Source organism: Haliotis cracherodii, unplaced genomic scaffold (assembly GCF_022045235.1).
Source record: "Haliotis cracherodii isolate W230 unplaced genomic scaffold, xgHalCrac1.p SCAF_22, whole genome shotgun sequence".
NCBI lineage: Eukaryota > Metazoa > Mollusca > Gastropoda > Lepetellida > Haliotidae > Haliotis > Haliotis cracherodii.
This window is the reverse complement of record NW_027266278.1, coordinates 2,902,583-2,958,656: the sequence shown is the minus strand read 5'-3', so window position 1 is coordinate 2,958,656 and position 56,074 is coordinate 2,902,583. Positions and strand designations below refer to the sequence as shown.

General features: G+C 42.6%; 2 protein-coding genes across 2 annotated transcripts; one reads left to right on the top strand and one right to left on the bottom strand.

The window, feature by feature from the left end:
• Nucleotides 1–2,491: 2,491 nt before the first annotated feature.
• LOC139471308 (BLOC-2 complex member HPS3-like) lies at nt 2,492–43,095 on the bottom strand. Its single transcript, XM_071253615.1, has 23 exons — nt 42,811–43,095; nt 41,033–41,525; nt 38,236–38,624; nt 37,319–37,432; nt 36,282–36,457; nt 34,045–34,161; nt 32,199–32,320; nt 28,747–28,813; nt 26,416–26,585; nt 25,630–25,738; nt 24,629–24,715; nt 21,923–22,019; nt 20,968–21,031; nt 19,845–19,932; nt 19,100–19,177; nt 18,212–18,310; nt 17,352–17,418; nt 13,554–13,588; nt 11,967–12,056; nt 10,769–10,999; nt 7,639–7,851; nt 6,623–6,713; nt 2,492–5,533 (listed from the first exon to the last, which is right to left on the bottom strand). The coding sequence occupies exons 1-23, from the start codon at nt 43,022–43,024 to the stop codon at nt 5,355–5,357; spliced, it is 3,390 nt and encodes a 1,129-aa protein (XP_071109716.1). The 5' UTR covers nt 43,025–43,095; the 3' UTR covers nt 2,492–5,354.
• A 1,866-nt stretch (nt 43,096–44,961) lies between these two features.
• LOC139471334 (uncharacterized) lies at nt 44,962–55,781 on the top strand. The gene is made up of 2 exons (XM_071253654.1): nt 44,962–45,030; nt 48,859–55,781. The coding sequence occupies exon 2, from the start codon at nt 49,004–49,006 to the stop codon at nt 52,532–52,534; it is 3,531 nt and encodes a 1,176-aa protein (XP_071109755.1). The 5' UTR covers nt 44,962–45,030; nt 48,859–49,003; the 3' UTR covers nt 52,535–55,781.
• Nucleotides 55,782–56,074: the final 293 nt, after the last annotated feature.

The following is a 56,074-nucleotide window of genomic DNA, read 5'->3' as shown; positions in this document are numbered from 1 at the left end:
AGTTCTGGTATCTGACGAGCGATGTCAATCACTGGATTGTCTGGTCCAGACTGGATTATTTACAGACCGCCGTCATATAGCTCCATGGCTGGAATACTGCTGAGTGTGGCACAAAACAACCAAACAAACAAACGATGACGTACCAGTCGTTGCGCTGCGATCGACTTGTGGAACGGGGCCTTGCACCTCAAAGTTTACCAATCACGTCACAATACTCTATGATCTATTTTTTGGAATTCTGTTGCAAGATCCACCGGCAAAACAATGTCATGTGACGTCAGCCTAGCAACACGGTTTGCTGGGGTCATCGTGTGTGCATAAGCTGCTCTATCATCTCTTTACGCAATGTTTGAATAAGCCCAGGGATGTTGAGTGTTTTTAATATTTATTCGTGAAACTTGTTCCCGGAGTACATAAGCACGTGCTTTGGTATTACTCGATGTGTAATACAGCTGTATGTTTGTTAATACGGGTGATATCTTCACTTGTGCCTTTGTTGTTTAACGCCGCACTCAGCAATATTCCAGCTATATGACGGCGGTCTGTAAATGACCGAGTCTGGATCAGACAACCCAGTGATTGACATCATGAGCATCAATCCATGCAATTTGAATCAATGACAAGCATCTACCAAGTCAGCGAGATTGACCACCCGATCCCGTTAGTCGCCTCTTACGACAAGCATGGTCGCCTTTTACGGCAAGCATGGGTTGCTGAAGACCAATTCTATTCCGGATCTTCACGGTCTCACGCGCAAGTAAGAAAGTGGTGCTTATATATCTCCAACTGTGACAAAGTAGACACCATGTAAGGACAACAACTTCTTTAATACTGTAAAGACCTAGTTTCGGTATAGATCCTTATACCGTTGTCAACCAGGACAAGTCAGCCTTGCTTGACAACGGTATAAGGATTTATACCGAAACGTTGTCATCCGTCAACTTCTGCTGCCTATCAAACAATTCATCCAACTGTGACGTCACATTTACTGTGTCACACTGGACCTTGTGACGTCATACTAGTTGCGCTTACTGAAATAATTTAGCAAGTGAGTCTTGTCGTTCTGTTGTGATTTCAATCATTCGTGACCAACTCGTGTTATTCCGGGACAAGCCGAATAGCTACTCGTGCCCATCTCATGGCCATTTTTGCAACCGGGTTCCGTCTTAGCGCAAACGGGCATACCTAAAACAATTGTCAACTCGTTGCGTAATGGTTCACTTATATTTCCCCATATTTCAGATGCAATTTAAAGCACATCGGGACATGCGGAATTATACAGTATGATTGAACACATTTAACTGTGTCTTGGGTATATTATTAGATGCAAGACATATGTAAAATCAAAAATTATTTCTGAGGGATTCTTTGACGAAGAACTTGAAATCTTACGCGCATTCTGATTGGTTTGTCGTATTTTCGCACATAACATTCATCGATGGGGGACGAGTCTTCTTGCAGGTTACGGAAAGGGGCGAGGGGTGACGAATGTGATTTCAATTTCAAATACCCATGACCATGGTAACTCCCAGTGCAGTATTTAGCAACTGAACATAGACTTAACAAAAACCCAACAGACATATTGTGTAATGAATAATTAAATGTTTACACACCATTCACAAAAGCTGTTTATTTGTTTCAGCCAAGGTGTGAGTTTGAATAACTTTGCGAGTTGTATTTGCAGTCAGCTGGGTCTTTGGCGTGAAGAAAATATTTACCTTTGATCATATCTAACCTCAACTAAACCTCGTCTAGTATCACTTTAATTTTCTTGAGGGTGGCACTGACTATTTGCCCGTTAGGTAGCTATACTGCACTGAAGTGCATCAAAATCAAATCACATGAGCACGTTGACTAAAAATATGAAAAGATTTGCACGATATGTTGACGTCGAGTTGAACATGCTTCTCACATAGTGCAATCGACCGAAATCTGCAGAGCAGTTTACAAACCGGATGTCCATTTCGTCACATGATTTTGATTGGACTATGAATGGACTCGTTAGTCCCGCCAAAATATAACTCCATAATACCAGCCTAGTTCGGCAAGGGTGGAAACTGGACATTTGTAAAAAGTTAGTTACTCCCTTGTCCCGGGAAGATGGAGTGAGTGAGTGAGTATGGTTTTACGCCGCTTTTAGCAATATTCCAGCAATATCACGGCGGGGGACACCAGAAATGGGCTTCACACACTGTACCCATGTCGGGAATCAAACCCGGGTCTTCGGCGTGACGAGCTAACGCTTTAACCACTAGGCTACCCGACCGCCTCCCGGGAAGATGGAATTGGCGGACCTGTTGGAAGACAATTCGGCAGTGATTCCTTGATTCAACCCATGCCACCTCAGCTAGAGCCACAAGGAGGGGCCAGATAAAATTGTCTTGATATATTCTTTAGCGTATGCAAAACAAACACTATTTATAAGATGATTCATTTAATCATTTAATGACATATATCAACGGATGTTATAAATATAATATGTATTGCCTATTCTACAAAATAATGAATTATATATATAAATCATTGTTTCATTCACAATATGAACACACAAAAATCTCTTCCACACCTTCATAACATTATCCACAGAACACAGAAGTATTTCCAAAAAATATCAGTCTCATTAAAATCAGATTTTAGTTCTGGATATCGCTAAACAAAGATCTTTCTTTAATGGCAACGAGAACTTAGATTGATTTTAATGAGATTTTGCGGCAGCGTGAACTTAGATCTGACTTTTATGACATTGAAAAAATATTTGATTTTGCGGCAGCGTGAACTTAGATCTGATTTAAATGACACTGAAAAAATATTTCCTTGAAAGACTTTTGACACACACACACACTGCTAAAACTATTAACACACAGTATGATTAATGCTGTGAATGCACCTGATTGATTGAGTACCCAGAAGATTGTGATTTCTCATTATTTCAATATCAAAATTTAACAAAGCTGCAATTTTCACTAGATTCAGTCAATGAGGGTCGAAGTGGAACCGGGCCAAAATATCATAAATACTTTTGTTTGTTTGTTTGTTGTTTAACACCGCACTCAGTAATATTCCAGCTATATGACGTTGGTCTGTAAATAATTGAGTCTGGACCAGACATTCCAGTGATTGAAATCATGAGCATCAATCCATGCAATTGGGATCGATGACATGCATTAACCAAGTCAGCGAGCCTGACCACCCGATCCCGTAAGTCGCCTCTTACGACAAGCATAGTCGCCTTTTACAGCAAGCATGGGTTACTGAAGACCTATTCTACCCTGGATCTTCACGGGTCAAATACTTTTGGCCTAAATGACAATTTCAGTATGGTCACAATTTGTACATCATCTGAATTCTCCGTATTTTACATAACACAGTTGATGAGATCATTTGCACATTAAAGTAGGTACTATAATGCAGCCATTGTTTCAGAAGATTATCAAATCCCACCTGAGCTGGAAGGCTAAGGTAAACTAGGAGCAGAAAGCACCAATAATCAAAACTAGATTACACCTTAAATAATATCCATACCATTGAGTCAGATTTAACCTGAGAGACTATTTCCTAATCATGATTATATAGCGGCCATAAAATTTCCGAGTCCCGTGATGGGATTCGAACCACGGACCTTCTGATCAGAGGTCGGACGCCTTGTCCACATGACCAAAGAGGTTAACCCCGTCAGCAAGTTGACAAGGTAAGGATGTCATCTGTGTGATGACTCCACGCCCTGCTACAATAATGACACTATTAAACATTCTGTATTCTCCGAAATAAGCGCTCCAGTCACATAGAAAATTAACATAGGGATTTATTAAAGTCATAAACAAGATCAATGTCATGTCTATGAAACTATAATATTTCTTATAACAGTTACTAGGCAATCATATACACCTTTTCTGAAAAAGAAATCTGCATTATAAACAAGAAAGTTTGGACTGTCACATAAAGTTTCAGTCTTTGTTGGGGGCACTTATAAAGATTACTTGCAGAAGTTGTTTGGGGGGCATTTATTGGAGTAGGGCATTTGACATGGTAAATAATAGTCAGCCATAAAGACCCTGAAACAAATATATCCAATTAGCCCATGCAAGTCTATAATAGTTGGCAAGTCTAGATTACTGCAGTACCTGAAAATGAAGAAAGTCTCAGTATAGATATATTTTATAACGATTATTTAACAACTTTTTTTGGTAAAATATATTCATTTTAGAAAGTTTCAGTAGACTGCCATTCAGTTGCTGATTAAAGACATATTTTTTCTCTGAGCAAAAAACTATAACCAATTTTGCAACACATTTCTTTCAGCATTTTTTACTATTTACAGCAGGGGAACGTGCCAAAGATTTGCTCAAAAGTGAGCAGGCTGTTTTTCTTTGAACACAGCAGTAGGGCATTCCACCGCTCGTACATGTTGCCATTACATGTTTTATCTCCTGAGAAATAAACTTTCCTGTTTTAGATTTCATAAAAATTAGATCAACAGTTGAAGTTACGTTTTTGAAGATGGCAAATGATAGTTTCAGCCAATACTACATCATGGAATTCTAAATCTACAGTCTTGACGTTTTTGTTTGCCGATTAGCTCTTACAGTTCAAAGGTAGGACTAAGCACATAGTATTCAACTGTAACAATTGATCAAACCATCACAACATTTCAACATCATTCATGACCACCTGCCATGTATACAACGTCTTCTGAAACATTGATTGGAAAATATTTATGTACTTTTGGATTGCTGAAGCAAGCAAGAATATGTTCCATACATAATCAATAATCGTTGATTATCGATTGCATATCCATTCTCAGTCATACATTTTAACCAATTCCCAACAACACAACATATGTCTTATTCTTGTAACATTAATCATAACAGAATTTAGAACAAATGCATAGATTAGTTAGTGCTGTTTATTGCAATATCTTGGAATGTTGGAGTTTTACTTGTTTGTTTGTTGTTTGACGCCGCACTCAGCAATATCCCAGCTATATGACGGCATCTGTAAATAATTGAGTCTGGACCAGACAGTTCAGTGATTGGCAATAAGAGTATCGATCCATGCTTTTGGTATACGATGACATGCATCAACCAAGTCAGCGAGCCTGACCACCCGACCCCGTTAGTTGCCTCTTACGACAAGCATAGTTGCCTTTTACGGCAAGCATGGGTTGCTGGAGACCTATTCTGCCCCAGATCTTCACGGGGAGACAAGCATGGGTTCCTTAAGACCTATTCTACCCCGGATCTTCAGGAATGTTGGAAATGTTCCATGGAATATGTCAGTACAATCTACAGATTTCAGTATTCTCAGGTCCCAAAATCGAAGGTACAAGCTGGTCAAGTCTTGGTGTCAAGCGTTGGTCAGTGACGTGTGACCATTTGACGTCCCTTGTCAATGATGTTCTTCTTGAGTGTCTTGGCCCGTTGGTGCCGGAAGCACTGGGTGATGTACGGCAACATGAATGTAAAACTGCCATCTGCTGGCAACAGGCTGAGGAAGTCTTCAGGGGGAAGTATTTCTGATAAATCCTTCAGGATGCCTGAAATTGACGAATCCTACCATAAAGAAATATATATATCCTCGACTTAAAAAGATAATTTCCTTAAGAAAGGATAAGACCAAAAATATCCAAGGGCCCCTTTGTTGTTGCTATGGAAACCAGAAAAATAAATGTTTATAAAATCCTAAACTATCAAAAGGCATCAGTTCACCACTAGGCCTATCTATGTGCCAAGTTTGCTTAAGAAATATTTTACGGTTTCCAAGATCTGCCATGGAAAAAAGCACTTGAATTTAGTCAAAGTTGTTGCCCTGGAAACCACAAATTAATTTTTCAAACATCCAAAACTATCAAAAGGCAGCAGTTCAACACCAGACCTATCAATGTACAAAGTTTGGTTGAGAAATATTGTACAGTCTCAAAGAGATGCTCCTGGAATGACATCTTGCACGGACGAATGCGCAGAGTGTTCTGAACAAGAGTTCAGCACTAATCTAAATTCAAAATGTTCGTCTCATACAAACGAGTCCTTGATATACTGAAAGTAAAGGAGTGTGCAACAAATCAGCAGGTTGTCATAAATTAGTGAGTGAATTGAGTTTAACGCCGCTTTTAACAGTATTCCAGTTATATCGCGGCGTGTCAGCTTAATGTGGGAGGAAAGCCCAAAGTGATGCAGGTCTCAGACGTTGACCACTTTGGTGAAACCCACAAGCACGGGTATGGTGCTGACAAACCTAGAAACATAATCGGGGGGCACCGGGAGTCAAACCCACAATCAAAGGTTTCTGGCGTGCTGAAGGGACGCACCTCTGCACAGTGAATCATGGTGTCTTAGACGACTCGGCCACCCCTGCCCTTTGTCATAAATGAAGTTTTAGCTGAGCAAGATTTGAGAAGGGTGGAAAATCCTTAAACTACCAGGATGTATTTGCAACATGTTGAGTCAAATACCAGTGACATCAAAATTGCTATTACTAATCATGAAAGAACTGTATAATTTGATTGGATGGCTATTTTTAGTATGTGTCATTTTAATGGGTCTCAAACAAAGGTCCAGGGAAAGATGTCATAATAGAACAAATTTATAATACACTGGATAATCGAGGATAGTGTTTGACCCCTGACCTCTGTATGCTTGGATGTACACCTCCTCTCCCGATGTCGATGAAGGCAGCTCCTTCATCACCGCTTCCAGACACCGCATCCCATACTGCCACTGACACAACACAACACAACACTTAAGTATGTAAACACTGCATCCCATACTGACACAACACAACACAACACAACACTTTAGTATTTAATAACACCGCATCCCATACTGCCACTGACACAGCAAACACAACACTTTAGTATGTAATAACACCGCATCCCATACTGCCACTGACACAAGTAACACAACACTTTAGTATGTCATAACACCACATCCCATACTGCCACTGACACAACACAACACTTTAGTATGTAATAACAAGCATTAATTATATGTAGTTCTGTAAAATATATATTGGCTAGTTGTGTTTAGGTTTCCTCTTGTGGACAATCACATGGTTCTGAGCCGTTTGTGTCCACACTCAACTGATAAATGGTTGCCTGAAGCTACAGAATCTGCCCTGGTTATGATTGTATGGAGAAAGGTTGTTTGTCTGTTGTTTGACATCGCAGTCAGTGATATTCCACCCACATCTCTGAGGTGTGTAAATAATCAAGTCTGAACCAAAGTGGTGATTGATTTGTTTGTTTGTTTGTTGTTTAAGGCCGCACTCAGCAATATTTCAGCTATATTACGATGGTCTGTAAATAATAGAGTCCGGACCAGACAATCCAGTGATTGACATTATGATGTCCACGCAAATTGGATACGATGACATGCATCAACCAAGTCAGTGAGTCTGACCACCCTATCTCGTTAGCTGCCTCTTACAACAAGCATGCATATGGTTGCTGAAGATCTATTCTCTACCCTGATCTTCATGGGTCAGTGATTGATATGAGAATTTCGTTGGGGAACGATGATAATCAAGTCACTTAGCCTGGCCACTCGATCTATTTCAGTCGAGTCTGAGGACAAATCCTAACCTGGAACTAAACTACAATCATTACAAGCCTTCTTCTTGAGTCTCTCAGATCATAATGCTGACCTTCTCTTGGTCCAGGCCATACGTGCAGGCCATGAACTTGGGCACCACTCCAGGGTATCGGTCAATGAGGAACTCTGTCGCCTGCTTCCAGTCGAGCAGACGGACACACAGCAGCCATATTGAATCCCCGCCAGCAAGGTCAGCCTCGTTCTGGATCTGGTGTGTGACACTTCTACACAGATCCTCCGTCAGTTCCTCACTACACAGGAGCGACTGGCAACAGTGAGTGAGTGAGTGAGTGGTTGAGACAACATTGTGAGTCAATCGTACGTTAGTCAAAAATGAGTGAGCCAATCAGAGTGTGAATCAACAGACAGTAGAGAGTTATAATTGACCACTCCACATAATAGTGAGTGAGTGAGTGAGTGAGTGAGTGAGTGAGTGAGTGATGTGAGTGATGTGAGTCAATCGTACGCTAGTCACAAATGAGTGAGCCAATCAAGAGTGTGAATCAACAGACAGCAGAGAGTTATAATTGACCACTCCACATAACAAACATTTAAACTGGTCAGACCTGAATGACCATATCATAAACAAACAATTACCGTGACAGGACCAACATAAAAAAACAAGGACCCGAGGACCCAACCCCTTAGTTGGTGTGGCTGGACCGAGGACCCAAGCCCTGAGTTGGTGTGGCTGGACCCAAGGACCCAACCCGAGGTGGTGTGGCTTGACCGGAGGTGGTCTGGCTGGACGCGAGGACCCAATCCGAGGTGGTGTGGCTGGACCCGAGGACCCAACCCCCGAGTTGGTGTGGCTGGGCCCAAGGACCCAACCCGAGGTGGTGTGGCTGGACCCGAGGACCCAACCCGAGGTGGTGTGGCTGGACCCGAGGACCCAACCCCTGAGTTGGTCTGGCTGGACCCAATGACCCATCCCCTGAGTTGGTGTGGCTGGACCCGAGGACCCAACGCCTGAGTTGGTCTGGCTGGACCCGAGAACCCAACCCGAGGTGGTGTGGCTGGACCCGAGGACCCATCCCCTGAGTTGGTGTGGCTGGACCCGAGGACCCAACCCGAGGTGGTGTGGCTGGACCCGAGGACCCAATCCGAGGTGGTGTGGCTGGACCCAATGACCCAACCCGAGGTGGTGTTTCTGGACCCGAGGACCCAATCCGAGGTGGTGTGGCTGGACCCGAGGACCCAACCCGAGGTGGTGTGGCTGGACCCGAGGACCCAACCCCTGAGTTGGTGTGGCTGGACCCGAGGACCCAACCCCTGAGTTGGTGTGGCTGGACCCGAGGACCCAATCCGAGGTGGTGTGGCTGGACCCAATGACCCAACCCGAGGTGGTGTGGCTGGACCCGAGGACCCAATCGGAGGTGGTGTGGCATGACCCGAGGACCCAATCCGAGGTGGTGTGGCTGGACCCGAGGACCCAACCCCTGAGTTGGTCTGGCTGGACCCGAGGACCCAACCCCTGAGTTGGTGTGGCCGGACCTGAGGACCCAAGCCCTGAGTTGGTGTGGCTGGACCCGAGGACCCAACCCGAGGCGGTGTGGCTGGACCCGAGGACCTATCCCCTGAGTTGGTGTGGCTGGACCCGAGGACCCAACCCCTGATTTGGTGTGGCTGGACCCGAGGACCCAACCCCTGAGTTGGTGTGGCTGGACCCGAGGACCCAACTCGAGATGGTGTGGCTTGACCCGAGGACCCAACCCGTGAGTTGGTGTGGCTGGACCCGAGGACCCAACCCCTGAGTTGGTGTGGCTGGACCCGAGGACCCAACCCGAGTAGGTGTGGCTGGACCCAAGGACCCATCCCCTGAGTTGGTGTGGCTGGACCCGAGGACCCAACCCGAGGTGGTGTGGCTGGACCCGAGGACCCAACCCCTGAGTTGGTGTGGCTGGACCCGAGGACCCAACCCCTGAGTTGGTGTGGCTGGACCCGAGGACCCAATCCGAGGTGGTGTGGCTGGACCCAATGACCCAACCCGAGGTGGTGTGGCTGGACCCGAGGACCCAATCGGAGGTGGTGTGGCTGGACCCGAGGACCCAATCCGAGGTGGTGTGGCTGGAACCGAGGACCCAACCCCTGAGTTGGTCTGGCTGGACCCAATGACCCATCCCCTGAGTTGGTGTGGCTGGACCTGAGGACCCAAGCCCTGAGTTGGTGTGGCTGGACCCGAGGACCCAACCCGAGGTGGTGTGGCTGGACCCGAGGACCTATCCCCTGAGTTGGTGTGGCTGGACCCGAGGACCCAACCCCTGAGTTGGTGTGGCTGGACCCGAGGACCCAACCCCTGAGTTGGTGTGGCTGGACCCGAGGACCCAACTCGAGATGGTGTGGCTTGACCCGAGGACCCAACCCGTGAGTTGGTGTGGCTGGACCCGAGGACCCAACCCCTGAGTTGGTGTGGCTGGACCCGAGGACCCAACTCGAGATGGTGTGGCTTGACCCGAGGACCCAACCCGTGAGTTGGTGTGGCTGGACCCGAGGACCCAACCCCTGAGTTGGTGTGGCTGGACCCGAGGACCCAACTCAAGATGGTGTGGCTTGACCCGAGGACCCAACCCGTGAGTTGGTGTGGCTCGACCAAAGGATAGAATTACTCGTAAAGAGTAAATAATTGTTACACTGACAATCACTTTAAAGTTTATGTAGCCTTAAAACTGTCCTCTTTTAGATTACAGTTGCCTGTGAATGTGAAATGTGGCTACCAGACGCCATCTTGTTTTCTAGAAGATGAAATACAATACTTATCTTGTGATGAGTCAATATTTGAGGTCAATGTCAGTCATGTGATTTGGGGGTGTACATAGAAATGTACTGTGTCATCAAATGGTACAGATTAACCAATGGAATTGCAAGATTCTTATAAAGATACAACAAAAATTGTTATGGCCTTCACAGTCAAAATCTAAGTCATTTGAAACAATTCAGAGATAAACATACTGTGTTTTGAATTTACCACTAGCTGGGTTACCGCAGTTACCTGTATATGTAACCACTCCAAATCAAATTTGGAACTCACAGCTGCTTCCATCTAAGGTGGTTATTGTGATTTGAACCCTCTGATTGACAAATCAGAATTCAATATTTACCAAGTGAAAGGTAGAATTAGGAGATAAACATATTGTGTTTTCTGATTTCAAGGTAGAATGAATATGCCTCAGACTTCACCACACCTGTAATTTGAGTAAATCCTCGTTGCAGAAACAACAGGGGCATTTATCGTCCAAGGAGTCGGCCTTGTTCACCACCTTGACCGGGATGGACACTGACGTTGAGCGCTGCATGCTGCCACTGCCGCTGGGGATGGTGATGTGTTGACAAGGCCGACTGATAGACTTAGGTCCACTGAACGGAGGAAGGTAGTCAAGCCACGAGAACCTCCCAGTGAAGTGACCTCCGTTAGGCTGCAACAGGAAATAGAGATAATAGCTGAGCATATTTGAAAATCTCCTATATAAGCAGGGTATGAAACTCCAAAAAATTTCAGCCAGACCACGGGACTGGCTAGCTGAAATACTTGCCAGCCCTGACCAAAACCTGCCTGCCCACTATAATCATATGTTTCTCAGGATAAGCTAACAGGGTTTCTTTTTGGTTACATTTTATCATTCATCTTTACATGTGAATTAATGATTATCATCGGGAAATATTTCGAATACTGTCACATATGAAATATAACCCGACCGTCGGGCAGGGGGATTTGAAAATCTGACAGCCCGAGTTGAAATCAACCCGTCTCGGACGGTCGGGCAGGCAGGTATTTCGAACACTGATATGAGGTAAAAAAGTGTATGGTGCATGAAAACTAGGGCTGGGACGAGCCTGAATTTACTACCCGGATACCCACCCCCTATTACCCACCCCTACCCGGCTACCAACTGTAGGTCTCAAGAGATAGGTACAAAATATTCGATTGGGCATTTTTTTACCATAGCACTGGCAAAACGTATTTAGATACATGTATAAAACAATCTGGTCATGCGTACACTGAAGTTGACTCAAGTAAAATCTTTATTCAAAGATGTGAAAAGTCAGAAGAAATGGGTGCATCGTCAGAAAGAAATGCGAACATTTGTGACTTGTAGTGTAACCATAGAGTTCTAGATATTTTTTGTCATTAAACAATATATCACATGACCAACCACGGGTCTGGGTAGTCCTGTGGGTACCCGGGTCCTACTCAGTACCCACCCGACCCCGGCACCCGAGTTACCCGTCCCAGCCCTAATGGAAACCAGCGTGTAATAATCTCTTCATCATATGTCATTCTTAAAATAGGCCTCAAAAGTAGGTGCCTTATTGTTATTTATTTATCTGTTTGCTGGGGGAATCTCAGTGTAATGACGATGCGTCACGTTGACGTGTACTGACCATCTGGAACTGGTGAGGAAGGAGAAGTTGTCGTGAGGAGGGTAGTATCTTGCTGATGGTACGCTTGATGTACATCTCACTCAGCATGCTCTGTAACAAGTGGAAACATTCAGTTAGAGGTGAGAACTAAGAGCGAATCATTTGTCCTCAGCAGTCACTTGTCTTGTTTTATAGTACAAGAACTGTGAGGGTTAACACATTGTTTACTTCCTGGTTTCAGATCATGTGGGCAGGTTATCTATCTGTTCCTACTTTAAACAGTGACCCATCCAGGTATGAGACATCTTCCTGAGCCAAGGGAGTTAACTGACTTTAAAAGTCCAGTTTCCACCCGTGCCTAACTAGGCTGGAATTACTGGGCTCGATCGTAGCGCCACCAGTTGCTATCACCAGTTATGTCCCTTCTAAGCTTCTCCTATGGACCAATCAGATTCCACCTCTCGTATCACTTGCATTTGCTTTAAACAAAATGGCAGCACCCAGTCAGGACCATCTGATCGATAATCAAGATATGTAATGTGATAAAACGGGTCTTACATCGTGAAATGCATCAAATCACGTGAGCACCTTGATTAAAAACAATACGCGATTTTGATTGGTCTATGCATAGACGCGTTAGTCCAGCAAAAATGTAACTCCATAATACCAGCCTAGTTTGGCAAGGGTGGAAACTGGACTTTTATGGTCAGTTAACTCCCCTGCCTCAGGAAGATGGGTACAAGTATAACAATGTTATCTTGACATGAGCAAGCACAGAGCATCGACAAATACCACCATTAAGCTGTACACTGATGAAAGGTGCATATAGATGAATAGATCTATATACGTGTTTGCACTGATGAAACATATCTGTCAAATCTAAGAGGTAGAATTGTTTAACAAAATGTTTAACAAATATCTCTGCCCACCTCCCTGATTATTAATAGACGGTTCCATAATTCAGAGAGCCATATCATTTTCTTAGCCTTGTGTATTGTTTTCTTTTAGACTAATACTAATTCACATGCACAACATTTACTAATGTAGGTAATTTTACACATGTAACTATACATACGTGCGTATATGTAAATTTACCATGCATTCACATGAAAATCAACTTAGGTGTGTAAATAAAGTATGTAAATTGTGTGAGGCACATTCATGTGTTTAATTTAATTTGTTCACAAAGTTTTGACTCCTTGAAACCAAAAGAAAACAGCATCCGCTCAACTCTGTATATATGTATAAAAGTTGGCAACTGTTGAAAATTTGTTAGGTGTTGGCAAAAGAACAGATATCAATTAGATCATTCTCTTACGTTAACATAAACGTTCACATTGCAACATATAAACACTGTGCAAATTTACATTTACATTTGCACCTGCTCCAGACATGATGCAAATTTGCTCCTGGTGTAAATATACACACATGAGTAAACGCGTTCACATGACAAGTTTACTCACATATGTATTTCTACACAAATATGCACATATACACACACATGTATAGAGGCGCATGTGAACATACGTTGTTTATTTGTGTTTACACCTTTTAAAGTATAATTAGTATTTTGACAAAAGATTGATTTGTGACAACTTTATATCTCACCACAGCATCTTCAAATATGTACTTTCTCTTCCAATCTAAAAACAGGAGAAATAGAAATTATAGCCAAGAGTGTTTCCATATCCTAAATATCCCATATAAGACTTAAAGAAAGATAAGAATCGGTTATCTGGCAAGGACTTTTGAAAATATAGTGCGGGCAGGCAGTAGATTTTTTCTTGTTCGAACTAGTTTGTAACCAAATAAACAGTTGTATACTATCAACCTAGGATAGGACCTGCCTACATAGACAAGCATACAAACAACTATTGCCGTCATTACAATAACCAGGGTTTTGCAGTATAGCAGTACGCATGTAAAGGGAAGTAACTGCACTATACTGGATCGCATTGTTTTTAGGTATTAGGATATAAAAAAAATAAAATTAAAACGGAACTAAAAACGAAACATGCTGCAGGCTTTATGATGATGAAGGGGTGCCTGAGAAACAAGACTATTATCTTTTTTAGCCTTAGGAATAGAAATTGTATTATGAGTGATTGAGTGAGTGAATGTAGTTTTACGCCGCTTTTAGCAATGTTCCAGCAATATCACGGCGGGGGACACCAGAAATGGGCTTCACACATTGTACCCATGTCGGGAATCGAACTCGGGTCTTCGGCGTGACGAGCGAACGCTTTAACCACTAGGCAGTGCATGCAGATCCTACCACTGCCCAACATTGAAGCAGTGTGTGCAGATCCTACCACTGCCCGACATTGAAGCAGTGTGTGCAGATCCTACCACTGCCCGACATTGAAGCAGTGTGTGCAGATCCTACCACTGCCCGACATTGAAGCAGTGTGTGCAGATCCTACCACTGCCCGACATTGAAGCAGTGTGTACAGATCCTACCACTGCCCGACATTGAAGCAGTGTGTGCAGATCCTACCACTGCCCGACATTGAAGCAGTGTGTGCAGATCCTACCACTGCCCGACATTGAAGCAGAGTGTGCAGATCCTACCACTGCCCGACATTGAAGCAGTGTGTGCAGATCCTACCACTGCCCGACATTGAAGCAGTGTGTGCAGATCCTACCACTGCCCAACATTGAAGCAGTGTGTGCAGATCCTAACACTGCCCGACATTGAAGCAGTGTGTGCAGATCCTACCACTGCCCGACATTGAAGCAGTGTGTGCAGATCCTACCACTGCCCGACATTGAAGCAGAGTGTGCAGATCCTACCACTGCCCGACATTGAAGCAGTGTGTGCAGATCCTACCACTGCCCGACATTGAAGCAGTGTGTGCAGATCCTACCACTGCCCGACATTGAAGCAGTGCATGCAGATCCTACCACTGCCCGACATTGAAGCAGTGCATGCAGATCCTATCACTGCCCGACATTGAAGCAGTGTGTGCAGATCCTACCACTGCCCGACATTGAAGCAGTGCATGCAGATCCTACCACTGCCCAACATTGAAGCAGTGTGTGCAGATCCTACCACTGCCCGACATTGAAGCAGTGTGTGCAGATCCTACCACTGCCCAACATTGAAGCAGTGTGTGCAGATCCTACCACTGCCCGACATTGAAGCAGTGCGACATTGAAGCAGTGTGTGCAGATCCTACCACTGCCCGACATTGAAGCAGTGTGTGCAGATCCTACCACTGCCCGACATTGAAGCAGTGCGACATTGAAGCAGAGTGTGCGGATCCTACCACTGCCCAACATTGAAGCAGTGTGTGCGGATCCTCCCACTGCCCGACATTGAAGCAGTGCATGCAGATCCTACCACTGCCCGACATTGAAGCAGTGTGTGCAGATCCTACCACTGCCCGACATTGAAGCAGTGTGTGCAGATCCTACCACTGCCCGACATTGAAGCAGTGTGTGCGGATCCTACCACTGCCCGACATTGAAGCAGTGTGTGCAGATTCTACCACTGCCCGACATTGAAGCAGTGCGACATTGAAGCAGTGTGTGCAGATCCTACCACTGCCCGACATTGAAGCAGTGTGTGCAGATCCTACCACTGCCCGACATTGAAGCAGTGTGTGCAGATTCTACCACTGCCCGACATTGAAGCAGTGCGACATTGAAGCAGAGTGTGCAGATCCTACCACTGCCCGACATTGAAGCAGTGTGTGCAGATCCTACCACTGCCCGACATTGAAGCAGTGTGTGCAGATCCTACCACTGCCCGACATTGAAGCAGTGTGTGCCATGCCTCGTTGCGTTGTTTAAAAAGAGTGAACACACTGCAGAGCGGACAAATGAATTCACGGTTGATGGTGGAAGGTAGTGTATATAAATCCATGACTTTGCAAAGTACATCACAAGATAAGAGGTCATAAGAGAACAAGCATGAAATACTCACATCCCCCGCCAATATGACATGTCGGGTGTGTGCAATGCATTAGCTCCTGTGAACTATTTTCACTGGGCCTTTTTGTAAAGAAATATGCTACGTTTTTCAAAAACTGCTCCGGAAACGAGGACTACCTCCATTTTCAGTCTAAATCAAAGTTGTTGCCATGGAAACTCGAAAAATAACTTTTAAAAAAAATCCAAAACTATCCAAAGACACCAGTTCATCACTAGACCTATCTATGTGCCAAGTATGGTGAAGAAATATGGTACGGCTTTCAAGATCTGCTCCGGAAACGAGGACTACCGCCATTTTCAGTCTAAATCAAAGTCGTTGCCATGGAAACTCGAAAAATAACTTTTTTTAAAATTCCAAACTATCAAAAGGCACCAGTTCACCCCTAGATCTATCTATGTGCCAAGTTTGGTGAAGAAATAAGGTACGGTTTTCAAGATCTGCTCCGAAAAACGAGGACTACCGCCATTTTCAGTCTAAATCAAAGTCATTGCCATGGAAACTCAAAAACTAAATTTTATAAAAATCCCAAACTATCAAAAGGCACCAGTTCACCACTACATCTATCTATGTGCCAAGTTTGGTGAAGAAATATGGTATGGTTTTCAAGATCTGCTCCGGAAACGAAATGTGACGGCTGGACGGACGGACGGCACCCATTCCTATATCCCCCTTCCACTTCGTGGCGGGGGATAATAACCAACGATTGATTGGGCTTAACACATTATATCCATGTCGGGAATCAAATCCGGCCACTTTAGCCTCCAAGGTACCCCACCGACCCTACTGACCCCAACGAGATGGTGTAATCCTGAGCCTTTTTTTATTTTTTGGAAGGGGTGGGGGGGGGATAAAATATGGCTGTCATGGCCATCTTATTGACACAATAGATAAGATCTAAGCACAAGAAAACACAGGAAGTGCATGAAGGTCAAAGGTTGTAGTGGGATCCAAAACATGCCTGAAAACATATTATATGTTATTCCAGATACAACATACTTGTGGCATATCAAATCTCATAAAGATACAAGCACAAATGGCAGCACAATGGCCAAAAAATGACATTTTCAATATGGCTGTCATGGCAGCCATGTTTAAAATAAGCTCAGAATTCTGTCAGCACTATTTAGAGACACCACCGTTAAAAAAAGATGCCGTTATCTCAGTAGAGTGAGTGAGTGAGTATGGTTTTACGCTGCTTTTAGCAATATTCCAGCAATATCATGGCGGGGGACACCAGAAATGGGCTTCACACATTGTACCCATGTCGGGAATCGAACCCGGGTGTTCGGCGTGATGAGCGAACGCTTTAACCACAAGGCTACCTGACCGCCCCAAATCTCAGTAGAAGCTATGGAAGAATCTGTTTGTGGCTGTTTATGGCTGGAATAAAACTCAGATCTCATGCATAATAAGCAGGTGCACTCACCACTGGGCTCTCTGCTTCCAACGAAGGAAGAGAGAAGACTCACCTGTAACGAGGATCTCCAGGTATTCCCTGATGTGGGTGTTGGTGGACATATCCTTGCCTTCGTCATTCTGTGAAGAACTCATATTATTATGAATATTATTATGAAGTTTTTTTGAAGTTGTAGAAGTAAAATGATTCTGTATTGCTCTCTGTATTCTCGGTTGTCTCGTGACTCAATTCATAATATATATTACACAGCCGCCAACCTGTAAACCCAGTTTAAAGCTTCTTTTATTGAATACCTGGCCTGATAATCATGTTGTGTGGTATATCTGTGACTCTATTATGTTAATCAAGTTTTTAAAAAACAAATGCTATCTTATCAACTCAAACAGCTTTCATTTTGTTATTTTCAGCGTTAAGCCAATGCTACATATGTAAGAAATAAACAATGAATGGGGGTTGTTTATCGTACAATAAACACTGCAGGGAGAATAAGCCATGAGGGGCGATAAACAACAACCACAAGTCATTTATTTTTTATATGAGATATCAACATTATGTACAGCCTCTTTAAGGGAGATGATGAAATGTACAAGATTTAAAAATAATTACCCGTACTTATAATATGATGACTCTATTAATGATAGAATAGAATCCAATACCTCTCAATACCTGTACAATATCACCTACCTGTAGTTTGTTAAGTCACAGTTTCCTTTGTACAGACTAACCTGTCAATACCAGACACCTCTACAATATCACCTATCTGGAGCATTATAAGTCATGGTTACCTTCATACACACCAACCTGCCAATACCAGACACCTCTACAATATCACCTACCTGGAGCATTATAAGTCATGGTTACCTTCATACACACTAACCTGTCAATACCAGACACCTTCACAATGTGACCTACCTGTAGCAGTTTAAGGCTGGAGTCCAGTGTCAAAACACCTCTGTCAAACAACTCAACCAGCAGGTGAAGGAATGTGCTTGGGCGATGTTGTCGCATCAGCTGGAAATATTGAGCTTCTGTTTCACTATTGAAGACAGACAGACTTGACTAATGAATCTTAACTTCTGTATTCTAGCCGGGTACCCGGTATAAGGTCTCAAGAGACAGGTCCAAATGTCCGATTGGGAATAGTTTGACCATAGCCCTGGCAAAATGTATTTTGACGCTCGTATAAACCAATCTGGTCATGCATAGACTGAAGTTTTATCTTTATGCAAACATATGAATGCAAACATTAGTCACTTATAGTGTAACCATAGAGTTCTAGATAATTTTAAGACCACCTCCGTGGTCTAGTGATAGAGCATCAGCCTTGAGAGCGGAAGGTCCGGAGTTCGATCCCCGGCTGCGTCATACCAAAAGACGTTAAAAGATGGTATTTGTTGTTATCCTGTCTGGCGCTCGGCATTAAGGGCCGAAAACAAGGACTGGTCTGCTCAGAGTCAGTATACTGTGTCTGAGTGGGGTATTCATGTTAAACTGCGGCATGGTATCTCAGTGAGCTAGCACTATAAATCGGCATCAGTCCGGAGCAGCACAAGCAGCCACACACACATGCATGCACGTCGCTATATAAGTGCAATAATCTTGGGCGACGTTAAACCCCATTTCACCTCACCTAAATAATTTTTGTCATTAAACAATATATCACATGATTAACCACGGGTCAAGGTAGTCCTGTGGGTACAGTGTGTAACAGTGTGTAGTTACAGTGTGTGATTGTTGCCGTCCTGATACCATTAATAACAAGGAAACACAGAAGCCAGGTTGGCCAACATTTGCACAAACCTGAGCAAGGGGAGTGAACTCTGTAAAGTCCTTGTGAACCAGGCTTGGGTGTACGCCACATATGAGAATCAAGCTTCGCTGAAAAAAAACAGAAAGTGAAATTTCATCTCTTGTTTTCAAATGATTCAAAGATTGAAATTGCCAGTTTCATACATAATGATACATATACTACATTTAAGTGAAATTAATAACTAACAACCCATATAGTAATAATTTGATCACAAATCATATATTGTGATCTCTGGCTATTACAAACTCCTTGCAAAGAGAGCAAAGCCATTTCAGGAGTAAATACATAAATATGGAACATTCTGTGTTTGTTTGTTTGTTTTGTTTGTTTAATGCCGCACTCAGCAATATTCCAGCTTTATGATGGCGGTCTGTAAATAATTAATTCTGGACCAGACAATCCAGGGACTGACATCATGAGCAATTTGGATACGATGACATGAATCAACCAAGTCAGAAAGCCTGACCACCCAATATCGTTAGTCACCTCCTATGACAAGCAGAAAATTCTGTGCTGTAAAAAGTACTAGCATGTATTTCGTTCACAAAAATGACCATCCCAAAAACTTCATGCAAAACTACATAAAACATTTATTCAGCTTCACAAATTATTTATTTCCCCCAACCCAAATTGGTTAAAAAAATCAGTAAACCATAAAATAAAAGAATCTGGTCTTGTTGTATCAATGTTGGCTGATTCAGAAACTGTGGGAAAGACAATGGGTGTGTAGCTCACCTCCGGGATTGCCAGGAGAGCGGAACTGGCAGTCTCTGGGTCTACCAGACTCAGGTTCAGTTTCACAACGGCCAGGAGGTCAAAGTCACTGTCAACAGTTGGTCAGAACATTTGTTTGTTTGTTTGTTTGTTTGTTTGTTTGTTGTTTAACGCTGCAATGTATAGCAATATTCTAGCTATACGGCAGCAGTCTGTAAATAATCAAGTCTGGACAAGACAATCCAGTGATTGATATCATCAGCATCAATCCACACGATTGGGATTGATTACATGCATCAACCAAAACCACCCGATCCTGTTAGTCTCCTCTTACGACAAGCATTGTGGCCTTTTACGGCAAGTATGGGAGGCTGAAGATCTATGCACTCCGGATCTTTACGGGTAACGTAAAAACATTCTGATGTAACATTGCTATAAACAATGAAACACTAATGTGCTGCTAAAGGTTCTACTACACCAAATCAGAACCAGTTTGGACAGTGCAGTTTTCATAGGCAGCCTTCAGTGCAGATCGAGAGATATCTGCAGGCTGTGATTGGAGGATATTCTGTAAGATTTTTATGTCTTTCAAATGTACATCCATCCAGTTATTAAAACTGACCATGTTTTTCTTTATTTAGTACTGTCTTTTTCAACATGATGACTTATGCTGAATGTGACCACAGCTATTTTCAAGTAGGTGACATTTGGTGCGAAACTGGGGGTGGTGTGTTTAGCTTCCTGTACTCGGAAAAGGAGCTGGCTAAGCTAGTGATTTTTTATTTTTTTATTGCTGCTCTAAGGCCAAACTGTGCACACACGTACAGGTAATAGCTGTTGAATGCTTAGTTATTTTAAAAAAAAATATAACGTTACTATAGAAGTCTATTGGAAAACATTTGGTTGTGTGTAACCTACATGGGACTAGAGTTAGACAGAGTCATCAAGGATTCATCAAGAACCAGATAGGACCACCTGACCACAGATTTTGTTGGGTACAGGGTATTCATGGTCAAGTACTGTATTGATGTTTCATACACTTTTCTGGATTTCGAGTTATTTTGCAATTCATCGTTCTCATTTGGAGTCAAACAGACTGTAGAATGTCATGTCTGTTATTACAGAAGTAATACAAAAGATTCACCTTGCATTCTCTTCTCGTTGTCTGTTGTGGTCCATCCATTTCTTCAATAAATCCATCGCAGTTTCTGTTGAAAGATATGTTCTTGTTATGAATTCCCACTTACTGGTACCCTTTAAACAGATACCAACCTGTGCACCCCTTGCACTTCTGGGCTGAGAAAGCATGGTCTGAAATCTAAAAAAATGGTACTCTGGGCATGGTCGATTCAGTCGTACTATGCCACATAATCGACTTTTTGTATATTTTAGCTGAGTCAAAAACTCCGGACATTTTATCGTTTTTCTTCATTGTCTGCAACTCATGTTAGAGAAGTTAAGATGTGAGTTATCTCCCTTGACCAGGTTCTCAAGTCTTTAACATAGTAAGTCGGAGTCCATCTTAACCAAATCAGTACTTGAGTACACATGTACATGTACCCTACACTTCCGGGTACCCACTGGATACGAATAATACCAGCATACCAATAAGATCAATACCAGAGGCTACGAGTTGTTATTCCCCCCTACACTTCCGGATACCCATCGGTACAACCACTGTCCTGTCAGATACGAATAATACCAGCATACCAATAAGATCAATACCAGAGGCTACTAGTTGTTATTCCCCCCGACACTTCCGGATACCCATCTGTACAACCACTGTCCTGTCAGATACGAATAATACCAGCATACCAATAAGATCAATACCAGAGGCTACGAGTTGTTATTCCCCCCTACACTTCCGGGTACCCATCTGTACAACCACTGTCCTGTCAGATACGAATAATACCAGCATACCAATATGATCAATACCAGTTGTTATTCCCCCCTATACTTCCAGATACCCATCTGTATAACCACTGTCCTGTCAGATACAAATAATACCAGCATACCAATATGATCAATACCAGAGGCTACAAGTTGTTATTCCCCCCTACACTTCCAGGTACCCATCTGTACAACCTGTGCATCATCACCTGGACTGAATGTTTGAAGACGGGAGATGAGCAGGATGTGTGAGAGTCGCTCCGGCTCCGTCTCATGGTAGATGTGTAGCACCTCGTCCCCACAGCTCTGGAACAGGGAACATACAAGGAACATACAGGGAACATCCAGGGAACATACAGGGAACATCCAGGGAACATACAAGGAACGTAGTCTCACACTTCATCCCACTTTGGTTAAATATCACGGTCATTTCAATGTGGAGAATCTCACCCAAGCGTCTTCCAAGATCAAAATTATCAAGACAAGTGGATAAAAGTTACATATATCCTAGAATTGGAGAGGATATTTTGACTTTTATCAGTGACGTTTTTGTCACCTTTTGACAATTCAATAGCACAGCTACAATGGCAGACAGTGTCATTTGAGTGTTTCTTTGTTTGTTTGTTCGTTGGTTAACACCACACTGAGCAATATTCCAGCTACATGACGGCGGTCTGTAAATATCAAGTCTGGACCAGACAATCCAGTGATTGACATCGTTAGCATCGATCCACGCCATTGGGATCGAGAGCATGCATCAACCAAGTCAGCAAGCCTGTCCACCCGATCCCGTTAGTCGCCTCTTATGACAAGCATGGGTTGCTGAAGACCTATTCTACCCCGGATCTTCAAGGGGACAAGCATGGGTTGCTGAAGACCTATTCTACCCCGGATCTTCAAGGGGACAAGCATGGGTTGCTGAAGACCTATTCTACCCCGGATCTTCAAGGGGACAAGCATGGGTTGCTGAAGACCTATTCTACCCCGGATCTTTAAGGGGACAAGCATGGGTTGCTGAAGACCTATTCTACCCCGGATCTTCTAGGGGACAAGCATGGGTTGCTGAAGACCTATTTTTCCCCGGATCTTCACGGGGACAAGCATGGGTTGCTGAAGACCTATTCCACCCCGGATCTTTAAGGGGACAAGCATGGGTTGCTGAAGAGCTATTCTACCCCAGATCTTCACGGGGACAAGCATGGGTTGCTGAAGACCTATTCTACCCCGGATCTTCAAGGGGACAAGCATGGGTTGCTGAAGACCTATTCTACCCCGGATCTTCAAGGGGACAAGCATGGGTTGCTGAAGAGCTATTCTATCCCGGATCTTCACGGGGACAAGCATGGGTTGCTGAAGACCTATTCTACCCCGGATCTTCAAGGGGACAAGCATGGGTTGCTGAAGACCTATTCTACCCCGGATCTTCACGGGGACAAGCATGGGTTGCTGAAGACCTATTCTACCCCGATCTTCACGGGTCTATTTGAGTGAGACATCATGGTAATCAAAGACGCCACTATTGTCTGGCAAACATTGTGATACAATGTCATTGTCATGATTTATCTCACTAGACATCTCCCTTGGAAGCTCAGTTTCTCAGCTGCGGATAATAAAGACTTATCCATCTGAAACGTGTTTGCATTACACACTAAAGAAACATGCAGACCCATCGCTTATTATTAACAAGAGTCATCAGAAGATGACAAATCCCCGTCACCTGAGTTACTTGATGAGAGAATTTCAATAAATCTGTCTGTCTGCATACGTGAGTAGTTATTGAGCTATCAAAACAATACCATGGAATTGGGATTCGGAACTGTGTATGTTATGTCAGGAAAAAATGTGAGATCTTAACCCCCTCATTTTAGGTACGAAAAACTCGCCTTATACACAGCAATATACGGTACCCCTAATATGAACTTGTCAAAACTTGTTGCCATGGAAATGGAAAAAATACAAGAGGCTCACCTGGATATTTACGCAATCATGACAAAATCTACACTTGCATGTTATGGTCAAGGTTCTAACTCCTTTGGAAGTGCCGGACAGATGAACAGAAGGGCCAGTCCTGGTAGCACTGAGATACCATGCCGCAGTTTAACATGGATACCCAACTCAGACACAGTATACTGAACTTGTTTTAGCCCACTGAGATACCATGCCGCAGTTTAACATGGATACCCAACTCAGACACAGTATACTGAACTTGTTTTAGCCCACTGAGATACCATGCCGCAGTTTAACATGGATACCCAACTCAGACACAGTATACTGAACTTGTTTTAGCCCACTGAGATACCATGCCACAGTTTAACATGGATACCCCACTCAGACACAGTATACTGACTCCGAGCCGACCAGTCCTTGTGTTATCAAGCTAACGCTGGCAAGGCAACAACAAGTACCATCTTTTATCATCTTTAGGTTTGATGCAGACAGGGGAACAAAGCCCCGATCGTCTGCTCTCTGAGCAGAAAACAAACAAAACAAAGCAGAATGAACTGCATTGCCATCTTCCCGAGGCAAGAGAGTTAACTGACCTTAGATCAATTTCCACCCTTGCCAAACTAGGCTGGAATTTCTGGTCTCAATCGTAAGGCCAGCAGTGGCCATCAAATCACGTGAGCAGTTTGATTAAAAGCATGAAATAATTTGGAAAATATGTGCCCAGTTGACAGTACACATCTTTTGCAAATCCTGCAGTCAACCGAAATCTGCACCTTGAAATCCATGTTGTTTACAAACCGGAAGTGTAGTTCCTTACGCAATTTTGATTGGACTATGCACAGACTCACTTGTCCAGCCAAAATATAACTCCATAATACCAGCCTAGTTCCGCGAGTATGGAAACTGGACTTTTACAGTCAGTTAACTCCCTTGACTCACGAGATGCTCCAATAAGTGCCCCTGCTCACCTCCTTGATGTCCACGGGGTCGTCGTCCAGGAACAGGATGTAGTTGAGGTAGTACAGGAGGCCCCTGCCGTACGTGAAGTGGGAACCCTGGGAAGAAGGGAGACTTCATTGTTACCAGAACCAAATATAATACCAAAGGGGCACTTATTGTAACCATACACATTTTAAATTTGTTGTCTTAATCTTGAACTCGATTTTATTTACATGTTACTGATTATTGCCGTCCAATAAATGTACAATCACAAGCGATATAAATTCTGTGCTTGATCAGTTATGAGAGAGCTTGTAACACCACTTCCAAATCATCATGAACATAGCTATGGTGGCAAATGGGTCCAGGGTTTTTTGCGTAAAAAAACTGAGAAAGAATAAACTGGAAAAATCTAGAAAGTATCACTCTTTGGCTGTCACTTTGGCAGCGCACATTCTCTATGATGAGAGGTATCCCAGGGCAGTATGAGGAACTACATGGTGCATAATTCCCCTGTGTGTCGAGGATGGGTCTGACTCAGATATTAATAAAACATGCCTATGTTCCAGTTATTACTTGTTCCTGTTCTGTGAGCCAGGCCATTAGGAACACCTTTTCCTTCAGGAACATTGAGGTAGCCAAGTTGTTAAAGCATTGTTCAGGATGCTGAGTGAGTGAGTGAGTGTGGTTTTACGCCGCTTTTAGCAATATTCCAGCAATATCATGGCTGGGGGACACCAGAAATGGGCTTCCCACATTGTACCCATGTCGGGAATCGAACCCGGGTCTTCAGCGTGACGAGCGAATGCTTTAACCACTGGGCTACCAGACTGCCCCTCAGCATGCTGAAGACCCGGGTTTGATTCCTACATGGGTACAATGTGTGAAGCCCATTTCTGGTGTCCCCCGCCATGATATTGCTGGAATATTGCTAAAAGCGGCGTAAAAACACCCACTCAAACACTTTTCTACCTCAGATCCTGAAAATGCCGACCGACTGATATTACGCCCATCCAATCCACAATCTCACCATTTTCTTGTGTAGCTTGTGTTGCACAGCTTGTCTGATTATGTCGTCCAGGCTTAAGTTAGACATGACGTAATATGGCAAACACAGACGCCAGTCTTCCTCGTTAGGCCTGAGGACAAAAAATACGTTGCCATGAATCTTGAAACATTTTCCATATACAGCATACTACGTTTATAATGAACAGACAGATATAACGAAATGTTTATTTGTCCCAGCTATTTGCTGTATATATGCTGTTAACAACTTATGGTTAAAGTCAGTGAGTGAGTTTGGTTTTACGTCGCTTTTAGCAATATTCCAGCAATATCACGGCGGGGGACACCAGAAATGGGCTTCACACATTGTACCCATGTCTGGATTCGAACCCGGATCTTCGGTGTGACGAGCGAACGCTTTAACCACTAGGCTACCGAACCGCCCCTCTTATGGTTAAAACAAACAAAAGTAGTGGTAGTTAGTTTATTATAACCATAGTTTACTGTATTATATGGAGGATTCCAGGTTAGAATAGGTCCCCAGCAAACGTATTGACGCATGAGGCAACTTATTGGATAGGGTAGTCAGGCTTTGTTCATAGCGTGTTATCTTACACTGATGGCATGGATCGATGCTCAGGATATCAATCAGGGGATTGATGCCAAGATTATCTATAGGCTGCCATCATTATTATAGCTAAATATTGTTGGAGTGTGGTACCCCTTCCCCCTCCCCCTCCCCCTCCCGGAAGATGGGATTACTGAGATTACTGAGGGCTGTAGGTGGCGCTGTAGGTGGCGCTGTACTCACAGGGAGTAGAACTCTCCCAGCAGTGCAGCGGACTCGAGGAAGTTCTCCTCCACCAGAGCATCAGGGCTGCCGGTGAACATCATCTCCCTCTTCACATGGAGGTGGGCCTCCTGGAGCATGTGGAGGTAGCTGGACGGGCCCGTCTCCATCACCTTGCAGCCGAAACTCACCTGGAACAAACACCATGGGATGGAGCCACAGTCCCAACTCTCTCACAGACATTGACTTGAACCACAGTCCCAACAAGCTCACAGACATGACTTCAACCACAGTCCCAACTCTCTCACAGTCCCAACTCTCTCACAGACATAACATGAACCACAGTCCCAACTCTCTCACAGACATTGACTTGAACCACAGTCCCAACTCTATCACAGACATGACTTGAACCATAGTCCCAACTCTCTCACAGTCCCAACTCTCTCACAGACATTGACTTCAACCACAGTCCCAACTCTCTCACAGTCCCAACTCTCTCACAGTCCCAACTCTCTCACAGACATGACTTCAACCACAGTCCCAACTCTCTCACAGACATGACTTCAACCACAGTCCCAACTCTCTCACAGTCCCACATCTCTCACAGTCCCAACTCTCTCACAGACATGACTTCAACCACAGTCCCAACTCTCTCACAGCCATGACTTCAACCACAGTCCCAACTCTCTCACAGTCCCAACTCTCTCACAGACATGACTTGAACCACAGTCCCAACTCTCTCACAGTCCCAACTCTCTCACAGACATGACTTCAACCACAGTCCCAACTCTCTCACAGACATAACTTGAACCACAGTCCCAACTCTCTCACAGTCCCAACTCTCTCACAGACATGACTTCAACCACAGTCCCAACTCTCTCACAGACATGACTTCAACCACAGTCCCAACTCTCTCACAGTCCCAACTCTCTCACAGTCCCAACTCTCTCACAGTCCCAACTCTCTCACAGACATGACTTGAACCATAGTCCCAACTCTCTCACAGTCCCAACTCTCTCACAGACATGCCTTGAACCACAGTCCCAACTCTCTCACAGACATGACTTGAACCACAGTCCCAACTCTCTCACAGACATGACTTGAACCACAGTCCCAACTCTCTCACTGACATAACTTGAACCATAGTCCCAGCTCTTTCACAATCCCAACTCTCTCACAGACATGACTTGAACCACAGTCCCAACTCTCTCACAGTCCCAACTCTCTCACAGTCCCAACTCCCTCACAGTCCCAACTCTCTCCCAGACATGACTTCAACCACAGTCCCAACTCTCTCACAGACATGGCTTCAACCACAGTCCCAACTCTCTCACAGTCCTAACTCTCTCACAGTCCCAACTCTCTCACAGACATGACTTCAACCACAGTCCCAACTCTCTCACAGACATGACTTCAACCACAGTCCCAACTCTCTCACAGTCCCAACTCTCTCACAGTCCCAACTCTCTCACAGACATGACTTCAACCACAGTCCCAACTCTCTCACAGACATGACTTCAACCACAGTCCCAACTCTCTCACAGACATGACTTCAACCACAGTCCCAACTCTCTCACATACATGACTTGAACCACAGTAACAAAAACTACGAACAGCCTACGAGATACACAGATTAGCATTTATCATGAGGTTAGGATGGGGTTAGGATTTAGGATTTAGGATGGGTTTAGAATTTAGGATTTAGGATGGGGTTAGGATTAAGGGTGATTTTAGGTTGGTTGGTTGGTTTGTTGTTTAACGCCACACTCCTCAATGTTCCAGCTATATGACAGCGGTCTGTAAATAATCGAGTCTGGGCCAGACAATCCCGTTAGTCGCCTTTTACAGCAAGCATGGGTTGCTGAAGACCAATTCTACCCCGGATCTTCACGGGTCGGGTGAGGTAAGGATGGGGTTAGGATTTAGGATTTAGGATGGGGTTAGGATTTAGGATAAGGTTAGGATGAGGTTAGGATTTATAATAAGGTTAGGAGAGGGTTAGGATTTAGGATGAGGTTTGGATGAGGTTAAGATCTGGGGTGAGGTTAGGATGGGGTTAGGATTTAGGATGAGGTTAGGATGGGGTTAGGATTTAGGATGAAGTTGAAATGGGGAAGAATTTAGGAAGAGGTTAGGATGGCATTTGGATTAAATATGAGGTTAGGATTTGGGGTGAGGTTGAAATGGGGAAGAATTTAGGAAGAGGTTAGGATGGCATTTGGATTAAATATGAGGTTAGGATTTGGGGTGAGGTTGGGATGGAGTTTTAAATAACATAAGGGCATGATTTAGACATCAGAAGGACACAAGGACAGACGGACAACAGATAAATGGACTGCCTCATCAACTCACCATATCTCGGTACAGATCCGCGGCAGGACACATCTGCAGGGCGTACAGGCTCCACATCATGTCCTCGCTGTAACAGTCGCCACGAACATCAGACAGGGGACACGGACGCTGATCACCCAACAACTGTTTACACTGTATAACACCTTACTGTGTTTTTTATCAGCCTTGTTAGAAACATGTATACTACTCAAAAGAAGTTAAGGATACCCGATTCTTTCATAATGGTAAAGTTAATCTGTCATGACATCAGAGATTAACTATTGTAATATGAAAGAATCAGTAGTACATATTGGTAACTCTGGGGTATTCTCACCTGTGAGGGTCCTCTACTTTAGTCAGAAGAATCAGGTGATCCTTAACTTCTTTTGAGTAGTATATATTGGTAACTCTGGGGTATTCTCACCTGTGAGGGTCCTCTGCTTTAGTCAGAAGAATCAGGTGATCCTTAACTTCTTTTGAGTAGTATATATTGGTAACTCTGGGGTATTCTTACCTGTGAGGGTCCTCTACTTTAGTCAGAAGAATCAGGTGATCCTTAACTTCTTTTGAGTAGTATATATTGGTAACTGGGGTATTCTCACCTGTGAGGGTCCTCTGCTTTAGTCAGAAGAATCAGGTGATCCTTAACTTCTTTTGAGTAGTATATATTGGTAACTCTGGGGTATTCTCACCTGTGAGTGTCCTCTGCTTTAGTCAGAAGGATCAGGTGATCCTTAACTTCTTTTGAGTAGTATATATTGGTAACTCTGGGGTATTTTCACCTGTGAGGGTCCTCTGCTTTAGTCAGAAGGATCAGGTGATCCTTAACTTCTTTTGAGTAGTATATATTGGTAACTCTGGGGTATTCTCACCTGTGAGGGTCCTCTACTTTAATCAGAAGGATCAGGTGATCCTTAACTTCTTTTGAGTAGTATATATTGGTAACTCTGGGGTATTCTCACCTGTGAGGGTCCTCTACTTTAGTCAGAAGAATCAGGTGATCCTTAACTTCTTTTGAGTAGTATATATTGGTAACTCTGGGGTATTCTCACCTGTTAGGGTCCTCTACTTTAGTCAGAAGAATCAGGTGATCCTTAACTTCTTTTGAGTAGTATATATTGGTAACTCTGGGGTATTCTCACCTGTGAGGGTCCTCTACTTTAGTCAGAAGAATCAGGTGATCCTTAACTTCTTTTGAGTAGTATATATTGTTAACTCTGGGGTATTCTAACATGTGAAGGTCCTCTGCTTTAGTCAGAAGGATCAGGTATCCTTAACTTCTTTTGAGTAGTATATATTGGTAACTGGGGTATTCTTACCTGTGAGGGTCCTCTGCTTTAGTCAGAAGAATCAGGTGATCCTTAACTTCTTTTGAGTAGTACATATTGGTAACTCTGGGGTATTCTCACCTGTGAGGGTCCTCTACTTTAGTCAGAAGAATCAGGTGATCCTTAACTTCTTTTGAGTAGTATATATTGGTAACTCTGGGGTATTCTCACCTGTGAGGGTCCTCTGCTTTAGTCAGAAGAATCAGGTGATCCTTAACTTCTTTTGAGTAGTATATATTGGTAACTCTGGGGTATTCTCACCTGTGAGGGTCCTCTACTTTAGTCAGAAGAATCAGGTGATCCTTAACTTCTTTTGAGTAGTATATATTGGTAACTCTGGGGTATTCTCACCTGTGAGGGTCCTCTACTTTAGTCAGAAGAATCAGGTGATCCTTAACTTCTTTTGAGTAGTACATATTGGTAACTCTCTGGGGTATTCTAACCTGTGAGGGTCCTCTACTTTAGTCAGAAGAATCAGGTGATCCTTAACTTCTTTTGAGTAGTATATTGGTAACTCTCTGGGGTATTCTCACCTGTGAGGGTCCTCTACTTTAGTCAGAAGAATCAGGTGATCCTTAACTTCTTTTGAGTAGTATATATTGGTAACTCTGGGGTATTCTCACCTGTGAGGGTCCTCTACTTTAGTCAGAAGAATCAGGTGATCCTTAACTTCTTTTGAGTAGTATATATTGGTAACTCTGGGGTATTCTTACCTGTGAGGGTCCTCTGCTTTAGTCAGAAGAATCAGGTGATCCTTAACTTCTTTTGAGTAGTATATATTGGTAACTCTGGGGTATTCTCACCTGTGAGGGTCCTCTACTTTAGTCAGAAGAATCAGGTGATCCTTAACTTCTTTTGAGTAGTATATATTGGTAACTCTGGGGTATTCTCACCTGTGAGGGTCCTCTGCTTTAGTCAGAAGAATCAGGTGATCCTTAACTTCTTTTGAGTAGTATATATTGGTAACTGAAGTATTCTAACCTGTGAGGGTCCTCTGCTTCAGTCAGAAGAATCAGGTGATCCTTAACTTCTTTTGAGTAGTATATATTGGTAACTGAAGTATTCTAACCTGTGAGGGTCCTCTACTTTAGTCAGAAGAATCAGGTGATCCTTAACTTCTTTTGAGTAGTATATATTGGTAACTCTGGGGTATTCTCACCTGTGAGGGTCCTCTGCTTTAGTCAGAAGAATCAGGTGATCCTTAACTTCTTTTGAGTAGTATATATTGGTAACTGAAGTATTCTAACCTGTGAGGGTCCTCTACTTTAGTCAGAAGAATCAGGTGATCCTTAACTTCTTTTGAGTAGTATATTGGTAACTCTCTGGGGTATTCTCACCTGTGAGGGTCCTCTACTTTAGTCAGAAGAATCAGGTGATCCTTAACTTCTTTTGAGTAGTATATATTGGTAACTCTGGGGTATTCTCACCTGTGAGGGTCCTCTACTTTAGTCAGAAGAATCAGGTGATCCTTAACTTCTTTTGAGTAGTATATATTGGTAACTCTGGGGTATTCTCACCTGTGAGGGTCCTCTGCTTTAGTCAGAAGAATCAGGTGATCCTTAACTTCTTTTGAGTAGTATATATTGGTAACTCTGGGGTATTCTCACCTGTGAGGGTCCTCTACTTTAGTCAGAAGAATCAGGTGATCCTTAACTTCTTTTGAGTAGTATATATTGGTAACTCTGGGGTATTCTTACCTGTGAGGGTCCTCTGCTTTAGTCAGAAGAATCAGGTGATCCTTAACTTCTTTTGAGTAGTATATATTGGTAACTCTGGGGTATTCTCACCTGTGAGGGTCCTCTACTTTAGTCAGAAGAATCAGGTGATCCTTAACTTCTTTTGAGTAGTATATATTGGTAACTCTGGGGTATTCTCACCTGTGAGGGTCCTCTGCTTTAGTCAGAAGAATCAGGTGATCCTTAACTTCTTTTGAGTAGTATATATTGGTAACTGAAGTATTCTAACCTGTGAGGGTCCTCTGCTTCAGTCAGAAGAATCAGGTGATCCTTAACTTCTTTTGAGTAGTATATATTGGTAACTCTGGGGTATTCTAACCTGTGAGGGTCCTCTGCTTTAGTCAGGAGAAACAGGTGATCCTTAACTTCTTTTGAGTAGTATATATTGGTAACTCTGGGGTATTCTTACCTGTGAGGGTCCTCTGCTTTAGTCAGAAGAATCAGGTGATCGTTAGTCATGGTGAGATCGCGGGTACCGATGAAGGGCTGGATCCCGATCAAGCAGACATCCAGGTCAGTCGGAGGAGATGCCTGCAATGGGAGACCACATACAATGGATCTACATAATGGTGATATAATCAGTCACATGATGTGATGACATTTGCCCAAACTGAAACTCTAAGATCAGTTGAGGCTGCAGAGTAGCCTAGTGGTTAAAGCCTTCACTCTTCATGCCAATACTAGTGTCGATTTCCCTCATGGGTACAGTGTGTGAAGCCCATTCCTGGTGTCCCTCACTGTGATATTGCTGGAATATTGCTAAAAGTGACGTAAAACCCAACTCACTCACTCCCTCACATTGAGATCGGTAAAGTTTTGCTGAAGTGGGTTGGGTTTTACGACTTGTTGAACAGCATCTCATTCATATCTCGGGGTTCAAAGTCATGCAGATTCTTGAGGCTGACCACTTTGCTGAGACCCACTGACAGGGACCAGGTTGATGTGGGGAGTCAACCCTCAACCAGCAGACCCTGACTACTAAGGGGACCACCCTGACTACTAAGGGGACCACCCTGACTACTAAGGGGACCACCCTGACTACCGAGGGGACCACCCTGACTACCGAGGGGACCACCCTGACTACAGAGGGGACCACCCTGACAACCGAGGGGACCACCCTGACTACAGAGGGGACCACCCACCGAGGGGACCACCCTGACTACCGAGGGGACCACCCTGACTACCGAGGGGACCACCCACCGAGGGGACCACCCTGACTACCGAGGGGACCTCCCTGACTACCGAGGGGACCACCCTGACTACAGAGGGGACCACCCTGACTTCTAAGGGGACCTCCTGACTGAGGGGACAACCCTGACTACCGAGGGGACAACCCTGACTTCTAAGGGGACCACCCTGACTGAGGGGACCTCCTGACTGAGGGGACCACCCTGACTGAGGGGACCAACCTGACTGAGGGGACCACCCTGACTGAGGGGACCAACCTGACTGAGGGGACAACCCTGACTACTGAGGGGACCACCCTGACTACTGAGGGGACCACCCTGACTACTGAGGGGACCACCCTGACTGAGGGGACCAACCTGACTGAGGGGACAACCCTGACTACTGAGGGGACCACCCAGACTACTGAGGGGACCACCCTGACTACTGAGGGGACCACCCTGACTGAGGGGACCACCCTGACTGAGGGGACCTCCTGACTGAGGGGACCACCCTGACTACCGAGGGGACCACCCTGACTACTGAGGGGACCACCCTGACTACTGAGGGGACCACCTGACTACTGAGGGGACCACCCTGACTGAGGGAACCACCCTGACTGAGAGGAATATGGCTCCTCAGACCACAGGGCCACTGTTTAGAGGATACAGTGAACCTCATCAGTCCTGACCCTGGACACCCATCCTTCCAGACAAATATGGCTGCAGGCGTCCAATACAAGGAGACCAAACCCAGTACATCATGATTGGCTTATTGTTTCTCATGTGAATAGAAATATGTATTGGACTCACATGTTTCCATGTCATAAATATAATTTATCATCCAAAACATGCTCCCATGGGAGATATCATTTGTTGAGATCAAGCAATATCTACAATTTTCCACTTTTATCAACTCGCGTTGATATATTCAACGAGACACTCGGGTGAGATTCTCTATATATTACAATAGGCTGGTGTAAAATAATGTTAATTTCTAAAAGATGACAGATACAGCAGAAAAACAAGACCAATGTGAACCACAGCAGCACATGGAGGCATGGTCTTGAGCTGTCTGGGACCTGCTCTCACCTTCGTGGTGAAGTCGTACTCCTCCGACTGGTGGATGGCCACGGTGCTGTCGCGGGCGGTGTGCGTCTCCACGCCCGTGGTGGTGGCCACATGCAGCAGCCCACTGCAGGGGATGATCTGGCAACAAGCAACATGCAGGACTCTATGGCGAGATTTGGCTGGAATTGGTCAACAGATTCCTCAGACACTAACATAACGATAAGTGAAAAAAAATATAACTTTGCCAACTTCTGTGTCCATGACAACTGGTCTTACAACAGGTAAAACCACAAAACAACTCAGCTTACCAGCCAACATATTCACGTAACTAGTTTAAGAATGAATTCTTTTTGTAACAATGTCTTTTGTATTTCATTACCGTATTCGACGTAATAAGCGCCCCGCTCTAATGAGCGCCCACGGCGATATTTGCTAATATATTGGCTAGTAAACAATCCCAATTAGCACCCTTCGTGTTTTATATTCACCCTTAATTACGGGAAATTAAATTCGGGGAAAATAAATCTGGCGTGTCTTATACGTACAGACTTTTCTTTTGTATCATTTTAGGCTATCAGCCTAAACCACAAATTTACGATCTTTCAACTCTTTCACCAAAATTATATTCTAATAAGAGCCCCCTCATTCTAATTTTGAGAGCGCCCTGGGCGCTTATTACGTCGAATACGGTATTTATCAACTTTCCAATCAGACTCCCACAAAATCTGAAGAAAAAAACAGTGACACACAGCCTTGCTTGACAACGGTATCAGGATCCATACCGAAACGTCGCCTTCACAGCAAACAAAGAAGTTATTATCCATAGCTTGTGTCTGCTTTAGAAGTAACACTAGTCTAGCCATAGTGATACAGTTCTATGAGATATACCGGTAGTGTTGCCTCACGTCACACTGTCATTGCATGACACCTCCTGACAAACTTTAACTCGTCATACAATTTGACACACCGTATTCACCATATTAAGAAGCATCCCACTCCAATAAGTGCCATTTGACAAACTAAGTATCAAGTCTTTGAAAGGCATTTAGAAGTGATACACATAAGGAAGAGAAATTATAGATGTCAGCTTTTTTATAATGAGGAACACAATACATGACAGTCTATTTTCTTTTGTATATTACCCAGGACAGTTTTTACAACAAAAAAAAGCAGTACAATTGCCATATAATTGCCTAAGCATAATCGCTACCGCTTGATCTCTGACAAATTTTACTCATTGTGCCTCTTTTGTCAATTTTCTAATTGCACTTATCATGGAAAATGTAGTGCCTCGACATAGTTATCCGTTTGATTGGAATTCTAGAAGTTGGGAAAATAAGCAAGAAAAACCAACCCCATGTGCTATTTAATTATTGGTACTGTACATTTGGCTACATCCAATTATCTGCTTGTTATCTATTACCGTTGTTGTCTGTTAATCTGCTGCTATCACAACATGTCATGTATACCTCTCATCACTTGGTTGTTGGTGTATGAATCTACATCGATACATCACTGTATGCAGTAAACCAGTTGTTATCCCATAAAGTTGTACATTTTTCTTACTCAACAAAGTCAATTTTCGTAATTGAAAGCTCTCAAACATATCTTGACAGCACTGGTTCAATATCTACCTAACTCTGGGGCATACCTTGACAGCACTGGTTCAATATCTACCTAACTCTGGGGCATACCTTGACAGCACTGGTTCACTATCTACCTAACTCTGGGACATACCTTGACAGCATTGGTTTTCTATCTACCTAACTCTGGGGCATACCTTGACAGCACTGGTTCAATATCTACCTAACTCTAGGACATTCCTTGACAGCACTGGTTTTCTATCTACCTAACTCTGGGGCATACCTTGACAGCACTGGTTCAATATCTACCTAACTCTAGGACATACCTTGACAGCACTGGTTCACTATCTACCTAACTCTGGGGCATACCTTGACAGCACTGGTTCAATATCTACTTAACTCTGGGACATACCTTGACAGCACTGGTTCACTATCTACCTAACTCTCGGACATACCTTGACAGCACTGGTTCAACATCTACCTAACTCTGGGACTTACCTTGACAGCACTTGTTGTACATATGTACCTAACTCTGGGACATATGTCTACCTAACTCAGGGACATAACTTGACAGCACTTGTTGTATATCTACCTAACTCTGGGACATAACTTGACAGCACTTGTTGTATATCTACCTAACTCTGGGACATACATGTACCTAACTCAGGGACATACCTTGACAGCACTTGTTGTATATCTGTAGCATGTGACGAGTTTTACCCGAGGGTAGAGAGAGTACAGGCACCCTCCCCGTCCCCCGCTGACGAAGCAGCTCATGGATGCCATGTTGCGATATCGAGGCGACATTACCGGTGTAGAGGTACTCCCTGACTCCACCTTCCTGGATATACCTGCAATATACAACAGACCTTCCTGGATATACCTCCTATTTACAATGGACCTTCCAGGATATACCTGCAATATACAACAGACCTTCCTGGATATACCTGCAATATACAACAGGCATTCTTTGATATACCTGCAACATACAATAGGCCTTCCAGGATATACCTGCAATATACAACAGACCTGCATGGATATACCTGCAACATACAATAGGCCTTCCAGGATATATCTGCAATATACAACAGACCTGCATGGATATACCTCCTATTTACAATGGACCTGCCTGGATATACTTGCAATATACAACAGACCTGCCTGGATATACCTGCAATATAAAACAGGCATTCTTGGATATACCTGTAATATACAAAGAACCTTCCTGGATATACCTGCAATATACAACAGATCTTCCTGGATATACCTGCAATATACAACAGGCATTCTTGGATATACCTGCAATATACAAAGAACCTGCCTGGATATACCTGCAATATACAACAGACCTTCCAGGATATACCTGCAACATACAATAGATCTGCCTGGATATACTTGCAATATACAACAGACCTGCCTGGATATACCTGCAATACACAACGGACCTTCCTGATATACCTATAAAAACAACAGACCTTCCAGGATACACCAGTAACAGAACTGATCTTCTGGGATACAGCTTACATGTACAACAGACCTTGCTTGATATACACCTGTAATATATCATGATATGAAGCAGGCCTTCCAGGATAAGTATACCTGTCACATTCATCATAACTGAATCTCCACAGCGGTCCTTTTAGCATGCTTAGGATGTCTGGAAGGATTATTTCTTTCACAGAATACTCAGGTAGAAGTACGGAGCAAGTTACCAGGGAGATATGCAGGAACAATGGTCACTTGCTGCCAGTCCTCCCGCATGCCGGCGTCCGAGAAGTGTAGCAGCGTGATGGCCCTCACCCCACCGGACGACTTGAACGGGCCTCCTACAACACACGCAAATGTATTTGCTTTCACGCAGACGTAGCATCCACAAACTTTCATGAAGGGATTTGAACCAAAGACCTTCTGATCCGAGGCCTTGTCCACATGACCAAAGAGGTTAAGAGGGTAAGGATGTCATCTGTGGGACTCAGAAAGTCTGTGGTTCGATCCCCGGCCACATCATACCAAAAGATGTTAAAAGATGGTACTATATATATACAAAACTGGCATTAGTCCGGACTAGTACAAGCAGCCACACACTTACACATACATATCACTATATAAATTCAAAAATCTTGATGGACATTAAACCCCATTTCACCTTCTTTGCTGTTGATTGGCTAACACCAATATGAGATTAGACTATGCGTGATGAATTTAATATGTCAAGAGTACCTTTATCACCTGAGGTACAGATAATTTAAACAATTTGTGACAAGGATCAACGAAACAGATTGAAGCATATGGTTGGTATGATGATCACTGATCTGTGCATCGCTTCATCTTGATTCTATGGGTGGCCCAGTCGTCTAAGGCGCCGCGATTCAACGTGCAGAGTTGCGTACCTTAGGCACGCCAGAAACCTATGATTGTGAGTTAGAATCACGGTTCACCAAGATTATGTTTCTAGGTTTGTCAGCACCATACCCGTGCTCGTGGGTTTCACTGAAGTGGTAAACGTCTGAGACCTGCATCACTTCGGGCTTTCCTCCCACATTAAGCTGACACGCCATGATATGACTGGAATACTGTTAAAAGCGGAGTTAAACCCAACTCACTCACTCACACTCATACTGATTCTCACCTCTAAGGTCCTGAAGCACAGGTGGGGATGATTTGTGGCCAAGTGACCTGGACGTTCCCTGGAGGCCCGGCAGATGAATAGTTATCTCCCCTGTTTCGGAGTCTTCCCCTTCAAACCTCCACGCCTGGAAATAGTCATCATCTGAGATCCTGGTGGAAGAGGAATAGCTACTGGACAAGTCGGACGTGCTGTGGACGTAGGGGCTGGGATTCGTTGTTCGGTTCTGGCCAATCGAGGAGTATTCAATCTGATCGATGTCTGGTGGGTCGCTTTCAAATATCTCGTCTACGTCAGCCAATGAGGAGAGGTGACTGCTGGTTCGGTACGAGGACCCTGGGGATGGGGGCGTTGTGCGATACACATGACCTTGACCATCTTTGTCCTCTGACCTGACAAGGAGAAAGGAAATAGTGCTGAGGTACTAAAGCTCACCAGGTGTCTTATGTTCAGTTCATTAACAAACCAAGACAATATGTGTGTTTCCAGTTTCCCCACCTAATCTTGTTCCAACAACCCTAAAAATATTTCCTCTATTGAACCAAAGTTTTTATCACCATCCTACTATTGCCCTTATTTTAAGCCGCTAGCATAAATTTGTTGTGCTTCGCTATAGACATGATTGATAAACTACTGTATTCGACGTAATAAGCCCAGGGCGCTCTCAAAATTAGAATCAGGGGGCTCTTATTAGAATAATATTTTGGTGAAAAAACCCCAGAAATGACATAAATTTCGTGGTTTATGCTGACAGCCTGAAATGTTTATCTACGACAGATATATTTTTCCAGAATTTAATTGCCCATAATTAAGGGTGCATATAATCAGAAGGGGTGCTAATTGGGATTGTTCACTAGCCAATATATCAACAAATATTGCCGTGGGCGCTTATTAGAGCAGGGCGCTTATTACGTCAAATACGGTATCATCATTTGAAAGCAGGTTTTCAGTGACAAACTTCAACCATCGTCTATATGTCCCAGGCTCGCCTTTCAGAAAACCTTCACTAACCCCCTGATCCATGCATTTGGTTCTCACGATCTCAAATCATCCGCTCTTGATTTTCATTAACATTTACCAACATTTTAAAACATTGAGATATGTAAAAGGGAAATCTGACGTGCCACTGCCACCTCTCATGGACATGAAGACATCAGAAACATTTTTTCGGGCTTTCTTTTGCATGTCAGTCAGTTTCTCAATGTTGAATTTCTGGCAAACTCTATTGTAATCAATGGGAGTTGTACCATTGCAGGTAATGCCAACCCAACATTGAGGCTGTTTTGTGACCCGGCTTCTGATTGGTCCATTAGACTGAGTAGCCTAGCAAATCAAATTGCGGGTAATTTGAGATTGCGAGAACCACGAGAATGGATCCAAGGGTTAGAGTAGTGAGTGAGTTTACGCCGCTTTTAGCAGTATTTCAGCAATATCACGGCGGGGGACACCAGAAATGGGCTTCAACCATTGTACCCATGTCGGGAATCGAACCCGGGTCTTCGGCATGACGAGCGAATGCTTTAACCACTAGGCTACCCGACCGCCCCGGGGGTTAGAGTAGGTTTACTTAAACATGAGGCCAGGAGATACAGACGATGAAAAACAAGTAAACCAATACAAACCCAACCGATGTATTATTGGTTGGGCTGAACAGTTGGGTCGACCACAATTTGAATATATAATTCTTTTATTTTTCATTGTAATGTTGCGATTATCGGAGTTATCACTCCCAACATGTAATGGGGTCCGAGCTGCTCCGAGTTGTTAATTTTGGGAATGAATTATTTAAAAAATTAAAAAATAGTAAGTGTAAGTAGTAATGGTAAGTCTCTTTAGCCTTGGTAAAATATTTATCCCATTGATGCACAAGAAAAGACAACTTGGATGGGACTGATAACATGAGTAAACATGATCATCCCTAACTGAGAGTGTTAAGCATGTTCTTACTCAACATGAAACTAAATCAATTTGTCAATAGAATAACAAACTCATACATGTCATTGATGTCAATATCCTATAGCCTGTGTTTACCCTGTCATTTAGTTTAGTGATATTATCTGATGTCAACATAGACATACCATCAGTCTTAATAGTTTCAAAATACTTTTCAAAGGCTATTCAACTGACAACATTGACAATCCCAGGGAAAGCAATCATCATCGTTCAGTATGTCCTTTGGAATTGAAGCATATTAAATGTACCAACAAAGAGAATACTTCTGAGGTTATTTGAAATGTTTGTTGTTTTTTTTTACTCAGTGTCAATCACTGGTCACTGTAGTTAACGTAGATTCCAAAGTCAATCCATCATAACTATGACTATAAATGGCTGTAATAATACAATTTCAAATTAATTTAACAAAAGAATAGCTGAAACAATTAAGTTGTAATAAACATTGAATATATCATTATTATCAGAGAAAAATAAAGGTAAGTGTTGTGATTTCTGTTTATACATCAGTGGATTTAACTACCGGTAATTTCCAGTCAAAACGTTCCATTGGTCGTTTTCTGTTGTATGGCCACACGCTTGGCAGGATAAAAGGGGGTAACATTTAGTTCTCATGTGTAATACACACCCCTAATTTTGGAGTCTAAAATTGTGAAAAAATCGAGCATTATACACAAATAAATACCGGTACAGTAAGACTTCATTACATTGAATGCAATTTTGAGAATTTATGAAATTCTTATTTGGGAAAATAACGCCTGCCTGCCATGGCCATTAGTTTAGAAGCCTAGCTAAATCTCAGCCTTGAATAATATACCAAGCATATAAGTAATAGTTTTCATACACATACCTTTTCCTCTCTGATTTTATTTGGTTAAGACGAGACGACTCGGAATCTGAATCCGTGTACTCCAACCTCACAGCCTGGAACTCGTTCTGGGAGGAACACACCACATAATCCTCGCACAGTGACAGCGTCACCAGCCTAAAGTTCCAGCAAAGCTCCAGAAAGATCTCCACATCTCGATACGTCTTCCCCGAGCTTGGCACAGTCTTGTCCACTAAGTGGAAGACCTTGACCTCGCGATCGATTGCCACAGCAAAGTTCCCTGTTTGGGAACACACTGATATGTCAGCAATTTTCCGATCTACAGGAATTTCCACGACATCCAGATAGTTCTGAGTGGAAGATATGAGAGATGAATGGGATTTGCCAGCGATGCGTACTTTAGTCTTAATTTTAGAACCTTGAGGAATGTCACAATCCCAGTTTAGATAGACACGGATATATTTGGTTAAATTTTTCCATGATTTCTTGAACTCGACTGTTATTAAATAGTTTTCTGAAAAGCAAGGTGAAACATCATGAGTAGAAATTTATCTGGATCTGCTCAGAGGCTGATATTCGTCCAAAGTCTGCAACAAATATGTTAAAATTCACAAATTCATTCTGTTATACTGTTGTGATCATGGTCTGTTTTTCAAGATCCAGATAAAAACCATGAATAGTTAAAGTCCAAGGTAAGAGGGATCAGCTCAATGTCTAAAACACAAAGAAATACAAACTCCAGCATGTCTGAGGTGAAATGGGGTTTAACGTCGCGTTCAAGATAATTGCACTTATAAAGCGACATGCATGCATATGTGTGTGTGTGTGTATGTGTGTGTGTGTGTATGTGTGTGTGTGTGTGTGTATGTGTATGTGTGTTTGTGGCAGCTTGTACAAGTCCGGACTAATGCAAATTTAAATGTGCTAGCCCACTGAGATACCATGTCGCAGCTTAACATGAATACCCAACCGTATACTGACTTCGAGTCAACCAGTCCTTGTTTTAGCCCCTAAATGCCGAGCGACAGGCAGGGTAACAACAAGTACCAGCTTTTAACATCTTTTGATATGAATCGGAATCGAATCCCTGATCTTCCGCTCCCCAGGCAGAAGTTCTATCCACTAGACTACGTTATAAATCATGTAAATAATTTCAACATGTTCTTTGAAATGTTTTTGTGTTGGAAAGAATAAATTTATCCAAACTGTCAAGTTGTCTGATGAATAACGAAATCAGAATATGTGAAAGCATTTGCAGCTAGACCATAGAAATGGTCACTTAGCATGCTTAGGGTACTTGTAGAATTTGACTAGTCCTTAGTACAAACTGGTTTTGAAATTGGAACATTTTCGGATGATTAATAGGATGATTTGTCATCCAAAATGTCCTAGAGATTTTCTTAAACTACTTAATGATATCTAACAATGTCCTATAAAATGTTGACAAAATAACACAAAAAGTCTGTATGCCTTACGTCTCTAGGAAAATCATAACTTTATGAATTTAAACTAGCCTTTTCGCTGAAGGGATACACTGCAGCATGTGTTTATAATGTCTATAACTGATGACAGTTACTTCTCTCATAAAAACTCTTGATAACTGACCCTGACATAACCGCTACAATACGTGACATATCTATGACAGCCACATTATCTATTAGATTTATCTTCCGCTCCGGGGTGACTTTGATTTTAAGCTGGATCATCAGTTTATGGGGTATTTCACGACAAACAATCCAATGACATCTTGATATATTTTATCATATTGATTTGAAAAGAAAGAGTAGATAACTACACACTGGCAGGGTTGTAGAGTAGTTGTTCAACCAGGGACACGGTCTCAAAACGCCTCGTCTCCCGACAGCCGTCGTCCGTTATTGCGAAAACAACAACAGTGCATCGTCTCGTCGCCACAAAAACGTGCTTCTCGTCTGCACATATTGCCAGTGGTTCATCTTGGATGGGAATAACTTTCTTTGACTTGAAACTATGACAATCGAACACCCGAACCATGGTTGTTCAGCGACGTTTACCACATATCACACCTATCAACTAATCGAACACTCCTCATTGACATGGGCAGCGCCATTTTGTCCCGTTTAAAGGTCATGTGATTTCAGTGGCTATAAAAACCGGATCGTCTTTGAAAACCGGACAAAACCAATATGCATATATGATGGCTGAACCCATTAATCGTCTATACTCTGGGTGACATGTGATGATAGCTGCAATTATTTGTCCCCAATGCAAGCATATTCAACACAGACATGTGAGGAAATAACGCCAACAACACAAAATGGTAACTTGACTATGTTCGTTATTTGTTGCTGGGTACGTGATCAGGTTATGCTTAAGACGCCCCGTGTCATAACGGCCCAAACGAAGACGGAAATAGATCTATAGCTTTTATTGAGGTTATTGTGTACAAATTAATTCTATCCATAAAATTTACCAATTACAAAGGTGCTCTGTAATCTATGATAACGAAATTTCTCAAGACCTTTTAAATGATTCATAATAAAAAAGTTTTCTATAAATGTGACCTCAATACAACCTGAAAAAGTTGGAAGAATGATATTGGATCATAATTAAAATCTCATTTTCGTGTCTTTTGGTATGAGCTATATCAACACTCGTTGATAAAAGTGGAAAAACCTTTATCAACGAGTGTTGATATATTTGATATCAAAAGACACTCGGGTGAGATATATATCCCCGAAAAATAATTGCGTTTGTTGTTTAACACCGCACCAATATGGAGGCGATCTGTAAATAATTGACCAGACAATCCATTGATTGACGTAATGAGCATCCATCGACGCAAATGGGAAACGATGACGTGCAATCTTCGAAGTCACAGAGCCTGACCTCCCGATCCATTTACGACAAGCATATATATACAGTCTGATGGAGGCATGTATTCTTACCCGGAATTCCCCGTGTAATAAAGTTATGTATAGGTTAAATACATAAATTGGAATTGATTTCAAGGAGTTTGACTGGCTTACCATTCAAGCAATTCTTTCTGTGTTGTTTCCGAAATATAATTAGGCCACGCCCACGCCCACGCCCACGCCTACGCCCACGCCCACGCCTACGCCCACGCCGACTGACGGACTATTGTTTCCTGCTTGGCCAAAACAATAGTGGGTGGGGCTTGTGAAGCATTATTGCATTACGCTGAACGTTGTCACTGATTTCGTATTGTTGTCCAGTTGTTGATTATTTCATAAGCAGTCTTTGAAATTATTATTGTTGACGTATTTGATAATAAGAATTTACCATTTTTACCGTTATACCTCAATAAACGCAAAACATATTGAAGTATATTATGTAAATGTTATGTTAAGTAAATTATCCATTCAGCATTAGGAATTAACTCACATTCTCTTAATTTCTGGACAAATAATAATAATAATAATAATAATAATAATAATAATAATAATAATAAATGTAACTATTGAAATTAATTTATCTCCAAATTAATACGACTGCTGACCCCTAGCCAAAAGTGCGACTCAAAATCAGTGCAACTCCCACGAGCATCAAGTCTCTCACCTCATCTCACCTCACTGAATCCGAGTTTCATTTCACACACCTTAAGAAGAACACATACTTTCCCTGCTCCTAAACAACAAATAACCCAAAGTGATAGCTCTCCCAAATGAATAAGTAGTTTACCGAAAATTTAAAGAAAGAACAATAACAGCAGTAGTACATCATGCAATACATTTACAAGCTCTCAAAATTATCACCATAACACATGCACCATTTTAATTTCTCGATAAAACATATGATAACGTATATGCATCGTATAATAATATTAACTTTTATCACAGTAATAATAATGTTGTATTTGATGAAAAACAAACATAAAAATACTGGGATTCGATCTTTAATGTTTCATGTTGTACGCATTTTCCAGTGAAATAGTCATTATGAAGAGTTATGTCCCTTGGGTCTTATATGTGTTCCTGAAAACAAAGCCCTGGGAAAAAGTAACGATTATTTACAATTTGGTGAGTGTTCCCATGTCTGGTGTAATCAGTAGGATCCATTAGTACATACTGTAACGGTTGGTAGACATTATCAGTCCAGAATACCGAGGTTAATCCCCAGTTTGCTTTCGGCAGGTTTGCTGTTTTCGGCAGGTCACGTAGAACGAAGAAAATGTCGTCTTCTCCTTCCTGCTAATGTATGCAGTGGTCGTTTGGGGAAGTTTCGATATGTCATTTGCAGTATTTACAACCTATTTAAAACACCGATGCAGACACACGGCTCTGTTCGGTTCGACGATCGTTTCGGCTCCAAGCAAGTGCTTCGGGTGCGGATAAAACAAGGGTGTCTGTTCCCGATTTCCAACCGCAGGGCAAGCTTTCATGTTTTCGTTTCCTGGGCGCTCTCCTTCGTTATCTACCAGTTTTCGATCAGGGCGCATTTTCGGAATGCAGGATATCTTTAATTAAACATAAGATTTATTTAAAATTGGTTTGTATACAGCGTTTGTTTATGTTTTGAGGAATGTTTGGAGTGGTGTCAGAGATCTAGCGTATCAGTTGCCTGATCGAGCTGGTGGCACAAGTACTTGTAGAATGAAACATAATGCATAACATGCCAAATATGCACACCATACTCCTATAGCCTTCAGACAGAGACCATATACCAGCTGACTCAGATTATGAAACATGTAAGGTCCTGAAATGAAAACAACTTGACACACCCTAGAAATGGTCATATTTTTCTATTATCATGATTAATGAATTGGTTTACATTTATGATGTAATTTGCTTTTTCATGAAGTCAGGCATACATCTAGCAATGTGTAAAATAACATTGATTTGATTATATCACTAATATTGGCATTATCTAAAAAAGAAATGTTTTTTGTGATATTATGTGGTCCCAGATATTAACTAGATTCTATGTTAAGAGTCCAAACTAAATTAACATATAACTTTCAATAATTAAAATATTCAATTTTGATGAAATAGAAAAGGTTCTTTAAATACATCGTGAAATTTTATGTCCCTTGTAATGTTATGTAATTAGTTGTGGTGGCTCGATTTATTGAATAATCAGTTAACGATTAACCTGGACTTTTCCCAACGATTATCGAAAGAGCAATAGTTATTCCGTTAAGGTTTACTGTTTCGCTGTTAAAAGCCTGCCCCACAATTTGCTAAAACAACTCATGAACATCCAGCTGTTAGCGTGGCACACATTAAAGCCAGCCGAGCAAGTTGGTATGTTATTCTTTTCATTGTCTGTTCCAGATTGTGTTACAAAAAGTATTCACATAATTATGATGAAACAAGTTATGAATTATGAATTTTATTTAAGGTAAATGTTCCGTCAGCCGACAGTGCCTTGACGACCACTGTTTCACTTCAAATGCATTATATTGTACATGTTGATGAGAAAACAATTCTGGTTCTGATTCATTAATTTTCTAACCAATCAGATGCTTTGTTTGTTGCTTAACTTAGTACTCACCAACATTCCAGCTATAGCAGCTGCCTGTAAATAAATAAATCTGGACCAGACAATCCAGTGATTGATGTCATGAGCACCCATGCCATCATCAAACCTGACCACCCAACCCATTAAGTTGCCATTTATGACAAGCATAGGTTGCTGGGGACCGATTCTAACCTGGAATCCACACAGGCTTAATTTGTCTGAGAGGTGTGATAATTGATATAAATACCGGTATTCAGGGTGATAACCAACACCAGTATTCTGTGCTGTGTCAGGATCCACTGATTGTGGACATGCCCTGATTACGATCCTTGGCATGTCAGAATCAAACTCATGCTTATGCTGAATATCTACCACCCACATCACTTCCGGCTTATCTCCACATTATCCCATGTAATATAGCTGAAAACTGTACAAAGCAGCACTCATTCAATCAAGTTTATCTCCCTGGCAGTGTTGGCAAGATTTCAAAATTTGACCACTGCACATACATCTTCCCAAGGTAAGGGACTATAAAAGTCCAGTTTCCACCCTTGCCGAACTAGCCTGTAGGTATGTCGACGCCCAGTTGATGGTTCACATGCTTTGCAAGTCCTGCAATCGACTGAAATATTTTTTGGGATATTCTTTTTATGGGGAAGACTGAGCACACAATTTCATAAAAATATCCCGCAAAATAGTTATTATCCCTCACTTTTTTAGTTCAGTATATATTTCAATATCATATTTTTTTTCATTGCAGCTTTTACTATATATACCAGGGATGTGAAATCTCAGCGGAAACGCGGAAAATCACGTTTTTTAAAACAGTTGTCCTCGGAAAAAATCATCTACCGCGTAAAAATTTAATACAAAAACCTTTTGTCCCAATGCACCCCGGTCTCCCCTACTGATTTAACTTTGAAATTTTTCTGCATCTGCTATCTTCTTTATTTGACTTTTGCCATTGACTTATTACATTTCTTGGTGTGAATGTTGTCCAAACTGCACGAAATTGCTTAAAATGCAATCAAATGTTTAAAATATTTCAGGGGGGGGGGGGGGGGGGATTGGGCATGCCCCGAGACCCCCCTAGACTTTTCCTCTTTTTTCGTGAAAACCTGCTCACATCCCTGATATACCTAATATGATAATAACCTCAAGTCAAGCACTTTGGTATATTGACGGATATAAATTTTATGTATGGAACACTTTGACGAGTTTACACATGAAGATATGGGACAAGATAGGTCTTCTCTAACCCATGCTTGCCGTAAAAGGCAACTATGCTTGTCATAAGAAGCGACTGACGGGATCGGGTGGTCAGGCTCGCAGACTTGGTTGAGGCATGTCATTTTATCCCAATTGTGTAGATCGATGCTCATGATGTCAATCACTGGATTGTCTGGTCCAGACTTATATTTTTCAGACTGCCGTCATATAGCTGGAATATTGATGAGTGCGGTGTTAAACAATAATCAAACAAAACAACAACAAAAAGTTTGTCGAGTAATTGTTTTAGGGTTCCAGTCGTGCGCTCTTTTGATCACAAAAACAACCATGAGTCCAACTAGAATTTATGATATGTATATCCATTCTCTGTAAACAATAATGAATGAAATTTTGAACAACTTACTAAAACAGATTACCACCGTATTCAACGTAATAAGCGCCCGGGGCGCTCTCAAAATTTGAAATAGGGGGGCTCTTATTAGAATGGTATTTTGGTTGGGAAAAAACAGAGTTGAAAGATAAATTTCATGGTTTATGCTGACAGCCTGAAATGTTTATATACGACAGATATATTTTTCCAGAATTTAATTGCCCATAATTAAGGGTGCATATTACACCCGAGTGCGTATTATAAACAAATAAATAAGTCTTGTGTACATTGATCAATTAGAAGGGTGCTAATTGGGATTGTTCACTAGCCAATATATTAACAAATATCGCCGTGGGCGCTTATTAGAGCAGGGTGCTTATTATGTCGAATACGGTACAAACATATGTCCAGAAATACAATGAGCACTTTTATTACCCGGATAATGTAATTAGAGGGCTAACTTGCGTACTTCAGTACGATTTTGTTGACATGGTATTTCCAATTTTATATGATCACGGTAATGTCAGTTGAAAGCATCAAACTCTTTGTGCATGTGTATTATGCTTCGACACAGCTGTACAATTTTTGTTGTTGTTTTTTTTTGTGGGGGAGGGAGGGGGAGGGCAAGTGTGCAATATACACAAGAAAAATTTAGTGAATAGTAAGTTAATTGACAACAGTTATGGCTTATAAACATGAATAACCTTTTGCACTGCCAGATGTCATGCCACTCAGATTTGTAACATTAAATTACATTAATTTGACATGTATTGCATTTATGTTACAGGGTAACCGCGAGAAAGGTTCAAGGAATTCAAATGAAATGGGATGTGTTTCTGAAGGAGACTTCCAAGTGTAGAAACTGCAAGAGGATGCTGACCGTGATGTACGACCTATAAAACTCACCTAGACCGTTTCAAAAGTGTCGCTGAATGGAATCGGATGAATCTGATTTGAGGTTTTTATCTGCTGTAGCTGTTTCATTATCACAAGGAACGTCAGACTCACTCACTTCTGCCTCTTCACCACCACCTCCTGCCCCGCCCTGTCCGTCTGCTACGCAGTATCCTACGTCAGAGTTCGTTAACACTCTCGGCCTTGTAACTCAAGGCAAAAAATCTACCTCAGATACTGACCCACAACATCTTTTGAAAATGGAGTCACAGGTTCGGGCAGCAATGGCCAGGGCAGGCATTCCACCCACAAGTAGAGAAGCGGACTCATCTGTTCCAGAAACTAATTCTGATCTCGACCTCTCCTACTTGTCTCACATTCAGTCTCTTGTGTCGAAAACTGGATTCACCTCTCCCCAACAGATCTATGAAACGATTAGCAGTATGTCGAAGGATGACGCTACACATGCTTCAAGTTCCCAGCCATCTGTTTACAACATGCCGTCTGCCTCCCCAGTGCCAGTTGTCAGTACCTCAAACTTTTCCCCATCAAACCAACTCGAATCATTCCTCTCAATTCCAGTTTTGCCTTCTTCAAAGGACAGAGGTCGAAGGATTGAACTCACCTTGCAAGAGAAAGTTGATCTGATTCACCACAGTAAAGGAAAAAGCCAGAGAGCACTTGCAGAAATATTTGGTGTTGGCAAGTCTCAGGTTAATCTGATTCTAAAACGAAAAAGAGAAATTATGAACATGTATGAACAAGGAGGCCAACTTGAAAGAAAAAGGCTTCGCTTGCGTGCAGACAAGGATGAAATCAACAGCCTTACTCTTGATTGGTTTATGAGTGAATATAAAAAGGGTGATGTGTCTCTTTCTGGTCCAGTTGTTCAAGAAAAAGCTAAGGAGTTTGCCCTTGAATTGGGTCGAACAGAATTCCGTGCCTCTAATGGATGGCTGCATAGCTTCTGCAAAAGAAACAACATTGGGTTCAATTCTAAGCAGGGCATGTATGTGAAAGACACCACTGGTCTGACCCCGTGGCCTTCCCAGGTTGTCAGTGGCAATGAAGGATGGGGAGAAGATGCCAGCTTTGTTTCTGGACAAGGAGATGAGGATGAAGCTGCCCAGTCCGATGCATCAGAAGACAATTCTGCTAAAAATGTAGAAACTGCTGACGAGAGCATCTCGACTGTTGTCTCAACTCCAGAACCAAATACTCCTGGGGAAGATCCTGCAAAAGATAGAGACTCAGCTGCACATAGTAAAAGACCAACGCCGGCTTCTGGGAAGAAGTTCAAGCGGTGTGAGCTGAATCTTCTGGAGAAGGTGGAACTGCTACAGCAGCACAGCGCGGGCAAGCCAGAACGAGAACTTTCCAAAATGTTCGGAGTTGGTCGTTCTCAAGTGTACTCCACTCTAAAGAGGAAAAATGAGATCTTGGAAGCATATGAAAGACTTGGGAATACAAACCGAAAGAGACTTCACAGCAGGGCAGAGAGTGATGAAATTAATCAGCTGACCTGGCATTGGTTCAAAGAAATTGCCAAGATGAAGTCAGTGCAAATTTCAGGTCCCATGCTGCAAGCAAAGGCTAAGGAGTTTGCAAACCAGCTTGGGAGAGATGATTTCAAAGCTTCGAATGGTTGGTTGGATACTTTTCGAAAAAGACATAATATTAAGTTTTCAACAGGTCAGGGATTTGTTTATGATCCCCCAGAAAACATTCCATTGGGAAGCATATATCCATTAGAACTGATGGATGACAGTGCAAATGAAAAAGTGAAACCCAAAAAGAGAAAGAAAGACAAGGTTTGTAAAAGGAAAGACTTGACTATTGAGGAAAAGGTTCAACTCATCTTCCAGAGTGAAGGGAAGAGCCAGAGACAGTTAGCAACAATGTTTGGGGTAGGAAAATCACAGGTACACTCCATCCTGAGGAGGAAGGATGAAATTGTGGACACGTTTAGCAGAACAGGCAAAGGAGGCATGAAACGCTTGAACCACAGAGCAGAGAACGATGACGTGAACAGACTGACATGGCAGTGGTTCCAGGAGGCACACTCTCGGGGGGAGGGTCAACTCACTGGGGTTCTGGTACAGGCAAAAGCAAGGGAGATTGCTAAACAGTTGGGCAGAGATGATTTCAAGGCCTCAAACGGCTGGCTGGACAGCTTCAGAAGAAGGAACAATATTGTGACCAATGACCACAAGAATCTTGTAATTTGTGATGAAAAGGATATTTTGTCATGGAGGGAAAAGCTGCCAGAGTACACGAGGGAATATGAGGCAAAGGATGTGTTCAGTGTGAGTGAGACGGTTTTATTTTTCACCAGCATGCCGGAACAGGTTGTGGATGCAGCTCAGTATCAGATCAAGAAACGGTTCCAGAGTCAAAATGTGTCCGTAGTCATGTGTTGCAATATCCTGGGAGAGTTCGAGACTCCTGTTGTCATAGGAAAACAGGAGAAGACTGAGGCAGATATACCATCAGATGTTCCTGTGACGTGGCGATGGAGCACAAGCACTTGGTCAACAGTTGAGTTCTTCACAGAGTGGGTTGTGTCTCTGGATCAGAGGATGGGAGAGCAAGGAAGGAAGATTGTGTTGTTTGTGGACAGGGCACCTCCAGATGCTACTGAGATCATCCTGGAGAATGTTCAAATGGTATGTCCTCCAACGTACTCAATCCGGCTCCAGCCTTTGTGTCATGGTGTAGTGGATGCCTTTAAGCGCAACTACCAGAAACGTATGCTGTCTGCTCTTCTCACACAGATGGCTAGTGTCAACGAAGGTATTTCCAAAGTGCTCAGTTATGTTTCTGTCTTGGACGCGTGTTTGTGGCTCAGCCAGGCTGTGAAAGATATTGATGCAGGAGTCGTTACCAGAGCCTTCTTTGACTGCGGGTTTGATGTTGGTTTCTGCCCAGACATCCCTTCAACGGAGGGCGGTGAGGTTTATGACAACCTGATTAAAAAAGCAATAGAGAGCTTTGCAAGGAAACCTCTGAGCTACTACATAGGAGGCAGCAATGAGGATGGGTTTGGGATTGTCCCACACGTCCAGGATGCCAGTGATCAGTCTTCTCATTATGGAAACAGCGAGGCTCCTTTCCAGAATGAAGATGCTTCACAAAGTACTGGAAGCACCTCTCAGGTCAACCGCACAGAGGAATCCAGTGACAATGAAAGTGATGCATCGGAGGTGGAGGAGGAATCAGATGGTAATGAAAACGAATTGACAGATCCTTCAGTCAGTTTCTCATTGGAAGTTATCTCCCCTTTAGCTCGTAGTCTGTATGCATCGTCTCGACGGGCAAAACGGGGTGAAACTTACCCACTGTCATCTTCCGAAAGCCCCGGAGACTCGCAGCATGATCAGTACTCAAAGTCTGTTGCTTCTAACATCAAGAGTGAGGAGGGTTCAGAAGATGCCAGCAGACCAGACAGACCGATCCTGAGGTCAAGAGGGGACGCTCTGAAGGCAGCCGAATCACTCATGCAGTACTGCATTCACAACAACCTTAATCACGTCATTGGAAATGTGAAGGCTATTCTCAAGGAACTCTAGTTACATTCTGAAGGTGGGCTCGACTCCATGGTTTGATATTCATAATAATTGTAAAATGTAAAAATTGGCCTTAAACAGGATGAAACTTGAAATAGTTGATTAAGTTTGAATTAGTAATGTATATCTGGATAAGTAAAATTGGGATCATAGATATTTGCATTACTAAGTTTGTGTTCACTAGCATTGAGGTTTTGTAATTATGGTGCAGGAATTGTCTGTGCAGAGTTGCCTACCTTTGTCGTGCCAGGATCCAATGATTTGCCTTTACTGTGGCCCCTGGTCTGTGATCCCCATGCTATGTTTCATCAAGGTGGGGACCCTCTCTACCCTTCGTTACTTTGGGCTTTCTACCCACAATTAGCTGAAACTCCATGAGTAAGACAACTCCGTCACTGTTTCCCCCTCTATGTAGGATAACAGAGAAACTATGGTAGGACAAGGTGATGAAACCTAATGGTTACATATTCTGGGTGAGTGAGCTGGGTCTCCTCTTGGAGTCAGAATATGTTTGGGTCTCTTCTTCAACATATTCAAGACCTACAATATTTTTTCTTTGAAAAAAGTCAAACTTTTTTTTTATGTCACAAAACAATTTTTTCGGGATCAACATGTCCTGGAAACAAATTTTAGCTTACCTGTGGTGCTTTGTCCGTCGTCCGTCCAGTTGTCCGTCATCTTGGAAACTCCACGGCCAAGGAGTTGAAACGATGGTGTGTCACAGAATTCTGATCTGTTTCCAAACATGGTGGTTAGAGGTGTTCAGTATTACCGGTATTCCTTGTATGAAATACTAATGAATATGTATCACAATACGTTAAGAAAATACTGGTCTATTGCATTTTTCAAAATCATGCAAATCTTTATCTTGTTGGAAATTTTTACATCAGTGATGAGTCAAACTGAAATTACGAAATTAGCCATTGTTTTCTGTTGTCCAAAAGGTGAAACTATTTGCAACCTGTTTCCTGTATATTATGTGTCTATTGCACATTCGTTGTGGCCATAGCAACATCCAACAAAATAAGAAGTTATCAAAAATGTGAGGGGAGGTACTTTTTACTCTGGTTCATGACAAATTACAGATGAAAGAATGAATACAATATCTTGTGGTACATTACGCAAAACATGAAACATTGTTGCAATCAATTGTAATACGAAATTGAGGCAAATACCATTACTAATGGTAGCCATATAGAAAATGTCATTTTGGGCAATAAACAAAAGGCTTAAACTTTGTAATTTTATGACTGCAAGAAGATGTAAGGCGTAACTATTAGAAAGATGTTGCAAAGATCCTTTCTTCCTATTTTTCTAGAATCTATTCCACCAATTTTTCCTCCACACACTAAAGATTTTTGTACCAAAATAAGGTTGAAGTGTCATAAAATTCTTTCTTCATAGGGGGCACGGGTGGCCCAGTCGTCTAAGACGCTGCGATTTGCTGTGCAGAGTCGCGTCCCTTGGGCACGCCAGAAACCTATGATTGTGGGTTCGAATCCCGGTTCGGCCCAATTATGTTTATAGGTTTGTCAGCACCATACCCGTGCTCGTGGGTTTCACCGAAGTGGTAAACGTCTGAGACCTTCATCACTTGGGCTTTCCCCCAACATTAAACTGACACGCCGTGATATAACTGGAATACTGTTAAAAGCGGCGTTAAACCCAACTCACTCACTCTTTCTTTCTTCATAAGTCTGGTGAGCTACAGAACATTTCAGTTTGACCACCATTATCTCGAGCATGTATGATTGAATTTTTTATTTATGCAACTTATGTCATGTTTTAAGTATTACATTTTTTTATTGTGCCACATTCTTGTTAGTTTCAACCTCTGTCATGTGCATCCTTGGTATTAAAGGTGGAGGTATTCTACTTTTATCCCCGTACTATATATCCCTTAGTATTTTGGGTAATTTTGTTTAAATCTGAGGTGAAAGTGATTGCTTTTACCCTTGTGTTTGGTGTAGTACATTCCTTGGTATTTGGGGCAAAGGTGTTTTCTTGTTGGGAAAATATTCTTATGACATCCTCTTGAATCAGGAACAAAAGAACAGTTTGAATCACGAACAGTCGAGCATAAGATTATTGAAGTCATCTTCTTGAGTCAGGGGGATAAGAGCCATGCTACATGACTTCTTTTCTGTGAGGTTAGAGAGAGCTGTATTGATGGACGACCCGATAAGATTCGGGGTAGAATAGTTCTTCAGCAACCCATACTTGCCATACAGAGTCTATTCTTGTCGTAAAAGGCGACTAACAGGATCCGGCTTGCTGACTTAGTTGATGTATGTCATGTATTATGTCATTCACTGGATTGTCTGGTCCAGAATGGATTATTTACAGACCGCCGTCTTATTGCTAGAATATTGCTGAGTGCGGCGTTAAACAACAAACCAACGAACCGATAAACAACCACTTAAGGCCATAGGTTTTGTTTTTGTTACCTTGTGAAATATCCTGGCTGATCATTAGATAAATATGAACTTAACAAGAAATATTAGATTTTGTTTTGTTCTTCAAGACTTATATGAAAGGTTATGTGAATGTCTTGCCAAATAAGCAGTGTGACTCAGGCTCGTTAGTTTATTTTGTGGTGAACACATATGTTTGCATCATGTGCAATAACAAAAATAGCACCTTTCAGACAGCACATTTGCCCTATTAACGTATTAAGCGCCCTGCTCCAAAAGGTGCCATCTCACTGACTTCTATACCTATATGTTATGTTTATAAGCCCCCCTGTATAAGATGAAAATTTTCATGATAGTCCTTATTTACTTGCGTATATCAAACGTTTTACAGGAAACCGCAACACAGGAGTGTTTCATTGCCCTGTTATTATTTTCGATGGCGATATTTAAGTACAATTTCATATTATGTGATCTGGTCTGATATGGTCTGATATGGTTATTTTGTGAGTAAAATTAATCACTTTCATTGTTGTCCTTTTTATGGGCAGATATATTTAGGTAAGGGAGGTAATTCATTAGTCTTGAATGATAAAATCAACACCATCAAAGGACGAAGGAGGATGAGGGATGCTCAGGATCTGAATTTTAGTGAATTTTTAGACATGATCACCATGAATTTTTCCATCATAAAATGAAGGGGGTCACGGGTGGCCCAGTCGTCTAAGGCGCCGCGATTCGCTGTGCAGAGTTGCGTCCCTTGGGCACGCCAGAAACCTATGATTGTGGGATCGAATCCCGGTTCGCCCCGATTATGTTTCAAGGTTTGTCAGCACCATACCCGTGCTCGTGGGTTTCACCGAAGTGGTAAACGTCTGAGACCTGCATCACTTCGGGCTTTCCTCCCACATTAAGCAGACACGCTGCGATATAACTGGAATACTGTTAAAAGCGGCGTTAAACCAGACTCACTCACTCACTCATAAAATGAAACTGGTTCTTTGTCATATTTCCATTTTAAGTGTCAGCAATTATTTGTCTACACTAACTGCAGTCTTTAATATGTATTCGACATAATAAGCGCCCTGCTCAAATAAGCGCCCACGGTGATATTTGCTAATATATTGGCTAG

Bases quoted from the DNA above. Each gene is read 5' to 3' on its own strand.
- LOC139471308 (XM_071253615.1), bottom strand. From the start codon at position 43,024: ATGGTTCGGGTGTTCGATTGTCATAGTTTCAAGTCAAAGAAAGTTATT. The intron at 36,458-37,318 runs GTAACTTGCTCC...TGTATATTGCAG, and splicing joins TGTTCCTGCATATCTCCCTG to GTATATCCAGGAAGGTGGAG. The intron at 17,419-18,211 runs GTAGGTCACATT...AGTTCTTCACAG, and splicing joins CCAGCCTTAAACTGCTACAG to AATGACGAAGGCAAGGATAT.
- LOC139471334 (XM_071253654.1), top strand. From the start codon at position 49,004: ATGGAATCGGATGAATCTGATTTGAGGTTTTTATCTGCTGTAGCTGTT.